Below are 72,089 nucleotides of genomic sequence, written 5' to 3'. Positions count from 1 at the left end.
GGTTAGACTTATAATTTTTCAACTTTATAATGGCATGAAAGTGAAACATATTCTGTTTTTCACTTTCAGTACAATATGCAATAAATTACATGAGATACTAAATACTTTATTATAAAATAAATTTTGCATTAGATGATTTTTCCCAACTGTAGGCTAATGTAAGTGTCCTGAGTATATTTAAGTTAAGCCAGCCTAAGCTATGATGTTCAATAGGTTAGGCATAGTAAATGCGTTTTGACTTACCATATTTTCAACTTATGATGGGTTTATCAAGACACAACTCCATCATAAGTCAAAGGAACATCTGTATATGAATTCTGAGGGGGCACAAACATTCAATCAATGATGTGTGTGTGTGTGTGTATCTGTTAGTATGAATTATAAGAGTTTGCCTGTTCAGTGCCTCAGAAATGGTTGAATTTCAATAATCTCATATAATTTGACTAGGTAAATAGACACAGTTTAATATTTTATAATTATTGAGTAGGATAATAACCGCTAGGCCCTTACTCTTCTGTTGCCACCACAATGTTTACAATTATGATTAGTCAAATTCAAACCAGCCCATGAGCATTTCTAAATTCTGTGAGGATCCAACTTTTTTAAAGTTGATGGCTGTGTCTAAAAGGAAATCACAATTACATGTACACATAAGAGCACCCTGAAGCTACTTTGCTTTCATATCCTCCTTGTTGTGGTCTTAATTTGCTTAGTGTTCTCTTCATTCTAGATTCTTGATACAACAATTTACTGTCTGTTTGCTCTCCCCTGATTCTTTGTTCCCCATAGGATCACTAGAGCTAACAGCCCAAAGTTCTACCTTTAGATAATTTTAAGGATTCTACTTTGCCTGAGATTGGATCTTACTTCAGATAATTCCATCTATCTGCTTTAAATCTACTGATTACAGTTAGTTCGCCTACTATAAAGTCTGAAGCCAACCAGGATTCTTTTGGCTGGAAGTTTAGTTTTCAACTTCCCTTCCCAGTGGACCTCAAGGATATTGAAACATGCTTATGTTGGGTTTCTTATTTTTATCTCATAGTTTTGTACTGGTTCATGTAATAAAGACAAAATCTGTTAGTATTTGAGAATTTTTGCCCCACTTTGCTATGGCAATTCTAGTTGTGAGTGAAGAGAATTAGAAGCATATTAGAAAGTCTAGACTACTTGACATTAAAGGGCACAGTAAGAGCTATAAAAATACACAGTAGAAGGGAAAGACTCATCGGGTGGATTAGTTTAAGAATAGAGAAGGAGAAATAAAAGACTGAATGTCAAGGACAGAAGCTATGGCATACAATATGAGACTGAGATTTAACAGATTTACAGGAGATTTCACTTAGAGGTTATATGTATCATGGCATGTAATTCCAATCCACTGATTCAGAAATTTCAATAAATAGTTTGATTGATTTTGAAGTTTTTTTCCATGTCATACTTCATTTGAATGGGAAATACTGCTGAGATAGTAGAAATGAGCTCAGCTTTATAGAGTTTACATTAGATTTTTAGCTGACGTACCTTTCAACATTACCAGAACTGGCCAGTAGATCTGACTCTTAATTTTCATGGGTTCTCATTGCTCTGGGAACAGTTTGCTGCCTGCCATTGCTCAAGACTTCCCTGGAAGTCTTGATATGCTATTTTTGTCTTGATATGGCCAGAGATATGCTATTTTTAACATTGTCCAAGACTTCCCTGGAGTCTATGTGGCCAGAGATACCTACTTTTAATATCAATGTTTGTCTATTCATATTGCAATTATAAAGTGGTCCTTTTCAACAAACATATTATATAGTATGTTGATCAATAGGCATTTTGAGCATCTTCTCAACTACAAGCAAGCATTTCTATGTATATGATATGTATTATGCACAACAATCATCCACTCATGTAACTCTGTATATTTTTATCTATCTATCTATTTATCTTTTCATCTATCAATACAAGTGGTGGTGTTTAGTCCCACTAGAAAAGGAGAGCTACAGAACATGTGAGTCTTTTTTAAAAAAAAAGTAAAGTAAAGAAATGCTTTCTACAATACTGTGCTCCTTCATGAGGTAGGATAGAGCTTCTCATATTGGCTGTATAAAGTAAGCAAAGCATATTTTTGAAGTAATTCTTAGCAGGATATATATTTCAGACATATATACAAGAAAAATAACTTTAGTTGAGCATATTTTTTATAACTATTAAAGTTTGTTTCATGAAAACAAAGTGAAAACCTTGGTAGCTATCCAAACAAAAATACATTTACATTCGCAGAATTGAAAAGGATCAAAATAACCCTCCCATTATAAATTTGCAGAATCACAGGCTTAGAAAAGTCAAATCATCTTCTCAAGGTCATGAATTCAATTTGGGGGCTAGATACCAGGACTTGCGGACCCTGATTCAGTGACCTTTCACAACACAATATTTTGTCTAAATTAATGGTAGGTATACAGTCAAAAATATTAACATATTAAAACTATTAATATTTTCTGGAATTAATTATATGGTTTAATATCTACATTTTCTTTTTCAAGTGTAGACATGTTTAATTTGATAGTCTTTGAAAAAGGGTTACTTAAACAGCGATCAGAATGATTAATTTCATCAGTATTGTAAGAATATGCTTAATTTAATTAAATTTCTTCATGACTTTGAATGCTTAATCAAAAAGAGCCTTCAAAGACAAACTGAAAGCATATTAATTATACCTTAAATTTAAAACAGCAAAATTGGAATTTTTTACAAACTTGGTTTTTTTCCCAAAAATATGAAGTCCTTTGAAATTGTAAGTAATCTCTAACAGAAAATTACTGCATAACATGAAATGTGACTTTTTAAGTTGTCATAATAAGCATCTATACCAAAAATAAAGCATTTATATTTGTAAGCCATTAATATGCCTTACAGAAAGACTGAAACACATGATTTGGGATTTATGCAAATGAATTAGTAGCGCAGACTATTAATTACAAACATTTTTCCAGACTTTCTTTTGTCACAATTCACAGGACATCAAAGCTTTTATGTAACAAAATAGTTTATATTTGACTTTTTTCAATTAATTATATATATTTCTATTATCTATTATATATGATTCAATATTAAATGACAGAGGCTATTGAGGTCTCACAAAAATGTTTTACTTAAGTATATTAATGGAAAAGTATAAACTACCAATAAAGAGCTTAAAACTCAAACAAACTGATCTATGACTTGATTTCATAGACTGGAAGTCATTAACTTGTTTCTAGTCAGGGCAGATGCCAAGTTAACTTTGTGTTACCTCTGCATATATGGCTCCACTTTTCCTTTTGTATCCCTTACTGCCTTGCTAAGATAATCAGAACAGCTACCCCACCTCTTTCTATTTACTCTGTTTCCACTAAATATTGGAAAACCCCATTCCCTTCTCTGTGGCTTTTAGCTGTCTTAAGCTACAAACGTGCTCAATAAGGATTTGTGGCATACAAAAAGGAGTGGGGGAGAAATTACTTCTAATTCCCAACACTTCCCCCACACCTGACCTACATCTTATCACATTTTTAGCAGTAAATAATATTCAAACAAAATGTTATGGGGAAACAGAAAATCGATGAGGATGAAACAGCTGTTGTTGATATAGATAAGACACCCAAGGCCAGCAATTGGTATCCCTCTCATCCTCAATGGCAGTCTTTGTGCTGCTTCTAGAACTCTATAGAACATGGTTTAAAAATCACTCAATCAAGAGAATGAAAACAGAAACCATAGACTGGGAGACAATTATTTGCAAAAGACATATTTGATAAAATAATGTTATCCAAAATATGCAAATAACTCTTAACTCTTTTCCCATTTTGAAAAAAAAAAGTGCAGCTCACTGCCAGCACTCATTTAATTTTACATAAAGATGCTCTTTGAGGCTGAAGCAAATCTGACTGGTTTTCAATGAGAAAATAAAATATAAAAACTGTTTTTGGAGTTATTTCTAAACAGAACTAACATCAGAATCATCTGAATCACCAGAATCACCTATTTTGGAAAAATCAGATTCATCATGTGATTCTTTGGCCAACAACTGTTCAAGAAAGATGTTAACATCATGCATAGGAATGCTACGTTTTCTAGGATTTGCCATTTTCAGCAATCAAGAATTCCTATATTTTGTAAATGGAAATACCACTACTAAAACAGAATGCTATAAATAGAATAGTGTCTTTTCTTCCCAAAGTCGATTCAATATACTAGAACAATGCAAAAATAATAATAAAAGTGAGATAGTTTGTGACAAAGTTATCTCAGGGTAAATGCTGTAGCCACAAGCGCCCCTGGCAAGTATTCTTGGAGCAAATAGGAAAAGGGTTAAAACTCAATAATAAGAAAACAAATAACTGGAGTAAAAAATGAACTAAAGACCTTAATAGACACCTCACTAGCAAGAATATAAAGACTGCAAATAAACATATGAAAAGATGCACCATATCATATATCATATGAGAAATGCAAATTACGACTACAATGAGATATCACTATACACCTATTAGAATGGTCAAAATCCAGAATCCCAGCAACATCAAATGCTGATGAGGATGTGGAACAACAAGAACTCTCATTGATTCCTGGTGGGAATACAATATGTTACAGCTACTTTGTAAGATAATTTGGCAGTTTCTCACAAAATTAAACATACTTTTACTATATGATGCAGTGACTGCGCTCTTTAGTATTTAAGCAAAGGAGTTACAAATTTATCTCCACACCAAAACCTGCACATGGATGTTTATAGCAGCTTTAGCAATTCTTAATTACCAAAAGTTGGAAGCAACCAAGATGTCCTTCTCTAGGTGAGTAAACAAAAGAAAGTGTGGTATACCCAGACAATGGAATATTATTTAGTCCTAAAAAGAAGGGAGTTATCACACCATAAAAAGATGTGTAAGAAACTTAAATGTATTTTTTTTTTGAGTGTCACTCTGTAGCCCAAGCTGGAGTGCAGTGGCACAGTCTTGGCTCACTGCAACCTTCACCTCTGGGGCTCAAGCGATTCTCCTGCCTCAGCCTCCCACGTAGCTGGGACTGGAGGCGTGTGATACCACACTGGTTAATTTTTTTGTATTTGTAGTAGAGACGGGGCTTCACATTGCCCTGGGTGGTCTCAAACTCCTGAGCTCAGGCGATCCACCTGCCTTGGCCTCCCAAAGTGCTGGAATTACAGATGTGAGCCACCGCGCCCAGCCACTTAAATGTATTTTCATAAGTGAAAGAACCCAGTCTGAAATGGCCTCATGCTATAAGATTCCCACTATATGCTATTCTAGAAAAAAAAAAAAAACAACAACTGTGGAGACAGTAAAGAGATCAATGTTTGCCAGGGATTAGGGGAGAAGGAGGGATGAATAAGCAAAGCACAGATTATTTTCAGGACAGTGAAACTATTCTGTATGATACTGTTAATTGTGGATATGTGTCATTATACATTTGTTCAAATCCATAGAATGTACAGCACCAACAGTGAACCCTAATGTAAACTATGGGCTTCGGATAAAAATGATGTGTCATTATAGTGTCATCAGTTGTAACAAATGTACCAATCTGGTAAAGGATGTTGTTAATAGGGAAGGCTATGCTGCCATGGGGACAGGGAGTATATGGGATATCACTCTACTTTCAATTTTGCTCTTAACCTAAAACTCTCTAAAAATAAAAGTAGTCTTTCCCCCAAAAAAATCACTCTGCTATAAAATCTCAAAAATAACGTACAATTACGAGTACTTTTTAAATGCCCTGCTCTCAAGCTACAAAAGGCCAATTAGTAGTATCCTTCTAGAAAAATCAGTCTCATATTTGTTGACAGCTATACACTAAAAGCTAGAAAGGGCAGGCCAGTGGAAGATACTTTGAGAACATTCTTCTAAATTCCTTCTGAGAAGTGCCTCTTCAACCTCCTTTTATATATGGCTGTTTTCTTACTGCATGAGGAAAATAAAATGAGATGTCTTGGATGACAGTTCCAATTCTCCTAACTAGTTAGATGTTCCCTAGACGATGAAGTATCACGTCCTACTGCACCAGAATAAGAAAGCACAGGTTTCCTCTTATTAAAGTCATCCAGCTATCTGTTATTTTCATTCCTCCCAACCTCAAGAAGGTCATAGCCTTTTCTAGAACTCCATACCCAATGGGTATTAACCAGTAAATGTCAGCACATCTGTGCCCTTCCCTTAATAGCAGTGCCTTCCATCCTAGACATACACACAATTAATATAAGAATAACTTCTTTCTGGATGAAATAGTAGACAATGTCTGGATAGTTAACCCAGAATTATAAGTGAATTAAGTTAGTAATAATTTTGGTGCATTGATTAGTATTCTTCTTGAAAAGACAGCCTTGACTGTTACATCTTTCTGTCCTAGCCAGCCCCTCTCAATTCAGTGGTAATTTGCACTAACTACAGTTTACAACAGGAGTCAGATTCCCAAACCAGTTCTGTGCAACGTGGTCTGACAAGAAAAGAGAAAATAATAACTCTGTGTAGTTATAACTTGGGTTGTTATCGCACATTCCCACTTCTCAAAAGAGCAATACCTCAGATTTCTTTCATTCCTTTACAAACATCAAACATGTAATCAACTCAACACTGAGATATTGATTTAGGGGCACAGCAACTTCATTTCAGGTGGAGTCAAAAGATCGAACACAGAGATATACTTTCTTGTCTTACAGCATACTTGTTACATTGTGGAAGAATACGGAATAAAGCTATGACCAAGAGAGCTAGCTAAAACAATCTTATTTGTTTCCATAAGTAAAATTTATTCCATATCAGTAAATATTTCCTAGCCCAGAAAATTCTGAAGGCTACATTTAGAATTTGAATACCTTGTCAGTATTTTGTGTTGAAACATACTTACTGTTCAGAAAGACGGAAATCATTTTTCCAGAGGAATAATGACACATATCTGATAAAATAAATCAACCTCCCCAAATCTGTTTTACTTAAAGTTTGTATACTGTAATTCTCTTAGTTCTCTTCACTTTACAGATAAAACCGACTTCACTGACTTTGTTTCTGGCCCTAATACAGAAAGAAACTATTTAAAGATCATAGTGAGTGACAAAATGAGGACCATATAGATTTACAATGCAAGCATGACTCAAATAACTAACAGTAAGAGTGTAGCAATTAATTACCACAATATCAGCCTCTCATATTCTAGCCTAATTAAATAGCAAAATATTGAAATCCTTGGCTTCACCAACATATATATGTTTATTTCAATGCACTCCATATAATATGTTTTCTTGACAGTATGCTAATATGAAAATATTGCCAATATAGCTTAATGGTGTGAGTGTTCTATTATGACAGTAGATTTCTAAGCCTGTTACGTTATGAGTCATGTAATAGGAAATATGTTTACCCACATACTTCAGTATATTAATGAATGTGAACGGCCTACCAGTAAATAATATTATTCAGAATAATATTGAATAGAAAAGGAATCTGATGTTCATAATAGTGCAAATAACCTTACACTTAACATAAACCGTAAGTTACCATAGAATGTATTCACTGTAATAATTACTAATCTCAGTAATATGAAAAGAAATAATAAAAATCTCAATGAAATAAACAGTAAAAAATTTCAACTTGTATCTATGTGAATAAATGCCTTGGAGAAATAATATAAATTAACCAGATGTGTGGAATATGCAATTTATTAAGTATACATTGCTGAATTTCTTTCATGCGCCTAACACATTCCTTATTGCAATAAGGCTCAAAAGATATGTTAGTCACGGTCATTTACCAGACGAATTTGTAAGAAAAAAATAAGCACATTAGGTGATCATTAGTAAATTATTTCTAAATGTTAGTAAAACATATATTCTACTTATATTCATACTGGATATATGAATGTAATATCCTGCTAACCAAAACAAAATGTTAGGAATTAAGACAGCTTATTAAAAGAGTGATTCATTACAATGATAATTTTATTTCTATTCCATGGTACAGTGTTTTTCCTTTTTAGAAAAAAAGTCAGAAACTAATTTATAAATTTTTTTACCAACAAGTTTTCTATAATTTTCTTAACTCTTCACTTTTATATATGTGTCAAGATGGAAACATTTTGTACAATATTACTTGAAAATAGCATAGGACAGAAAAGAAGAAAATATGAAAAACACACGGAATATAATGAAAGCAATTTCACCTCAGTGAAATTTCTAGGGGTCTAGTGGTGTGGAGCATGTTGAGTTATTCAAGAAACAGGATAAGTTGTTACATATCCAAATCCTATAACAAAAACAGAACCAGAATGCCTAATGGACCTCTTCAGATTTCAGAGGCCATATTCCTCATTTGGATATGTTACTGCAGCACATACACCAGGTGACCTGAAAAGCAGTTGAAGTTGAGTGGTGCCCAGCACAATAGAAGGCTCTGCAGCAGGTCCAGGCTGCAGGGCAAGCTGTTCTGCACTTGGACACATGATCCAGCTGATCCAATAGTGTTTGAAGTGTTAGAAAAGGATGCTGTTTCCTCCCTTGGGTTTTGGGAGCAACGTTCTGCCATCCTCTGCAGATAACTATTCTCCTTTTGAGAAAACAGCTCTTGGCCTGTAATTGGGCCTTAGAAACTGAACAATTAACTGTGGGCCACCAAATTAACATGTGACCTGAACCCCTATCACGAACTGGGTTTTATCTAACCCCCAAGCCGTGAAGTTAGGAGTGCACAGCACATCAAATGGAAATGGAACATGCATGATGAAGCCCAAGCAGGCCCTGAATATCCAAGTAAGTTACATGAAGAAGTGGACCAAATGTCCATGACACCCATTGCTGCCACACTGTCTTCTCTCTTCTAGCCTTCACATATTGGCTTATGGAGATTTCCTGTGATCAACAGAGGAAGAGAAGACTCACGCCTACATTACATGATATGCAGGCATCACCCCAAAGTGGGCAGCTACAACATTACAGCTCCTTTCTGGGACATCCCCGAATGACAGTGATGAAGGGAGATCTTTCCAGTGGGCAGAACTTTGTATGGGGCATCTGATTGTTCACTTTGCTTATGTTGATTAATCTTGTGTGTCAAGTTGACCTTGCCACAGGGTGCCCAGATATTTGGTTAAACATTATTCTGGACATGTCTATGAGGGTGTTTCTGGGTGATATTAACATTTGAATGGATAGACTCAGTAAACTAAATTGCCCTCCCCAATATGGGTGAGCCTCATCCAGTCCATGGAAAACCTGAATTGAACAAAAAGGATGAGTAAGGGAGAATTCACTTTCTTTATCTGACCGTCTTCTAACTGGGATTCTGGTCTTCTGCCTTTGGATGACAGATTTGGACTGCAATTACATCACTGCTATCTTGGGTCTCCAGCTTGCTGACTACAGATTGTGAGACTTCTCAGCCGAGACTTCTCAGCTTCTATAATAGTGTAAGCAAATTCCTTATAATACACACACACACGTGCACACACACATATACTATATATCTCCTATTGATTCTGTTTCTCTGAAGAACACTGAATGATACATTTTACTTTCACAAAAACAAAGCTCAGGGTTATATTTAGGTAATTGAATCTGAAAATTTATACTTCCTTTCTTTCATCTTCTAATCTATTATTTCTAATTCAAGGAGATCACAGATGTAGAGGCACTCATTATTTCTGAAATCTTGAGCAAAGGTTTTCCTGACTTGCTAGGCGTGGTGGCTCATGCCTATAATCCTAGCACTTTGGGAGGCTGAGGAGAGCCATTTGCTTGAGCCCAGGAGTTCCAGACCAGCATGGCCAACATAGTGAAATCCCATCTCTACAAAAAATACAAAAAAAAAAAAAAAAAGTTGAGTGTGGAGGCTCACACCTGTAGTCCCAGCTACTCAGGAGGCTTAGGTGGAAGGATCGCTTGAGCCCAGGAGGCAGAGGTTGCAGTGAGCCGTAATCACACCACTGCATTCCAGCCTGGATGACAGAGCCGGAACCCATCTCAAACAAACCAACCAACCAACCAACGAAAAAAAAAAAAAAAAAAGATTTGCCCGACTTGCTTACGTTATACCCATGATATGTTTATTGTATCAACCAATTGCCTTTCCTGTAAAGACTGAAAAGTGCACTGAATATCTTCTTATGTGATTTTCTGTGCAATATTTTGACCAAAATGCCCATCATGGATAAGGATACTCAATTTCAGGTGTCTGTATTTAGAATATACAATTATCATGCAATATATTTTAAAATATACATGACCTCTCAAAAATGCCCAGAGTTTAATTGTTATAGTGTTAGAAGCTCTATTATTTTATCTGCATTGATTCTATTTTATTTATATTGAAGAACAGTTTGTATAGTTTGCAATGAACGTATTTTCAGGGTACACATCAATGAATTTTAATAAATGTGTAATCTATGCAACCAATGCCTAAATCAGGGTATAGTACACTTCACTACAACAGAAAATGATCTCGTTCTTTTTCTAGTTGCACCCACTGCAGACAATTCTTATTTCCACCACTAAAGACTGGTTTTACCTATTTTTAAACATTACAGTAGTTAAATTATTCATATATACAATTTTCATAATGTTTAACATATTTCATTATTCCAAATTGTTTAAAAATTAGCATAATGTTTTAAATTTTGTTCTATTCTTTTGTGCATCTGTAATTTATTATTTGATTTTTCTTGATAAATATTAGTCTATAGTTAGAATATATCATGTGTGTTTATTTATTCTCCTATTGATGGACATTTGTTTGTTTCCAGTCTTTAGTTAATATGAAGAAAGCCACTATACACATTCTTGCACAAATCTTTTGTTTTATTTATCTTGGATAAAAACATAGAAATTAAATCCCTTGATCAGATATACATACACACACACACACACACACACACACACACACATATCTAGCCCTCTATCTATCTGACAATATGTTTTTCAAAATGATTCTACTATATTCCAGTTGCTTTGCATTCTCAACAACATTTATTATTGTCATAGTTTCTAATTCTGAGCATCATAGTGGCTGCAAAAATTTATTTCATCTCATTATAATTTTCATTCCCTTCATGACTAATGATGATGAGCAATATTTTATGAGCTTTTTGTTCACTCATGAATTTTTTTCTTTTGAGAAGGGTCTATTTAACTTTTTGTTTTAAATTTTAAAATTGTTTATCTTTTTTAGTATTGAATTCTATGCATAATTTTTAATATTCTGGAAGTAAGTGACTTGTTAAATAGTCCTCCAGACTATGGGTTGCATTTTCATATTCTTAATGATGTTTTGTGTTGAGAATGTTGAGAAGTAATTAATTTTGATTATATCTTAATATGTGCTTATTTTATACCATCTCTAAGGAAAATAGCTTATATAAAGTTTTCTTCTAGTTTAAACTTTTGGCTTTCACCTTAAGTCTGTGATACATCTCAGGTTAAATCTGGGCATAGCCTGAGGTACGGACTAAAGTTAATTTTTCCCATACATTTACAAAGTTGTTCCAGTGTCATTTATGAAAAAGACTCATGGTTGATCATTGAATTGCTTTTATGCCTATGTTAAGAATTCACAGACTGGAATTTTGCTTCTGGCAAAGATTGAGTAACAGGGCTGTCATAATGCTCATACTCAAAATAACTGAAATAAAATAGACAAAATACATGAAATCATGGCTTACTGATATTTGACACTAGGTAGCAACGTGATCTCTGAGAGAAGAGGAAAGTGAGGTAAGTCCTAGAAGTGCTCCAGCTTAGTATCTGCATAAAGTTTCCAGAACACTGCCTAGGGCAGTGGAGCTGAGATGCAGTGCACAGGACTTGAGTTGAGAAAATGAGAGTAGTGAAGCTGACACAGGTAGAATTTGCGGGGAACAGCACTAGGAAAGAGAGAGTTAACTAGGGAAAAAGAGTTCTGAAAACCAGTAAATGGTATCCCAAGTCAGCAGATAGATTCTAATCAGTAAACGCATATAAGAAAAATAGCAGAGGCCAGAGAAAAAGCGCTCAAATAAAATGGAGAGAAAAATCCTCAAAGATTATACGAGGTCAGGAATTGTTTGTGCTCCAACAAACCAAAGTAGAAAATCTGGTGAGTCATAGGGCATTGGAAAAAGTACTTAACGAGTGTTGCGTCAGTTGAGAAGTAAAATAAAGGCAGTTGTGATCACTTATAACAATTTTTTTTCTTTTTTCTTGTTTGAGACGGAGTCTTATTCTGTTGCCCAGGCTAGAGTGCAGTGGCACGATCTAGGCTCACAGCAACTTCTGCCTCCTGAGTTCAAGAATTCTCCTGCCTCAGCCTCCCAGGTAGCTGAGACTGCAGGTCCCTGCCACCACGCCTGGCTAATTTTTTTTCTTTTATTTTTAGTAGACATGGGGTTTTACCATGTTAGCCAGGATGGTCTCGATCTCCTGACCTCACGATCCAACTGCCTCGGCCTCCCAAAGTGCTGGGATTACAGGCGTGAGCCACCGTGCCCAGCCCACTTATAACAAATTTAAAAGCAAGATTAGAGAGAAACAAATTATACTCAGGTGAAAAATAGTGCTTCAGAATATAATTCAAGTATATTTATAGAAATACAAAAATATTCAGCACCCGGCTGGGTGTGGTGGCTCACACCTGTAATCCCAGCACTTTGGGAGGCCGAGGTGGATCACCTGAGGTCAGGAGTTCGAGACCAGCCTACCCAACATGGTGAAAACCCATCTCTACTAAAAATACAAAAAAATTAGCCAGGCGTGGTGACAGGTGTCTGTAATCCCAGCTACTCAAGAGGCTGAGGCAGGAGAATTGCTTGAACCTGGGAGGCGGAGGTTGCCTTGAGCCAAGATCACGCCACTGCACTCCCGCCTGGGAGACAAGAGCAAAACTCCGTCTCAAAATACATACATACATACATACATACATACATACATACATCGGCAGCCAAAAATACAAAATTTAAATGTCTGACATCCTATTATGATTACTAAGTATACAAAGTAGCAGAAAAATATGACACATAATGAGAAGAAATTTCAGTCAATAGAAACACAATCAGAAATGACTCAAGTAATAGAATTAGAAGGCAGACTGTTATAAAATAGTAGCTAATTCTATCTTTCAAGTGTTAGCTAATAGTAGCTAATTCTATTACTCAAGCAAACTGTTAATAAAATAGTAATGTTAACTATATTGCACTCAAAAAGTTAGAAGACAAAATTGAGTATTTAAAGTAAAGAGTTGCAACATTAAAGTTGAACATTTAAATACAATTTCTAGAGCTAAACAATACAATTTGGAGTTAAAAAATATACTACTTAAGATTAACAGTAGATTAAATGTTGAAGAAAAAAATCAGTGAACTAGAAAGCTAGCAATGTAAACTGTCTAAAATAAAATACAAACAGTAAAAAAGAATTTTAAAATTGAAAAGAGCACTGTGAGTGGCAAAACAACTTCAAGGGACTCACTACATGTATACTTAGAGTCTCTGAGGGACAGGGAGCATTATAAAATATATATAAAGGAATATTGGGTATATTTTCCACATTTCATAAAAACAATAAACTCATCTATCCAACATGTTCTGTGAACTCTAAGTGCAAAAAGCGCATATAAGTTTATTGTTTAAAATCAAAGATAAGGAGAACATCTTAAAAGCAGCCAGAGGGGGGAAATGTCATATACAGGCAGGGAAGCAAATATAACTGCAGATTGCTCATCCAAAGCAATACAAGATAGAAGGCAATGAAGCAACATTTGTAAAGTACTAAAAGAAAAAAACTGACAACCCAAAATTCTATATCCAGCCAAAAGGTTTTCAAAACCTTTCTATTGTCAAAAATAAAGACAATATAAAGACACCTTCACATATACAAAAGTTGAAAGAATTCATCACTAGCAGACCTTCACTACAATAAATATTTTTTAAAATTCTACAGGAAGATAGTGATTTCAGATGGGAGTCTATATCTACAGAGAAAAGCAGCAAAAATGTAAACGTGATTAAATATAACACACTTTCTTATATATTAAATCATGAGAGTTGTTTAAAGCAAAAAATGGCAATACACTGTAGGATTTACATAGTGTATGTATGACAATAACAGCATAAAGGCTAGGACGGGAGAAATGAAAGTATACTATTATAACATCTTTATACTCAATGTGAAGTGATATAATATTACTTGCAGAAAGACTATGAAAGTGAAACATGTATACCAAAAAAATCTAAAACAATCACTAAAATAACCCAAAAAAGGTATAGATAATAAGCCAATAAAAAAGATAATTTTTAAAAATAGTATTCAATCTAAAAAGAAACAGAAAAAGAGGAACAGTGAAACGATGATATGGGAAAAATATAAATTAAATAGCAAGATCATTGATATAACCCAATCTTGTTAATAACCACATTAAATATGAAGTGTTTAAATACTCCCCAAAAAAGTGACTCAGACTAGAAAATGTGAAAAAATTGATCCAAATATGTGCTGCCTACACATAACTAATGTCAATGTAAATAAAGCAAAAGTAACAGAAGAGAAAAATATTTACCATGCAAATAATAAAAAAAAAACCTGAAGTGGCTGTGTTAAAATCAGATAGTTGATTTCAGAACAAAGAATATTGGATGGGGTAAAGAGGGCTATTTCATAATACTAAAGGAATCAATTCATTAAGAGGACAAAATAATTCTATATTTTTTTCATCTAATAAAAGGACTTCAAAATACATAAATCAAAATATTTGCATAACTTTAAGAAGAAATATACAAATAAACAATTCTAATCAAAATTTTCAATGACCTTGTCTCAATAATGGGTTGGAAAGACAGGTAGAAACTCAGTAAGGATACAAAACATTTAAATAGCACTATTAAACAAATCAACCTAAATTGTTTGTGTAGGTCATATCACCCAACAAGGGCAGAATACACATTCTTTACAAGTGCACAAGAAACACTTAAGAAGGTTGATATACTAAGTGTTTTATTTAAAATAAGTCTCATTATATTTTAAAGTAGTTCAGTGATACACCATATATTCTGTGACCAGTGTAATTGAATTAATAACAACTAATTGAACCATGTTAAATCAAGTTTAGCCTAAAGCTGCCTCCTTAAATATTTTAAGTTTGGTCTGAAGGTTTTTCTGCACATTATGAACTATAAAAAGTGGAGGTACAAACAGACTGTAGCCTACACTTGTGCCAACCACTAAGTCTTGGCCAATCATATACAGCCAACTGCTTGAATTGTGTTCAAATAAGGCAAACGATAAGCCTTAACCAATCCAACTGTTCCTGTACCTCACTTCCATTTTCTGTTCGTCACTTTCCTTTTTCTGTCCATAAATGTTCTTTCACCATGTGGCTGTGCTGGAGTCTCTGAGCCTACCCTGGCTCAGAAGGCTGCCTGATTCATGAAGCATTCATTGCTCAGTAAAATTCCTCTGAATTTAATTTGGTAAAAGAATTTTTCTTTTATCAACCATATCAAGACAATCACGAAATATTTGAAAGCCAGATAATCTAATTCTAATAAGCAATCAATAAAACATGAAATTGAAAGAGAAATTAAAAATAATACGCAGGAAAAGAAATTAAAAACCAAATATGTCAAAGTTAGTGAAATGCTACCAAAGAAATATTGAAAGAGTAATTTGTATCACTAATAGCATACATTAGAAATGTAGAAAGGTCTCAAGTCTATTACCTTAGCCTCTACCTTTAAAGAAAGAAAAAATAAAAGAAAACAAAAGTCAGCAGAAGAAAGGAAATAAGATAGACAGGAGCAGGATTAAATGACATAGAAAACAATAACCGTAGTGGTAGCCAATGAAACTAAATTCTGACTTTTGACAAGATTCCCTTTCACTAAAAGTCAATAAATAAATAAATAAAAAGTGATTAACATTTAATCAGACTGACAAGGAAAGAGACAGGAAATGCAAATAACCCATAACTGTAAATGGAATAGTTACATCACTACAGATATTAACAAGTTATTAAGGAAATATTAATTACCTAATATCAATAAATTTGACAATTTGGATGAAAAGGGAAAATTTCTTGAAAGAGATAATTTGCCAAAGTTCATTAAAGAAGAAATAGGTAATCTGAATTGACATATATATCTATAAAAGAAATTGAATGTATAACAGAAACCTTATCAAAAGAAAAAAAAAGATACCAGTCCCATATATTTAACTGTTGAAGTCAACAAACATCTAAGGAAGAAACAATACCAATTTTACATAAACTATTTAGAAAAATAGAAGAGGACAGAATACTTCCCTGTAACTTCTATGAGTCAACATTACTCATAACAAGAAACTAAAAGAGAAATATGGACCAATGTCTTTCATGAACATAAATGAAAAAACTCTAAAAAACTGTTAGCAAATCAAACTCAATATATAAAAAAGATACTATATTGTGACATACAGTATTTGTCTCCCAGTTAATTTAATATTTTTAAATCAAATTAATGCAATACACCAGTTAAGAGACAAATAATAATTATCTCAAGAGATATCAGAAAAATCAGTTTAGGAAATTTAGCATGCATATATTTCTGTTGCAATTTCTCAGCAAACTAGAAACACAAGTAAAGTTTGTAAACATGATCAAGGGAATCCAGACAATACAGCTAATAATATATTCAATGCTGAAAAAGAGAATACTGTAGTTGAGGATCAGGAGCAAGGCAAAGACATTTGCTGTCATCACCTCTATTTCACATGACATAAGCAGTTCAACAACTAGAAAAGGGTAAGAAGAAAAGAGGTTATAGACATATAGTTAATAAAGGAAAAAATAAATATTGTGTGTTTTAGCTCATGACAAACTGGCAATGTAGAAAAACCTATTAAATTTACACAAAACGACTAGAACTAATAACTAGGCCTTGTAAGTTTATATAATACAAGACTGATATACTAATACATTTTATTTCTATATAATAAGGGCCAAAAATAAGAAATTAAATTGAAAGGCAATGTCATTTATATAAGCATCAAGAATATGATTTAGTAAGGAATAAATTTGACAAGAGATGTGTAGTAACTGTATACTAAAAACTGCAAATGTGGCTAAGAGAAATAGAAATGATTAAAGGAGAACTAAATAAATGGATACATATACCATTATCATGGAGCAGAAAAATCAATATTTTTATAAGTGGTCCATTCTCTGCAAATTAATCTACAGAATCAATGCAATACAAATCAAAATTTCAGTAGATATTTTTTATAGTAATTGACAGGCTGATTTAAAAATATATAAAAATATGCAAGAAAATAGAATATGTTAAAAAGAAAAAACTTAACAAGAACAAAATGACAGTACTACATTACCAGATTTCAAGTTTGATTATAATGCAACAGTAAATAAAACTGTGATTTTAGAGTTAGGATACACAAACAGAACAATGAAACTAAGTAATGCCTAATTTTATTATTTACTAAATGCTATGGTAATTCAACAGGAGAAAAGATAACAGTGTCAGAATTGTTGGTTAACAATATGCAAAACAAACAAGAATCCAAAAGACCTTTGACCTTCAACTTACATATATATAAAATACTTATCTCAAAATAGATCATAGCCCAAAATTTAAAATCCAAAACTACAAAATTTCCAGGAGAAAACAGAGAAGGAAATTTGTGTAATCCTGGATTTTGCAATAATTTCTTGTATTAAGAACAAATAAGCACAATTCATGGAAGAAAAATTGATAAATGGGATTTCAACAAAATTAAAGGTGTCTAATCTTTCACAAACACCAACCACTAAGGGAATAAAAAATAACTCACAGACTAGAAGAAAATATTTGAAATTCTCATACCTGATAAAAGACTATCTAAAATATATACAGAACTCACAAAACTCACTAATAAGAAAAAATAACCTAATTAAAAATGGGCAAAAATTTGGGCACTTTACCACAGAAGATATGTGGTTGACAAATAAGAAAATAAAAAGATACTCCACATCAAAGTTTTTTAGGGAAATACAAATGAAAATCACAAGGATATACCACTCTATTATACCAGGGTGTCTAAAATTAAAAAGACTGACAATATCAAGTGTTGGTTAGGATATCGGTAAACTGGAAACCTCATAAACTATTTTTGAGGAATGTTAAATTGACAGCAACAGAAGAAAGCCATATGCCTAGGCAGATAAAGGAGGTTCCCCAGAGAAACCCCACCTTCAAGCCAAAAATCACACGCAGGCTGAAAGACTGGACTGCTGGTCCCAGATGAAACCCACAATCCAGAGTGAGAACTTCTGTTTCTGTTTGGCTGCCCCTCCCCTATTCTGAGCCCATATAAAGTCCCAGGACTCAGCCACACTGAGGGAACTTTCTTGCCTTTGGGTTGGGGGACCACCACACGTCCCCTCTCTGCTGAAAGCTGTTTCATCACTCAATAAAATTTCCTGCCTTGCTCACTCTTCCATTGTCAGTGCATCCTCATTCTTCTTGGGCATGGTACAAGAACTCAGGAACCAGTGCACAAGCCAGACTCTGCCCAGTGGGCCGACTGGACAAGGCGCCTCTTGCAGCAGGTAGCATGTCCCGAGTGAGGCCTCTGGCATCACTGGCCAGAGGTCCCCCACTGGCAGAGGGACAAGAGAAAATTACTGCAACAAAATTTGCATGATCACTTTGGAAAACAGTCTGGCAGTTTTTAAGAAGTCAAATGTAATCTACCATATGTCTCAGTTATGTACTTAAGAGAAGGAAAAGTATTTGTTTATAAAAAATGTTGTGCTTCGATGCTCATAGAACTTTGTTTTTAAAAATGTCAAATTGAAAAAACTCAAAGAGCTTTCAACAGATTAATGAGTAACACAATTGTGGTGCAACCATGCAATAGAATACTATTCAGAAACAAAAAACGATGAAACTACTGATACATACTCCTACATGGATGATCTTGAAAATAATTTTACTGACAGAAATTAGACAAAAAATATCTACTATATTATTTCGTTCAGATAAAACTTCAGAAAATACAAACAAATCTATAGTGACCAAAAGCAGATCTGTGGTTTCTGTGAATGGGGTAAGGAATGAATTGAAGAAATCAGGGACAACAAAATAGTGTGGGAAAACTTTGGAATTTGGGGAATAATTATGTTCATTATCTTGTGGTGGTAATTTTGTGATGATGATTTTAGGAGTAGAAATATATGTCAAAACTCACCAAATTGTATAACTTAAATATGTGCTATTCATTATAACTCAGTTAAATCTCACTAAAGCTATTATTCAAACCCTAGTGGTTTAATACAATATTCATTTATCCTCACAGATACACAATGTTGTGAAGCTCGGCTGATTTAAACCAGGATCACGTGCAGAGGCTTGCACTAACATGCATCTTTCTGAAAGCCTCTAGATAACATTGGGTGGCTCTGCCTGATATGTTTGTCATCTATTTTTGACTGGCAGGTTGACTAGCACAGATTCTTCTCATGATAATGGCAGAAGTGAAAAAGGGCAAACAGAAACATGCAAGGCCTCTTAAATCCTTGACTTGAAAATAGCAGTCACTTTTGACTCTTTCTGTTCATGAAAGCAAATCACACAATCAATTCCAAAGTCAAGGGTAGGAAATATGCTCCAACCATAATGATGTCATAGCAGGGGAATGGCTACAGGGATGGTTGAAGAATTGGGCCAGTAATGCCATCTCACACACACAAGAAATAGGATTTTGTCCAAAAGAACAAATAAATTTTGAAAAGTACTTCAGAGAAACAGGAAATCACTTTATTCTTTTACCTTAATCACTTTCCACTATATTGTGAGCTCTCATCTTCTAAAACAGTGTCTCAACACTCATCATGAGGCTTCAATGCTAAGTTGATAGTTAAATGTACCTCAAGCTTGACTTTGTCAAATAAATGATAACAAAGTAATGCTTGAGCATATTATTTCAAAATAAGAGTCCTTGCTTCTATGAAAAACAAAAAAATTAAAAACACACTCTCCTAACCACCTCAATTAAAAATACAATCATCTCAAATTAGCCCTCAGCTATTATTGTTGAAATGCAAAACTGCTGAGACACTGAGATAAGTAAATTCTCAACTACTACAACTTGTTCGGATTGAAATCTCCATGTAGATCATTGTATTATTTTAAAACTGTTTGGAATTAACACATATTCTAAATATCCTTCATACTTCACATTTTCCCCATTTCTCTAAAAAGTGTGTAGGGGAATATTAAGGCAATTTGTGTGTACATAGGTTTGGAAAATGTTAAGAGGTATTACTCATCACCACGGATTGGTGATTCTGCTGACTAACATCACAGCCCACGCAGTGGCCTACTTAGTATAAGAGGAAGTTGGAACTTTTAATATCTCTTGGCTAGATATACACTCTAAAGTATAAACAGGTAATTTTGAAGGGAGCAAGTTACATTTGTTAAACTGAGTTAACAATAGCTGTCTTATCTGCATATAATTATTTCTTTGGGGTGAAACACGTGAGGTTTCAGGAGAATTTCAGGTGAAACAAAACTCGTATTTTTATCTTAATATAAAATATTGCAACAGTCTTCCTCAGAAGTACAGCCATAACATTCAAGCTGAAAGGACAAGAATCTCTCAGGACATTTTCCTTCTGTGACATTTATAATAAGTGTTTGCTTACAGCAAGAGGAGAGAGCAGAAAAACAAAAGATTTAATGACATCATTTTTCACATCGATGTGATTTTCTCTATTAACTGTTCTTTAAAACTGGCTAACTCAAGAATGATTGTTATATACAAAACCTGGTCGGTATGTATTATTTGGAATCTGCTGTCAAAACAATATTTGTTTTTCTGGCCATTAATGCTGCAGAAAAGTGGAGAGGGAAGGTGGAAGGAAAATATGAGAGTTCAGAAAACATTCATTACTTGTTTCACAGGCACAACTCAAAAGAAGCTAAACGTAAAATAATAATAGTTCTAACCTTGCAGACTTAACTGCAGTAGAGATCAGGCTGTGAGCACCCCACATCTACCCTTTTGATCTTATTATTATGTGGCACAGAAGGAGAAGAAGGTCCCGCTGCTAGGGAAAAACAGATCATGGATGGAAAGGTAAATGTCAAGGAGGAAATAAGGTTAAAATATAAAATCATAACCAAAGGTAACAACATTGGTTTGCATGGAATGCCAACTAAAAGAAAAAAATTATAGTTGGAAAACAGAATAAGAGTGAAACAGGAGGAAAGAAAATGAAGGGGTTGCAAAGGTCATTTCTCTAGAGCACGCAGGAGTGCTAACTTGCCAGTTCCTTGACTTTTAGTTGAAGGATATTTAGGAAAAAAATGTATTGCACACAAGGATTCATGTTTTTCATGAGAATAAAGTGGGTATTTAAGATGTTTTGTTTGTTTTTTATTCCATCCACTGGACTGTAGCTGTATACTGACTGGCTCATTTTCTGCAAAATAGTTTTCACCCCAATAATTCCATACAGAGATTTTTCACATTGATATTTCTGTACCTATCTATTGTTAAAACAGTGAGGCCTTGGTAGGGAGGTTCTGAATTGAACACAAGAACACAAATACTCTCCTGATGCAGGACAATGGTGACAACACAAATTAAACCCTTCTAAATCTCCTCCCTCCCAGAAATGCCTGCATTCAAAGAAGTGCTTGTTTGCAGGTCATATTATCTGTTTCTTTGTTTAAGTAATAGCAGTAAATCAGAATACTTCAATTATCAACATGATACAGAGAGGGGGTTTTATTCAATGTGTTTACATTGTTGACCTTGGAATTTACTGATTCATCATTGCTATTCTGACTACTCAAAACGATCCTAATGGTATGTGTAGGATTTTTAAATCAGACAGGCACATATTTTAGGCTAAGAAATTTTCTCTGTGCCAGGAAGAGGAATTAGGATTATTCACCTAGTCAGCCTTTGCCCTATAGGGTCATTATAGAGCCATTTATATAATGTAATGTAAGACCATTTAATGACATGGGAAACATTTTAAAATATATTATTGGTTGGGGGAAAGAAGGATGCTAAAATAAGGAATCAGTTTAATCATATGTTCTCAACAAATCAGCATGAATGTGAACATGCATAGAAAAGAAATAACTAAAATACTCCCCCAGTATATTTATTTTCTAAATATATACGTGTATTTAGTATTTTATTTTCTGGATATTATTAATAGTGGTTTATATTATTTTATTTGCTATTTTCTGTACTCAACCTGGATGGCATTTGCAAGATAGAAAAGATACTGACATAGAAATTGAACAGCAGACATGTTTAGCTTTTTAGCCGTATGTTGGACTCCCATAAAAAAAATATTATTAAGCAATCCACACATGTCAAGACTATTACTTGCTCTTAGTGTCAGAAGTAATATCATACTACTCTGGCCACCTTTCCTGCTTCATGCTTTTTTTCTTATTTCCCATATCATACCACACCACACACATAGTCAGTGGTGAAACTCTCATGACTATCATTATTATCTCATAAGACAATTACTATTGTTACTGTTGTTGTTAGTATTATACATCTTTTTACTGTGTATCGGGAGTTGGCCCATTTTAGATTATCTGTAGAAAGGGAGCAATACAATTCATTAAGGAAAACATAAGAATTCAAGGAAAAGGGGAAAAATAGTTTTAGAAGAAAACTTGAGTATATCACTTTCATATTTTATGAGTAAAGGAAGCAAATATTTAATAAATTAATAACATAAATATTAAAAATTACATTATCAAATTTATAGATTAAGAAAAATATGCATGTTTCAAAGGGTATGGGAAAAATGAATCATTAATATTTAAATGTAAATAATAGATACACATTTCAAGTCACATTATAGCAAAGAGAGTAATAATTTTAAGTAACCAAACAGAAGCATTGGAAGTGCACACACACACACAAATGAGCTCAGGAAAAAAAATGCAGATATCACTAACACATTTTTAAATGCCCAACATATACTCTACAGAAAAACTTTGAGTGTGGGTAAAGTATTTCATTCCTTTAAATTTTTTTATGAATCAAAAATGATAAGAAAAAATTAACAAATTGAAGATTTGCATTTTGTTTTCAGCATAAGAACAAGTTAACCAAGGAATAAAGTAGAAAATAATGAAAAGTTAAAGCAAAATTACTAGATCAATACAAAATTTAATTGTTAAAAGAAATAATGTTAGTTTTTCTACTTTCAGTACTAATTGAACAATCAGCAAATTTCAATATTAGTAGAAATTTTTTAAAAGATAATTTGTATAAATACAATATGTGTATATATGTGAAGACTTCTGAAATCATGTTTAAATAGATAGTTTTATTTTAAAATGACAATTACTGGCTGGGCGAGGTGGCTGACACCTGTAATCCCACCAGTTTGGGAAGCCGAGGAGGGAGAGTTACTTGAGCCCAGGAGTTGGAGACCAGCTTAGGCAACATAGCGAGACATCATTTCTAAAAAATATTAGCCAAGTGTGGTGGCATGGGCCTATAGTCCCAGCTACTCAGGAGGCTGAGGTGAGAGGGTCCTTTGAGCCCGGGAGGTCAAGGATGCAGTGAACTATGTTCACGTCACTACACTCTAGCTTGAGCAATAGAACAAGACAGTCTCAAAAAAAAAAAAAAAAAAAAAAAGACAATGACAAAAATTGACATATCAATGAGACAACTTAAATAGGACAGTAAAAATTGTGAACAAAATAGGTAAAAGTGCTAACAGCAATAAGAAACTAAAGAACATCCAAGGATTGGCTTATAGGTCATTTCTTTCTAACTTGTAAAAAAAGAAAACAAAATCATCAGGTTGTAGAAAATACCTTTAAACAAAGAAGAAAAATGTCATCATCTTCAACTAATTTCTTAAGGTAAATATGGTCTTTAGTTTAAAATAAGACAAAGATAATAAGAAAAATATAAGTCATTCTCACTTGTCTATGAAAATAAAGACAAAGTATTTGTAAAACTATTATATTAAAAGATCATTTTTGAATACTGAGGTTCATTCAAAGAATAAAAAGTAAGAAACAAGCAATTCAATTATGCTCACCAAGGCAATATATAAAAATATAAGATTATACAATTATAAGAATAAAATATAATTTTTAAAAGCAGATTTTAAAAGTGAAGTATTAGTTTCAAAGACAGAGGTGACACAAAGCAGATCAGCACTTAATTGATATGATCAAGGAGAACTTTTTGTTTAAAGAACACACAGGAAAATATTACTGCTATTCTTTTTCTTAAAACCAGTATAAAATCTGAAGAGGTCATCTAACACTCCAGGAAGGACACTATAATGACAAAATTAGCAATTTAAGAGGTTAAAGGCAAACAGAGATATAAGAGTAATGAGTGAATAAACGTGCTGTACTTTTAACAAAGTAACTAGATAACATAATTTTTAAAATACAGAACATACATATACAAAATCAGAAATGACAAAGGGAGGTTATTAAAACAAAGCAACAATAGAATTATAAAGGATATTTTGCAAAATTTTAGACACCTTTTTTTTTTTTTTTTTGAGACAGAGTCTCGCTCTGTCACCCAGGCTGAAGTGCAGTGGCGCCATCTGTGCTCACTGCAGCCTCCACCTCCTGGGTTCAAGTGATTCTCCTGCCTCTGCCTCCCAAGTAGCTGGGATTACAGGCATGTGCCACCATGCCCAGCTAATTTTTTCATTTTTAGTAGAGATGGGGTTTCACCATGTTGGCCAGGCTGGTCTCGAACCTGGTCAGGGGACCTCAGGTGATCTGCCCGCCATGGCCTCCCAAAGTGCTGGGATTACAGGCATGAGCCACTGCACCCGGCCCAGACACATTTTAAGGCTTATACAAAATATTTTATATAAACATTTTAATAACATTTTATTTTATAGAATGTTTTTAATGAAAATATTTAATTAAAATATTTTTCAATTATACTTGACCCCAGGAGAACTGACTGAGCACTTAAAGGAATCAATTTCCTTGGAAGTAACAGAATGTATCAAATAACTACCCATACAAAAGACAAAGGTGAAATAATGCTTTATGTAAATCCTTAAGACCTTCAAAGACCAAGTAATTCTAAGTCATCCCCAACTCCCAACCCCTACCTGCCCCCCACCCCTGCCCTCACACTTTTTTTAAACAATGTAAAATCTGATTGTTGTCACTTTCTGGCATAAAAGGTCTGTAAAGTAACTTCCCACCTGTAAAGTAACATCCCATTGCATGTGAGTAGTACCTATGAATATAATGAAACATCACTCCCATGACTATGTTATGTTATATAGCAAAAAGGAAATTATCCTGATTTGTCCTGTCTTAATCAAGTGAGGATTTTCAAAGTACAGTGTTTTCTCTGGCTTTTTGGTGAGGGAGGAAACAGAGAAACTTGCTCCTGCTTGCCTGAGAGAGAAGCAGTAGCTATCCATCTGCATTGCCCATGGAAGCCACGTGGCAAGGAATTATGGGCAGCATCTAGAAGCTGACGGTGATCTGGCCAAGAATTAGCAAGCAAATGGGGACTGTGGTAATACAGCTGCAAGAAGATGATTCTGCCAAGTTGAAAGAGGAAGCTGACTTTTCCCTAGTCCAAGCCTCCAGATGCATCAGACAGATGCTTTGATTTCAGCCATGTGAGATCCTGAGCAGAGAGCCCAGTTAAAATGTGTCAGACTTCAGATTCTCAGAAATTGTGAGACAAATTTGTATTGTTTTAAGGTACTAATATTTTGATAATTTGTTGCACAGCAATAGAAAACTAATACAATGACCAAACATATTAACAAAATGAAACACAGTGATATTCTGAAGTCTCCAAGTGTGAAACCCTGAACATGACAATGCAACAGGTATAATCTAAGTAGAATTCCTGCCAAAAATTTTAACCTGAAACTAGCCAGACAAATTCAGATTAAGAGATAAGTCCTAGAACTTATCTGATTTTTGCTAAAAACTCAATGTCATTGACAACAACATCAATGGGGAAAATGCTCTATTATGATGGACACTAGCGCAGCACATCAGTTAAATACAACGTACAATCAAAGACTGGGAAAAAGTCCATTGAGATAAATGAGAATATTTAAATATGGGGTCTATTGTAGATAGTGTTTTTACTGCTAAATTTTCTGAGCATAACCATTGTATTAAGGCTATGCAGGAGAATGCTATCACTTAAGCAACATGTAATAAAGTGTTTAGGAATAAGTTAGTATCCCGTCTGTCAAATATCTCTCAAATAGTTGAAAGGAAAAAAGAAAGATGAAACAAAAGTAGTAAAATATTCAAAGATAGTGAATCTAAAAGTATATACAAATGTAGCTTGCCATACTCTTGCAATTTATAATACTCTTTTCTGTGCCTTTGAATTTCAAAATTGCTGAATAAGAAATGATGTTGCTGATAGTGTCAGGTACATGCATTTTATATAAAAATATTTTCATTATATATCTAGCTCACAGAAGGTTGTTTTTCAATAAGAAATAGTGCTGAATTTAGTAGTCTAGTATCTTCAATATAATCATTTAAGTAATTTTCATTTAAAAAGTTAAAGTAATGAAATATATAAATATGTTTATTATGAACCATCGTTGAATTATTGGAATAAATTATTATGGCCATAAGAGATTAATCTGGTGGATTAATTTGCTGTCGTTTTTTCTGCTGCATCTCATTCACAAATAATATTGGCTCCTAATTTTGTTTTTTTCTCCTGATATTATTCTTCATTATTTAAAATCAGAATATGAAAACTAATAGACATTATTAATAAGGTTTCTATTTCTTTTCTGTTTTGTCTGCTGTGTTCACCAATAGATTGTAAGCACATCAAGGAGAATTCTTGAAAGTGGGAAATAGGGTCATGGTAGATACAATTAGTTAAGGTGAGGTCCTCCTGGACTTTCTTCTTTGCACAACTAAGGCCAAGTTCACATATTGTTCTTAATAATATTATACTGAAAAAAGAATGAGGACAGGTACAAAGGATTAATAATGCAGATTTTAAAACCTATTAAGAGATAAATTTCATAGAACAAGTGAGTGGTTATACTGGCAGAGAAAAGGGGCTGAACTGACACTATTAGGTCTCTCTGTTGACTGGATTGATAAAATGCAGAGAAGTAGTTGAGAGTGGCTCCAAAGTTATTTTCTACGTTTTATTTCAAACACTAAAAATTAATGGTGTGCTTTCACCAGTTATCTTTTGACTAATAGTTTATTTAGCTCCAAATTTATCCTAAATGGCTGATTTATATTTTACTTGGTAGTACATGTAAAAAAAAAATCACAATTTCTTTTGAGTTAACACAAAATCCCTGCAAAGTAAACAAAGCTAAAATTATTAGCTCCATTTTACAGATCACGTAGCTGAGAAAAAGAAATTAAGAGATTTTCCAAACGGAGTGCAGGTAGTGAAGAACCAAATTTGAAGATAGGGTCTTAGGTATTTTGAAATTTCATGTCCATTTTTTTCTGCCATGTTGTTATGGGTTGAACACCCATGAATGCCTTATCCCAATCCCAAATAAATATTTTGAAGTTCTAACCACAGTACCTCGGAATGTTACCTTATTTGGAAATAGGGTCATTGCAGATACGATTAGTTAAGCTGAGGTCATACTGGAGCAGGGTGAGCAGCTTATATGACTAGTGTCCTTACAGAAGGGAAATTTGTAACACAGACACACCCACTAAGAAAATATGTGAAGATGAATGCAGAGATCATGGTGATGTTCCTACAAGCCAAGGAATGCCAGAGATTACTAGCAAACCACCAGAAGCCAGGGGAGAGGCAAAGAACAGATTCTCCCTCACAGCCATCAAAAGGAACCAGCCCTGCCGTCACCTTATGCTTGGACTTCTAGGCTCCAGAAATATGAGACAATACATTTTTATTGTTTATGCCACTCAGTTTGCATTTGCAGTACTGCATTATGGCAGCCTTAGCAAATTGGTAAATATGTGTTGCTACACTTTGATGTAGAAAATGATAATAACCAAAATTGAATAAGTAACGCATTGTATATAACTTCCTTTCACGTTGCTAAACATTCCTATATGTTGTGGTCATTTTAACCTAATCACACATGGGAATGATTGTTTGTTTGTTTGTTTTGAGACAGAGTCTTGCTCTGTCACCCAGGCTAGAGTGCAGTGGTGCGATCTCAGCTCACTGCAACCTCTGCCTCCCAGGTTCAAGTGATTCTTCTGTCTCAGCCTTCTGAGTAGCTGGGATTACAGGTGTGCACCACCATGCCCAGCTAATTTTTGTATTTTTACTAGAGACAGGTTTTTGCTATGTTGGCCAGGCTGGTCTCAAACTCCTGACCTCAAGTGATCCTCCCACCTCAGCCTCCCAAAGTTCTGGGATTACAGGTGTGAGCTACCACACACAGACACACATAAGAATGATTTAAACATCATAGAAAAGCAATTTAATTAAAATTTTAACTGTTAGATAAATAGAAAAAAATTAAGTTTTCTGAGAGAAAAGCCTTAATTGACGTTGTCTTCTATAACATTTATACTTTCTCCATGACATCTTTTTCAAATGTAATTATTATGTATCACAAATCCCCAAAGCGTCCTTTTACTATGCATGTCTTAAAATTAAAACGTACTAATAATTTTCTTTTGTTATACAAGAACAATTAATATTCTGCAGCATAAGTATGTCATATGCAATTTGGGACATGCTTATATTAGACAATAATTATTTATCTGAAATTCCAATTTAACCTGAAGTATAATATTTTTTCTGACATGCCTTGACAATCTCAGTTAAATAATCTCTGGCTACAAGAGTTCAAGTGCATAGAACCAGAAAAACTAACAAAGCCGTAATGAATCCTCCAGAAATGCCACTATGTTAGTACCAGATGGTAGAGAGAACTTACTAAATAATATAATTGGCCAAAACAATAAATTTTAATTCCTCAAAAGTTACAGTGATATTAAGTTTGTCTATTTTTATTAATCAACCAATTTCAATAAAGCATATCTATCCAGGGGCTACTGAATACCTTCAGCCATTACAAGGTATACCAACAGAGACAAATTTAGAGCAATGTGTTCAAATCTACCCTGCAGAATGGAATACTCTAATACCTCACCGTAACCAGGAATAATCATCAAAATTATTCATTACTTTATAAATAATAATAAGGGGCATTTGGTTTTCCTGGGTTAAGCACTATAGTTTTGATTTTAAAGGCATTTTTAGGATATATTAGCTTAATGCAATTTATAAAATAGGATACTCGAATTTCAAACAACATGGTGCGCTGCTTGTTTTTGCCCTTGATAATTCGATTGGATTAGCACACTCTTCCCTCAGATTTTTCAAATGACTAGATCCGTCATGCTTTTCTCCTATCAGTTCAAACAGCACCTTCTCAAAAAAAGCCTTCACTGACTAGTCTCTGTAAAGCAGATGAAGACATACATCATTCATGTAATTTCGCACCATTCATGATGTTATTCACACCATTCATGTATCATGTAATTTATTGTACTTTCTTCTTATTTGGGCTTGCATGTTCAACCTATTTTTGGTACATTTCTGATGAATTTTTTGTTTACTTTTTGAAGGTGATGTCTTTTCCTACTAGAATCTAAATTCCAAATGTCCAATGTCAGATCTGTGCAACTCACAATAGTGTTCTCTGAGCTTGGCACTGTCCTTAACTAAATTTTAATGTGTTATAAAATGACAAGATTTCTCCACACCATTTGAATTGGCCCAGAAGCAACAAGCTCAAGGGCTTCAGAGACCACAAACCCTTTCTGGCAGCTCTAGGGCTGAAGTGTCAATATCTTGGTACTCTGAAAATTCATTCCGAGCAATTATTCAGCCAATGAAAGGGGTTTTGGAAGCACTTGGCATAGGCTCTCAAGTCAAATGGACCTAGATTGAAGTTCTTATTTTGCAATAGACAAAATGGCAGATCTGCGCTTCAGGCTCTTCATCAGTGCAGAAGAGTGATAAAAGTACTCATAGCATAGGGGGATTGTAAGGTTTCAGTTAAGTAAAACCCGTGCTTCACATTGCAGGTTGGGAGTGTTTTTTTGTAAAGTGATTTATTCCTTATATCCATTTCCAAATATATTTTTTAAAAGAAGCAGAGTGTTGAACTTAACCTCAGTAGCCAATGTTCCAACTAGTAGGGCCTAAAAGAGCCATCAATGAGTATTATTTCTACAGGAAAATATAACATATTCACAGCACAGTATATACAGCATTTAAACATTTTCAATATACACATATAAAAGTCTACAGAATCTAGATTCTTCTATTTTTAAATGATTCCTGGAAGTTTCTTCAAAATCAACCCTAGTGAAAAGATGAGTAATTATCTGTTATAGTTGAGAAAAAGAAATAGCCTAGAAACTAGAAATCAAAGTTCAGAGTTTTATTTTATAATATACATATATAATTCAGTAGAGCAACTCTGGAACAGGCTGGACATTAGAGTTATTGATGGTAAACCTTCTCCCAATTTTTACCTAGTAAATACTAGGTTTTTTTTTTTTTTCTCTAAGTCTGGCTACTGTCCAAGTGATAGTTCTTCGTTAGTAAAATTCTATTCTGTTGCTTAAAGGTTTTGCTATTAATAGCTTATTAGAACATCGATGAAAAGCTATTGTTTAAAAAATGACATTCTTTCTGATTAAGTTCATTTTGAATTATTTACATCCATTTTGTTGAACACTCCCCTTCGATCTACACTGCACTGCACTAATGATTTTGCAGCAAACAACATAGATGTTTTCCATATTCTCTCAGCAAATGTAAACGCTAATAGTACATCTATGTGAAAAATGTCAATATAATAAGCTTAGATTAAGTACAGTGCCAAGCATGGTATGGAACAATCATATTTAATTAATGAGTGATATTATTTATTTTTAGTGATTTGAGTATTCAAAAGAAATGAAACATTTACAATACGTTACAAAAACATTCAAATAACCAGTCACTGTGCTTCCTTGGGGTAGAGGAATACGATTAACTTAGTTTCTTATTCAGAATGCCAGTAAGTACTGTAAGCAATATTTCATGCCTAAATATTACGATAATATAGATAAACTTCTTCCTTTATGCATCAAAATGTCCTAGAATATTTCCTGCTCTATTTTGCTTTACATTTGCCTCTATATAAAGGATTCATCCTTCAAACAGAAGCCTGTGGTATGAAACCTGTGGCTATTTTTCTTACTATGCCTGGATGCTCTGTGGTAGGCAGCATTCTAAGATGAACCCTAATGAGTCATGCCTTTATACAATTCCCTCCCCCGGAGTGTGGGCAGAGCCAAGAAAATATGCCAGAGGTGTTGGGATACCATTCTCCTAATTAGGTTACGTTCTATTGTGAATATGATGGCACAGTTATTCTCAAGATTATCTATCTCAAGTAAGAGATTCTCCTAAGGGCTTTGAAGGAGTAAGCTGCCATCTTGTTAAGAGAGGGCTTGTGAAAGGTTCAAATGACAAGGAATGGAGATCTTCAGTAAGAAAACAGCGACCTTAATCTTACAACTGCAAGGAAATGAATTCTGCCAACAACCGTGTGAGCTTGGAAAAGGACTCCCAGCTTCAGAAAGGAATGCATGTCAGTCAACACTTATATTGAATCCTTGCAGTGCCCAAAAGCAGAGTTCTCAGCTGTACTATGCCAACCTCCTAACCCATGGAAACCATGAGATAATAGATGTATGTTGTTATAAGTCACTTATTTTTGCTAATTTGTTACAGGAAATAGAAAACTAATACGTGTTACCTATTTTACAAAAGTCTCTGTACTTTTTCTCACATCGCTTCCTTAATTGCAATGACTCCATATCCTACCCTTCACTCTGTTTCGCTGACTCCTGTTTATCAACTGGATTCACATCATGTGACACTTATTTAGGAGACTTCTGACACCTCTACAACAAAATAAATGAAGTTTCATTCCTCCCCTTTTGTATAGCAATTGTATACACCTTCTTACATTTTATTTTAATGAGTTTCCATATATGACTCTTAAGAGCAAGAATTGTGTCTTACTCTTACCTCCTCACATCTCTAAGTAAATAAAATACATTGTGTTTTCATAATTTATTGGAATGGTCCCTAAATTCCAAGTGTCATGTGGTCCTTAAACTCCCACCTGCATCACAGTAATGCCAATTCTGAACATATTCTAGATCTACTGTTTTCAGATTTGGATGAGTAGGTGACAGGGTTTGGATCTTTGTCCTCACCCACCTCACGTGGAATTGTAATCCCCAGTGTTGGAGATGGGGCCTAGTGGGAGGTGATTGGGTCGTGGGGGTGGATTCTTCATGAATGGTGTAGCACCATCACCTTGGTGCTGTTATCATGACAGTGAGTGTGAGTTCTCATGAGATCTGGTTGTTTAAAAGTGTGTAGCACCTCCCCCATCTCTCTTTCTTGCTCCTGTTCCAGCCATGTAAGACGTGTTCTAGAAATAGTGATACCTTAAGGTGAAGTGATGTGTGAGATAATCACATGCCCATTTTCAATAAATTTTGATATGTGCCACAACCCCACCTCTATTTGAGAATTATTGCCTATTGAACAACTATTGTCAATGAATGATTTTAAATTTTCCAGGTATTTTGGGGTATAAAACAAATTGGAAAACAACCACTATGAATTAATGAAGCTAATTTCCATGTATGGCTCATGGAAATCCATCACATTACTTCGGTTATGAGCTAAGGTCACAGCCACTGGCAAATTTCTTCATCAGAAGAGAATTGCTAGCAAATTAATGAATTAGAGAAATGTTCATGTTCTTAATGCCTAGAAGTACATTAAAAAGTGCTTATCTTTCAACATATTTTATACTTTATGCCAAGAGCATGTTAAAACAACTCTCTCACAGACATAAGACTGGATGGGTAAACAAATTTAGCAATCTGAAATAAAATCAAAATAATTTTACAATCATGCTTTATATTTAAAAATTACAGCAAATCTCTGAATTGTAACCATAAATTTTTATGAACATGTACAATTGTTACTCTAGTATAGGTTACTTCCTTTATCTCACAGAACTAGCTTCAGATCTAGTGACTATTAAGTTGTCACTTTTTATATTTAAGACCATGAAATATGTTAAAGAGACATCTAACTTGATTAATAACTTCACTTCTCTCTTTGATGCTTTTTTATTTACTATATTTTGAGCTTTAGCTCTGTTATCATATTGTAGTTAGGACATTTAAAGAAAATATGTGTCTCTGAAAATATTCTTATGATACAGGATATTTAAATGTCTAATTCCTTCCACCCTGATATTTACATCACATAAAACGTCCTCACACTAGATACTAATTAAGGACCGTTATTGATTTTTCAGAGAGCAATTATTGATAGTCATGAGTGACTATAAAATGAACTATCTCTGATGTTATGATGATTGCATTGGTCAGCATAAAGAACTGTAGCCCTCTATTCAACAGAACGGGGCCTCATAACATACTCATTTAATTTGGCAGATTATAATATGCTTTTCTATTAATGCTGGCTTGATTTCAACCAAATGACTATGTAGATGTAAAAGACTTAATATCCTATTAGCAACCCTATGATTCATCTAGTCCCCCAGGCTTGTTTCTAATCATAGCTTCTAATATTACATGTAATATTGGAATGTGCCTATAAAAAATTTAACAAATTGAAACTTGAATGGTTGAAATATATACTAGTTAAAAGCTCTCTGTAGATCCTAATTTATTTTATTGTATTTTCATATACCTATGAAATCCATTTATTATATTTAGCTTAAAAATGTACACACACATTTTATAGTTAGCAAATCTACCAGTGAACAATTATGTTTTCAAGTAAGTACATTATCTTAGGATAAATACAAATTGGCTTGTAAAAAAATACAATCTATTACCTAAGTGTGGCTTAAAGTGTTACCATACATTTGTATTACTTTTAAGTGATGATACTTACTTCTGAGGAGATTAAGTATGGTAACCAAGAAGATAGGGGAGTAAAACTAAGTTGTGAATGGTTTCCATTCCTAGCAGAAGTATATCTTTTGAATAGCTCATAAAAAGGCTGGAATATTATATTTAGCATTTGAATAACATGAATTAACATTTTAAATAATGACTGAGACAGTTTTAAAATAAAAACAATCTTGAACATTACACATATCTAAAAAATTCTTACTAATAAATTCAGAGATTTGAAATAAAATTTGAGAATCACAAGTAAAAACTTCCTGCTCACTTTTATCCACCTGTAGTCAAGCTTACTTAAGGTGAAACATAGAAGTGAATACACAAAGAAAAATTAGTATAAGCTTATATTTTGGGCTGAAAGGATAGACTACTCCATTTGACAAAGATAGTGTTAGTATAAAATCATGTGGTTTAAAAACAGAATCTGCAATTACTTCTTCCCTCCAACATCCGAAAATTAAAATGGTTTATTATAAATGAGTCTAATTAATTTAGATTATTCTATGGTTATATTATTGATACCTATAGAAAAATACTCTTATGATGAAAGCACATCATAAGTCATAAAACAGTTATTTATGAAATTACTGATTTGCTTTCCATAAAATTTAACATAACTATTACAGATTCTATGCTGACTTCTCAGGCACAAATTTTGTCGAAATATTTATGGGGTTCATACTATCAAATACAAAATCTTTGTGTATATATATGGCCTTGAAATTAGAATAATTACAAGAGGGAAATCTAGAAGCTGCTTTTGTTTTTTTGTTTGTTTGTTTGTTTGTTTGTTTTTTTTAAAGACTTCTGAAAGTGCCAAGCAATATCGTTGAATTTATTTGAGGAAAATAATAAATACGCTGTTATTGTGTATGGGTGGGTACACTAGTACTTAGGAGGGTCCACAGTTAGAAATGAAGGTGACCCTCTGGTTAAATAGCATGGGTAGATTTTGATTTATGTAGATTGTCGCTGGTAGAAAATAAGCCCTGCTCATAAATCTTGGAAAGTAGGGTAGAAGGGGGTAAGACAGTATTTAATACAAATATATGCCTTTTAATGGTTGTATGAATGTCTTTTCAATTGAATCTAAGTAGTTTAATCATAAAGGTTGTATAAGGAAATTAAATATGTCTTTTAAAGTAAGAACTGTAAACACCTACATAATTAATATATGATTTTCAGTACTTATTAAGGTGAAAAATGTTATACTAAATGAATACATTTTAAAAATTACAATGAATAGCTTATTTCCCTTAGCCAGAATTATTGTTTAAAGGGTGTTTGCTCTTCAATACAATGTCCCTCATGGCCAATTTAAAATATTCCACAGAATTAATTTCCATTGTATTAGTGATTTTCAGTGACTCCAAGGAACTTCAATGTTTAAACAAGTGCATTGTTCATATACAGGAAGAATTATTTTCAGAATTCAAGTAACCCAAATTATTCTTGACACCCACGTTTTATCAAATGGAGTTTCTATCTTCTTACAGTGACAATACTGGGTAATTAAAATATATTGATCAAATCATTAACCAACTGATAACAAGTGCTATCCTAATTGCCTATTGTGAAAGAGATTTTAAAATTTAGTTTTTTCTTTTATTTCATAAATTTTACTTATTTTATAAAGTTTTTATGGAGCCAAATAAAATATACCATTTAAAAATTACATTATTTAAGTCATTTTTTTGGAGGTGTTAAATATAAAGTTGTTCTGTAAGTATACAAAATTATTGCAGAGCAACAGAGAAATTAGCTTGGATATATGAGAAATAATAGACAAAACTAAAGAATAAAAGTTAATTTTAAAGTATGATAGATGGAAAATATAATGCAATGATCATCATTCTTTGTGGATCAAGTTTTGTGGCTGGAGAGATGCAAGGATGCCTTTCTAACTGAACTATTTACCACTTCTGCCATTTTCCAGAAGATGTTCCCCCAAAAATTAAACTCTGATTTGACTTCAGATAGATAGATCGGTAGATAGATAGACAGATAGATAGATAGATAGATAGATAGATAGATAGATAGATAGATAAATAGATAGATAGATAGATAGATTATAGATAGATTATAGATAGATGATAGATAGACTATATATATAGTCTTTTAAAATATTTTCTTATATCTCTTTGTATTTCATCTTTTTTATTTTTCTTTTCTCTTTCTGAGTATGTTTTAGAAATATGTCCAGGGAAAGATAAGAGTAAACTCATCTCTTAAGTTTCTTTTAGCAAATCATGTGCTTGGCTTATTCCAGTTCTAAAAAACCAAGAATATGCCTTATAACACATGAAGAACACCAAAAACAATTTCCAGCAGGACTTATATGTTTATGAAAATCAGCAGTGAAAACTTTAAAAAGTCAAATGCTCAGTAAGTTTGCGGAATTAGAATTTCTGTGAGTGGTTTGAACATTTCCATTTATTTAAAAGAATAGGCCTGGCACAGTGGCTCATGCCTGTAATCCCAGCACTTTGGGAGGCCAAGGCAGGCGGATCACCTGAGGTTGGGAGTTGGAGACCAGCCTGACCAACATGGAGAAACCCTGTCTCTACTAAAAATACAAAATTAGCTGGGCGTGGTGGCGCATGCCTGTAACCCCAGCTACTCAGGGGCTGAGGTGGGAGAATTGCTTGAACCTGGGAGGTAGAGGTAGCAGTCAACTGAGATTGTACCATTGCACTCCACCCCGGGCAACAAGAGTGAAGCTTCATCTCAAAAAAAAAAAACAAAAACAAAAAAACAAAAAACAAAAACAAAAACAAAAAACAGCATAACCAACTCTCTGGAGAAGATAGTAATGTACAGACAGATTTGAGAAGACCTACCCTAACTAACTAAGCCAATGTTGCTACATGCGTGAACTTATTACAAATGAAACTATAGGGGAACTATGAAGAGTTTTATTTAAATGGCTCCACAATGGTTCAGTCCTGCCATTAGCACTCTCACCTCCAGTCACATATAATTGATTCAAGTGCTCTGTTTTCTGCTAACCTGTCACTCATTAAGATAGTTACTTTGCATTTGGATACTGAATGTATTCCTTTTTGGGAGAGTTAGATACATTCAGATTATTTCTTTATCCTAAAGACAAATTTCTCCATTTTGGACGAAACTGCAGAAAGGAACATCTCTTAAAAAAAAAATAGCAATAACTCTTCCTCCCATGTTGAAGCCCCTGATTTCCAACCCATCAAGATATTTTACTTAGGCAACCAGTTGCCTTCTTCCAAGTATCTGGCATATTATATAACTAAACCACTGGAAAAAGGTCAGAAGTTGTCTCTCTTATAATAAATTTATGACAATATAATTCACAAATTCAACTTAACATTTTGGATGCTGCTAAGATAATGACATGAAAAGAACTTAAATACATATAGTCATTCTTTTTTTTCTTGAATCCTCATGAAAACATATAAACATTGAAAAATGGCAAAAAAAAAAAAACCCTAAATTTAAAGTGTTATCAAAGCATGAAATAAGTTTATAGTAATTTACTTTTTTATGACTTTAATCTAGATTCTAGATGTAATATGATTTATCTTGAATAATCACAAAGTACTAAAGGTTTCCTTTTAATAGTAACACTTTTGGTAACAGTCAGTATGCAGTTAGATTATACCATGGTTAATAGTCATCACCAAATCTCAGGAACTCAATACAAGAGAAGCTAATTTCTTGTTTACAGAAAGTTTACTGTGGGTCTGGTCTGCTCTATAGGACTGTTGTCCTCTATATCCTCAGGAAACCAGTGATGGAGTCAACTTATGCTAAGAAATCTCCAACATTTTACACTTGTACTATCTAAACCATATGATCTCCTTATTAGGTGAAACAGGGGAATGAGAACTTTCACCTTAGGATAATGTACTCAATGAAACTATATTTTTAAAATAAGAACAATTTTTTTCCCTGGAAAATAGCAATATATGTTACCCATTAAAACTATACCTGCATTGCAAGAAATATTTATACAAATTATTCAGGCAAAAGAAAATCCCAGAAGAAAATTTCAATCCACATACAAAATTAAGTGAGTTAAAAAGGTAAATATCGGGATGTATATAAAAGATATTTTTCAGCCTTTTAAAATTAAATTAGAATTAATTATTTAATGCAAACTATAATAACAAGTTGTGAAGTAACATATAATTGATTCCAGTACTCTATTTTCGTATATAGAATTTAAATTTATAGAAACAGCAATTTACATATATAGAAACAATAAAACATAATAAGAGGAGAAAATGATACTATACTATTATGTATCTTATACTATATGTAAATATATGTAATATTTGAAGATAGTGATAATTTTAAAATGCTCTTTGTAAACCCTAGAATAATCATTAAAAACTAAGATAGGCATAATTAATAATGCAATACAAACAAGAAACTGAAAATTTAAAACATTCAGTAAATCCAAAAAAAGCAAAGAAAGAAGAAAATATAACTAAATAAGCAGACATAAAGATATTAGATTTAATTCTGAAAATGTCAACCTTACAATTATATTAAATATAAATGGTCTAAATACCACAAATGATAGGCAGACATTGTCATAAACATAAAAATGTTTAAGGCAGACATAAAAATGCATGACCCAACTCTAAACTGCCTGAAACAATCATAATTTAAATATCGTGATATAAGGTATTAAAGTGAAAATAATTTAAAAGATATAATTAAAAATAAAACTAGAGTGGCTATACTAATGTCAGACAAACAGTATTTTGGAAACTGTAATATTTTCAGGGAGGAGAAAAAGGGAAATTTCATAATAATGTTTTCTTGATTTTTTTTAATCAAGAAAACTTAAACCAAATCAGCATGCTTTTTTAAACACATGTATTTAAAAATACATGCAAAGAAAACTGATAGAAATCAAAGGATAAGTAGACAAATACATAATTATAGTTAAGATTTTAATATACCTCTCTCAGGAACTAATAAAGCACACAGAATAAAATTAATGTAGAAAAGAAACACCTAGAAAGCACGATCAAAGGGCAGACTTAATTGACATTTATATGGCATCCAACCTCAAATAGCAAAATACACATCTTTTTCCTTGTTAATGTAATATTTACCCAAACCAGTCATTTTCTGGTCATAAATCAAATTCCAATAAATTTAAATAATTTGAATAATAGAAAGTATGTTTTTGGTTGCAACAAAAGTAAATTAGAAAGCATTAGTAAAAATAGACATTTTCTTGGCCTCAAAATTTTACTTTCCCCAAAATTGGCAAGTGGAGAAGACCTGTGGTTACTGCCCCAGCCCAACTCCAGCACTACCCTCATAGAACAGAAACATCATTCTGAAAAAAACAGGCCTCTGTCCCTGCCCCAAGCAGTGGTGGAGTGTTGCAGAGATACTTGTTTTTCTTTTTGCAATGGGAGAAGCTAGCTATAAGAACAGAGAGATCCATAATTTTCCCTAAGGGGACTGACTTTATTTGGTAATTAAAGTGGGCTAGTTTAAGCCTATCAGTATTGTCAAAATAAAATGGAGACTTTGGTGGTGAGCAATTAAGCGGATGCAACAAACGAACATGCAACAGCACGTAGGAAGCACCATGATAGGAGCAAGCAAATTGGATAGACCAACTAGAAGTTTCAGAGAACCAAAAAATGTAGCTGTTAAAAGAGTTCTCCTCAAGAACAAAAAACCAAACACCGCATATTCTCACTCATAGGTGGGAATTGAACAATGAGATCACATGGACACAGGAAGGGGAATATCACACTCTGGGGACTGTGGTGGGGAGGGGGGAGGGGGGAGGGACAGCATTGGGAGATATACCTAATGCTAGATGACGAGTTAGTGGGTGCAGCGCACCAGCATGGCACATGTATACATATGTAACTAACCTGCACAATGTGCACATGTACCCTAAAACTTAAAGTATAATTAAAAAAAAAAAAAATGGGATGGTGGGATCAAAAAAAAAAAAAAAAAAAGAGTTCTCCTGGGATTAGAGCAAGTTTCAGAGATGGGCCTCTAAGACTATCTCAGCAGAGGGGCAGTAGTTTAATTGGATTATACAGTGAAACAACTTATGCACAAACACTTGACAAAACAATTGAGTAATTAGTTAGCAAGTAGTGGAGGCTCACAGCTATATGTAATACTAATAGAGGCATACCACCGAGTAGTTTAACAGGGATACCAGGTAAGACACTGTCAAAAAAAGCCTGTCATTTATAAGGCATTAAGGCCAGGGTTACTGAGTGCATGCCCAAAGTTGTACCCTCTGAAAGGTGATACTAGAAGCTAAAAACTTCAGAGGAAATAGACATAACTGAGCTAATCCAGAAAACTCACTAAACAAATAAACAGGCAAACAATAATAACAACAAGCCCCACAGGAATCAATATAGAGCTGCTGCAATATACTATCTAGAATGTCCAACTTTCGACAAATTACAAGATATCTAAAGAAAAAAAAATTGACTCGTACACATAGGACTAAAAGCAAGCATCAGAAATTGCCTGTATTAAGGTCCAGATTTTGGACTTAACAGGTAAATAAATCAAAGCAGCTATTACAGACATTTGAAAGACTGAAAGAAACCACATTTAAAGAATCAAAAGAAGGACTGATGACAGTATCTTATCAAATAGAGACACTGATAAAAATTGAAACTTTCAAAAATAATGAAATGGAATTTCTGGAGTTGAAAAGTGCAATAACCAAAATAAGAAATGCATTAGAGTGGCTCAGCAGTATATTAGAACTTGCAGATAAAAGAAATATGAAACTCCAAACTAGATACATACATAAAAATTATGTAATCTGAAGAACAGAGTGAAAAAAAGAAAGAAAAATGAACTGAGACTCAGAGAAATATGTGGGACAACAGTAAAGGCACAAACATGTAAATAATGAGAGTACCTAAAGAATAAGATAGAAAGAAGTAGAAAAAAAATCAAAGAAATTACAGTGAGAAATGTCCCAGATTTGTTGACAACATTAATCCATAAACCCAACAAGTTCAGTAAACTCCAATTAGGATAAACAAAAGGAGGTCCATACCCAACATTTTATATTCAAATGTTTAAAGTCAAAAACAAAGACCTTGAAAGCAGTAAGAGACAATTCACTATGTACAAAGAAAACCAGTAAGATTAACAAGTGGCTTATCAGAGTCCATGAGTTAAAATGTAATCGTTAAACCAATATACATGTAATATAAGACTGGATTTTTTCAACAGAAACTTGCTGTTAAAACCTAATCATATTTTGAAAGATACAAAGGAAAATAAGTTAAAAAAAGTTTTAAAATTATCAAATACAACCTAGATGTACATAAAAAAGAAAAAAAAATCATCATGATTGAGTTTTTTATACCAGGAATACAAACATAGTTCAACATTTAAAAAATTCAGCAATGTAAACTATCACATTTATCAGAAGAAAAGAGAAAAAGAATAAGGTTATCTCATTTAAGAAAAACCACCAGAACTCCAGAACTATCAGAACTTTTTCTTTATAAATGACTCAGTCTCAGTTATTCTATTATAACAACAGTAAATAGACTAAGACATCCACTTTTCTAATTGCCATACTCTGAGTTTAAATTCCTATAAGAATTTGATTCAACAAGCTCATACTTTTTAATAAAATGTTTGTGAATTAAAAAAAAACTTCTGCATCAAAATTAAATGGATTACTATAGAGCTTCTTTATACATTCTAAATCTACAGGAATAAAACATAATATGCAACTATCCTCCCAAATATTATAATTATAACACCCATTTTAACAGCATATTTCAGGGTTAGTGTTTAGTAATCAGTAACTGTTATGATTATTCAAAAACTTTTTCTTATTCAAATAAGGGAATTGATTGATATCGAAGGAAAAGATGAAATATAGTAAACATTTAGAGGAAATATAACTGTACACACACTAGATAATCAGTAACCGGACTATGTGAAATTTAATAGAAGACTGTCCCTGAGTTCAGAATAGTATGTGATTTGAAGGTGATTCAGCAATATTTCGTAACAGCCAAGCAGAATTCAGGAATTAATAAAGTGTACACTGAAGAAAACCAATGTAATTTTCCCATTATACACAAACCTATTTAGACCATCACCTAACAGTCTTCTTCTCTGTGACTTAACATAGTTGGGTACAACCTGAATAGGGTATCCAGGAGAGCAGTCAAATTGATACAAAGTCTAGATTGAAAGGTTTAGCTAAGGAAGTTAATAGTAATCATTTGGTCCCCAGTGACATTTCCAAGGATGGTGGTAGCAGACTTTGAGTGAGATTTTGAAGAACGGTGATAACAAGCTTCAGGGAAATGCAGGAATATTATTGTTCATATGCTGATGACCATTTCTGCTGATAAAAGAGCAAGGGACAAAAGTCTAAGGGTATGGCAGGAAGAACTTAGATTAGATGATGCAGAATGAAGATTACTCATGAAATACCATTTTCTGGGGTATCAAGATAATGCATATTATGATATCTAAAACTGATTATGGTAATGCTGCCATGAAACAAAGGAAGAAAATTAACAATTTTCTGAGGTCATTTCAAGTTCTGAAGAAAATATATGAGTGTTCACGTGTGTCTTCATAAATATTCATATTCCATATATATGTAAATATATAGTATACTTACTGAAAACCTTATTTAACATAAAAATTATTCTTCTAAATTTTAATGTAAGGATATTATATTTAAAAATTAAACTGAATTTCTGATGACAGGGTATTAAGCTCTAAAATATATCTTATGACATTATTGCCCTTATGGCAAAAAAGAAAGAAAATATGCCCTCATTGCTGTTAAGGAAAGTATGTTCATTACCAGTGACTTCCCAGAAGAGAGTAACCATTTCTGATTTTGTTTTTCCTTTCCATTATAGTATCTAGTTAAAATGGTGCAAGTAATATATACATTTGTTTCTGTTATAATCCTTGTGAATCATTTTAGATCTTTATTACGGTATAATTCTTTCATTTACTTTAAACAGAATTTTAAATTGTCTTCAGCAGTGTCATTTCCAATAAACTGAAGAGCTCCAATTCTAAAAATTTTAAAGAGTCAATTTCACTATTTTAAAAAGCCATACTCTCTGTCCTGCTTTCCCCCACATGGAAGACATGGAAAATCATTAGCAATGTTACTGTTTATTTGCAATCCTACAATTTTTGAGTGCATTCTACTTTACCTCAAAACTGAACCTCAGTTTTCAATCACTGAGTAATACATATGTAGAGAGATTCATTCTGTTGCTAAGGACATAATCCAATCAGTGTAATGATTTTTGAGAAAGAAGTAAGCTAGTTTTGTTTACATCTCACTTCCATAGAGAATAAAATAGCAGAGGACTTTCCGGGTAGATGAACACCCTGGAGGTACTAGAGTGAGATGCATCAGGCAGGACAGGCTGGGTTCACCGCATAAAGAGAAAAGTCTGTCTTAATTTGTACTTTCTCCTCAGGCTTCAAATCCATTTAAAAAATGGACTGAAGCAATAACAAAAGGGATTTGCACCCCAATAAAATCACCCCTTTGAATGACAGCTTGGCTGCTTAGGGAAAATTTACCATAATTCAACTGATTCTATAATGAGGGAGAGGTAAATGTAAACTCAACTACCTGGACCCAGCCATTGAACTTAGATAATTATTTCCCAATCAAAAAAGAACATCCTGTTTTTCTTTGGCATGCTCTGGTGTCTGTTAGTTTTGCTTTTTATAGCTTTAATTGAAATTTCATAATCACAGAGTTCAAATACAGAACACATTTGAGTCAGTTCTCTGGAACAATATCATTCCCTTAGAGCTCTCCTTTTTCAAAAGAAACAACAACAACAAAAATTCCCAGGCCTTTATTAGACTCTGTGCTTCCCCTGTTCCTGTGTATAAAACTCTCTGCTCTAAGGATCTGTGCTATTAAAGCAAAGCCCGAGGCTAAATTCAACAGGGAAGTGAGTGGAAGGAGCAGGTGAGCTCACCTAGATTACCGGTTTAGCAAGTTTACTGGAGAATTTAAAGGGGAAAAAAAGTAGAAGGAAAAACACTTGGGATTCAGCAAAAGCCAAAATGAGTTAGGACCAAATCTGTTGTGAAGGGATGTGTATTTTTAAAGGAAATGTAGTCCATGTTTCTGACTCACTTACAATGACCTTATCAAAATGTCATGTAATGAAAGTTATTTAGGGTCCAATAATCCTTTTGAGCATCTAAATAGCATTTCGAAACATTTTTTTCTAGTTTGATTATAAATGAACTCAAATTGCAAAAATTCCACCAAGGTCAGTAAAATTCTCAAGAGTCATCATATTGAAACAGAATTTAAATGCTGCAATTTTTTCTTTCTATCCTGAGTCATTAAAATGGTTATGGGATGTTTAATTCAGTTGGAGACTTTGGATTGCATAATTATAGACAATCAAACAAAAATCAAGAAAAAGCTCCTAGGAATAGATTTTTTAAGTGATTTTGCACATTTATTATTCATTGTAAAAAGCTTATCAAAAAGTCTCCTAACTTTCTTTCTCTACAACATAATAGTAGTTTCCTAATGTTTCCCTGGGAATTAGAAGGAGTTTGGCATAAGATACTCTAATGTTGTACTGGAGTCCTAAAGCTCACACATTCTCATGTTCTATATCATTTATTTTAGTCTGCTGAGAAACACAGAAGGTCAGAGATGGAGGTTATTGTGATAATTTAGTCCAAACCCTGAGCATTGAAATGGGAAATTGCAATTTTCTGCCCAAGGGGACATTAATATTTGGTGGCAGAACTAGTCTGTACTGACTAAAAGATTTCCCAAATACTTCCTAAACTGAATGCATAACTTTCTGTAACATGTTCTTTTTTTTTTTTTTTTTTTTTTTTTTTTTGGTGAGATGGAGTCTTGCTCTGTCGCCTAGGCTGGAGTGCAGCGGGTGCAGTGACAATTGTGACACTGAAACCTCTGCCTTCCAGGTTCAAATGATTCTCTTACCTCAGCCTCCTGAGTAGCTGGGATTACAGGTGCCTGCCACCACGCCCGGCTTATTTTTGCATTTTTAATGGAGATGGGGTTTCACCATGTTGGTCAGGCTGGTCTCAAACTCCTGACCTCAGATGATCCACCCGCCTCGGCCTCCCAAAGTGCTGGGATTACAGGTGTGAGCCACCATGCCTGGCCTCATTTCTCTTTTTGAGGATTGTTAAAATCTGCTGACAGCATGGCCAATAATCTAGGGTGATTGTCTAGCCCACAACATGACTATGTCTTGCTTAGACTACTATAATTTTCTTACAACGGCTTCTTTGCCTCACTCCTGCTTCTCTGCAGTCTGTTGTCCACTCAGCAGCAAGAGTGACCCTATAGATCTTTTTATTCCCCTGTTTAAAACCACTCATCAACCATTAACTGGTTTTCCAACACATTTTGACTAAAGTCGTCATTCTGACCTGCAATATCTTGTAATGATCTAGATCTTGGTACATTAACTGATACCCTATCACTTTATCACTTGCTGACAGTGCTCTCATCATACTGCTCCTCTTCACGTTCCCAGAGTAACCAATCACATTTGAACTTGTGCTCCTTTTGCATGAAATAATATTCCCTCAGATATCCACATGACCCACTTTCATTCACATCTCTGTTCAATGTCACCTCCCCGGAGAGACGTTTCCTCTTTTTCCTACCTAAAAAACATTTCCTTACTCTCTCTGCCGTTGTTTTGTCTATTTTTTCTTTCTGGAACTCAACACTGTCTGATAGCATATCTACATCTTTTTTACTATTGGTGTATTATCTATCTTAGTTACTAAAATATGAATATATGAAGAAAGAGACATTTTCCCCTAGCACATTGAACAGATTTCTGGGAGAGACTGATGCTCTGATGGTATATGGTTTCAATCTCAACAACTCCATTATCATGTTTCTTTAGTTAGCTTTGTAAGTTTATTAACTTTCAAATTCTGTTACACAAAATATCTTGTGGCAATGTATGTATTAGTCATTATCAAAAAGAGCTACAGTTGCTCCTCAGATCACTAGCAATTGGGGGCAGTGCCGTTAACCTTGAAAAGCAGAGGATTTCTAGGCTCTGAGTGCATAACTGTAATGATTTTTGGTTAGTTAACCAGGAAGACACAAATGATCAAACTGCAAAACAGTAAGACAAGGTGTTTATTGGGGTCTTAGGAACTGCAATTTGGGAGACGCAGTTCAGCTAGATGCCAAATCAAGTTTTGAAGAGAGAAAGGGGAATAGGGATTTTTTAAAAGGATGCCAATAATAATTACACAAGTTGTTTTGAAAGAAATGTCATTGGTGGAGGTGGCTGGCTTAGTATATAAGTCCATAGTTCATTGGTTGTCACTTTTCAGGAGTTGCACTGCTGGTAAAATTTAGCTGTTCCAGAATGTTGTGGTCATGGCCATTTGGCCCAGTTCAGAGGTTCAAGTTAAGTCCTTCATTTGCAAGTCCATAGGTCAAGCAGGAAGTCCTTCTCAGAATGGTTATCTGAAAGCCTTTTAGAGCTGTGAACCAGAGTGATGTCATTTGGTATATCACATTTCACAGGTATCACAAAAGGTTAAGAGAGAAAAATGGGAGTAATGATGGAGATGTCATGCTATCAAAAGAAGACTCTCATGCAATAATTCATTTCTATTATTTATTTTTCTTCAGTTAACTGTCTAATAACATATTGGATTGAAAACCAGGGCTTAATCTGGTTATAAATCTACTCTTATTAAGGCAAAATGGCAGGGTACATTCAAAGATGAATAAGAATAGTTGCTGGTTTTGTTGAAATGTTAGTGACATAAAAATAATTATGCTTGAAAAAGATATACATAGGCTATTAAAATCCAATAACTTTATTAATAAGAAATAGAAAATCATGGGATATACTTCAAATGCTTAGCAGAAATACACATCCACAAAAGATACTTGCCATTGCCATTGCATTGTCTTAAGATTTTTACAGTCCCCATCATTCTTCGTCACTTATGTATCAGTCATCTTTACTGTTTAGTTCAAAAATGATGATAGAAAAGACAACTACTAAAGTAGGAAGAATCTAATTCTAAGTTGTCTCTAGCATCAGAACGGTTATTTGTGGGGTTGGAAAAGACTGTAGGTGATACCCATACCATGTAAACATACACGATAGCGAAAAGGGGAATTCAATAGTAATCAGTTCATTATCCATCCACATTCAAAAGTTGTAAGGCCACACTCTTTACAAGACCTAACTCCTCAGTAGCAACAAGAGTGTTTGAATTGATCTTTACACTGATATAAATTTTCCATCCTTCCTTTAAGCCATAACACATGGGGGGAAAAAACTACAAAGATGTGGCTTAACCAGTTTCAGTAACATTTACCTATGGGATATTAGCATACAAAATCACCAGTAAAGAGCAGCTGGATGTCAGCCAGCTACCAGTTTGGAAGCAATGCCGACAGCCATTCGCTTTTGTGAGTCTGGACATGTGGAATTGATGGATGATGGCAGTACACTTGCACAGCTGGGCATACAGGAAGCTAAAACAAGGCTGATCAAAGAACAGAAGATCTGCCTTAAGAATACCCAGAAGCACAACTTGCAATCAAACTCTGAATTTCTGGAAAACATAAAGAGCAAAACAAATTAATATATGAAAGAATAATCACAAAGAAGTCTGCGTGAGCCAAGTTACACACAACTGAGTATCAAACACAGAACATTATCAACTTAGAAAAGAACAGTAATGTACCATCCATGCCTAACCGAAGCAACCTCACAATAAGTCACTGAAGCCTCCTCACATAGGTTGGTAAATTAATCAAAACCTTCCAGTTGTACCCCGGTGCAGCCAAGGCTGATTATTAGAAATGGAACAGTAAAGTTAACAGTAGGACTGGGAGAAAATATATTACAATAGCAAAAATTATTTGTTTTGTTTGTGTTTTTTTAAATATCAGCCTTTTATATGTTCAACATGCAAGATTGGCCTCAACAGGCTAAACTTATCATGAAAATGTTGAATTCCGTATTTCTAATGTAATTGCTGTTCTCTGAACTAAGGCAAACAGCTGCTGACGGTAAGAATCATGTTTGGAAGTTATATTCTTAATAACAATATTTTAAAAGTGAAATCTTTTCTAGAACATTTTGAGAGAAATACATAAGTAGTTTACATGGTGTTGTAAAATAATAAACTATATGGAAGCCACTGAAAGTCACTTTGGAAACTGTAGATATAAGGGATCAAAACTAACAATTTAAACATGTATAAATCGGTCTGCACTGAACAACACTAGAAATAGATGGCACACTCAAATGAGGTAATTGAGAAATTTTGATGAATGAGGCTATATAGAACATTGTAGATAGGCTTAAGGGAAACCTATAAGAAGGGAAACAAGTAAGAAATGGGGTTTACAACAATAGAAGCACTTAGCATACTTGGCTTGAAAGGAAAAGGTAAAGAACAATTACTGGAATCCAGCAAAAGTATCTGTTTGAAGAGAGCTCCCAAAACCCAACCAACCAGAGCTGTGACATTAGGTACAGAGATACAAACACTATGCAGCAACTGACAGAGAGCAGACCATGGGAATAAATACATGAACATCATTTTCTTCCCATCCTCTAATATCCTGCCAGTATTTCTCATTCATTGGCAAGAGAGTACCTTGATGCCAGACTCACAGGATCACCTCCCTTTCCCAGGGCAGAGAGATGAATGGAAAAGAACAAAGAAGGAATTTGTAAGCACCAACAGAAGGCATATAGCAAACAGTTGATTCCAGGTTAGGACCATTAGCTACTAAAAATACAGAAATAATTCACAGCAAAACATTCTAAGTTTTTAATGTAATCTTAACTACTTTTAGAGTTGCATGAGTATTTAATAAAATAATACATGTAAAATGCTCAGTCCAGGGAAGACTGGTTCCTTCTTCTTCTTTAGTAAATTATTGGTGTCACTGCAATTGTCAATGTCATCTTGATTTGTCCTACATGGAGTGTTTGATATTTTATCAGCTTCACTGGTGGAGGAATATAAAGCTACGTGTATTTGTTGTACTATGTGCACAAGGAAGAAACAGAGGAAATAATTATGGAATAATGACTTAAGAAAGGCACTCGAAGTATTTAAACATAAGATATGAAAAATGCTGATTAGAGCCAAACATTGTTAAGTGTAGCTTAGAACCAGTTGTGGTAGGAGACTTTAGCAAAATATTCCTCATGCAAACTTTTTCTCATAACATCTCCCAAGTAAAGGGACCAGGAAAGAGTCAGCCTTGCAAGACAGCAAACTGTTAGATAATAATTATTCTCTAGTCAAATACCACAGGAAAAAGCTCTGGTTCCAATGCCAATGCTACCAGCAAGGCTAAATGGAGAGCCTAGACTCTAACCCTAGACATATTGTAACAAGGCATCTTAATGCTCATGTTGGGGTATTATCAGAGAAGGCCAAAAGAGACAACGGCCTGGTTCAAGGCTAAATTGTGCCCCCTAATATTTATATGTTGAAGCTTCAATACTAAATACCTCAAAATATGATTACATTTGGAAACAGGGTCTTTAAAGAGGTAATTAAGCTAAAATGGGGCCAATAGGATGGTCCCTAACACAATATGACTGGTCTCCTTACTAGAAGAGAAGAATGAGACACACAAAGAGGTACCAGACATGGGGGTGTACAGAATGAAAACCATGTGAACACATAGAAGGAAAAGGCAAAAAGACAGCCATCCACAAGTCAAGGAGAGGAGCCTCAGAAGAAACACTTCTGCAGACTTGATCATGGACTTCTGGCCTCCAGAACCATGAGAAAATTAATCCACCTGATCTGTAGTACTTTCTTCTCACAGTGCTAGAAAATTAATACAAAGACTTATTCCTTGCTAAGCAGTAATAAGTTACCCTCTTTCCCATGGTGACAGTGGAAAGCATGTAAGAAGTTCCCATCGGAAGGTAATTGGGCATCTTCTCTTTCCCCACTGGGGTGATGTCAAGGTGGCCTAGTGGAGAGTCAGGAATTTTACTATTAACCAGCAATAAGTGTCCCTCCAAAACATAGAGGCCTCTAGAAGGTGAAACTCTATCCTCCCCCATCCAGCAATAACTAGAAGCCCTCCACTTACAAGTGTCAATGGAAGCTAAATGGAGAATTTAGGCTTCCACACCAACCTGGCAATAACATAGTAGAACCATGCCTCTTCTCTACCTGGAGCAGAGTTTGATGTGAACAGTGAAAACAGAAAATTTAAATATGACCTAGATTCTTATAATAAAATACCCCAAATGGCTAGGCTTATATTAAAAAATCACTCATTGTATCAAGAAACAGAAAAATCTCCACTGGAATGTTAAAATGCAATCAATAATTGTCAACACCAAGATTATAAAGATTTTAATATTATCTGACAAGGATTTTAAAGCAGCCATCACATAAATCATTCAACAAGCAGCAAGTAATTAATCAATCTTAAACACACTTGGCAAAAAAAAAAATCAACAAAGAAAGAGAAGATGTCAGCAAAGAAATAGAAGATACAAAGAATAACCAAATGGAAAATAACTGAAAAATACAGCAACTGAAATGAAAAGCTAAGTGGATGAGTTCAATAGCAGAATGGAGGGGACAGAATTAATAATAAACTGAAAGACATAGAGGAACACCCAATCTGAACAAAAGAGAGAAAATGGGCTTTAAAAAGGTCCTTAAGGATTAGTGGGATTATCACAAAATATCTAAAATTTTTACCATTGGAGTACCAGAAAGAAAGGAGAAAATGGGTGGGGATAAAAAAGCATTTGAAGAAATAAGAGCTAAATTGCTCCCAACTTTGCCAAAGAACATACAGATATTGATTTTTAAAACTGAGAACCCCAAACAAGACACATCTAAAAATGCATGCTAAAGCTCAGCATAACCAAATGTGTAAAAATAAAAGAGAATAAAAATTGTGGAAGTAGTGAGAAAGACACAGAAAATTTCACAACAGGAATAACAGAGATTAGGAAGAGTAACACAGCATGTTTCACGTGCTGGAAGAAAAGGAATGTTGATTCCAAATTCTATATCCACCTAACATATCCTTCAAAAATAAAGGGAAGATACAAAAATTCTCAGATGTAAGAAAACTAAGGGAATTTAATACCAGTAGATTCATCCTATACAAATGGCTAGAGGAAGTTTTCAAAACAGGAATAAATGATCAAATAAGTAATCTGGAAACATCAGGAAGAAAGAACAATCAATTGAGTATAAAGATGGGAAAATATAATACATTTCAATTCTCCTTTTAAGTTTTCAGTTTATGTGCAGTGATTAAAACAAAAATTATAACACTATCTCATGTGAGATAAATGTCATGTGAGATAATAATTATAACACTACATCATGTGCGAGAAAATATGTAAGACAGTTATATTAGAGAAGGGCAAATGGAATATACTAAATTAAATTTTCTATACTTCACTTGAACTGATTAAATGTCAACACTGTGATAAATTTTGTATATTAATATAACACTGAGAGGAACCCATTAAAAAATATATAAAAAGACAGAAGAAAAAATACCCTACAGGTAAATTAAAATGGGACTCTAAAGAATAATAAAATAACCCAAAGAAAGGCAGAAAAAAACACAGAAAAATGAAAAACAAAGAATAAACAGAAAATTAAAATTAATAAAATGGCAGTCTTACACCCTAACATATCAATAATTATATTAATTATAAATGGCCTAAATAAACCATTAAGACAGTTATTGGCAGAGTGGGAAAAAAAGTAACCCAAACATATGCTGTCAAAGAGGAACTTACTTCAAATATAACAATTTATAATAGCTAAGTTGAAGGTAAAAGGATGGAAAAAGATAGGTCACGCCAACATTAATCAAAAGAAAGCAAGAGTGGCTATATCAATAACAGATAAAATTAACATTAGAGTAAAAAATTACCAGCGATAGGCTGGTTGTGACTGCTCACACCACAGTGGTATGGGTAGGCTGAGGTGGGAGGATCACTTGAGTGCTACAGTTCAAGACTAGCCAATGCAATATAGTGAGACTCCATCTCTTCTAAAAAAAAATAAAAAAGTTTTAAAAAGTAGGAGGGTGTAGCAGCACATACCTGAATTCCTAACTATTTGGGATACTGAAGTCTTGAGGTAGGAGAATAGCTTCAGTCCAGGAATTTGAGGTTAGAATGATCTATTTTTGTGCCACTGCACTTCAGCCTGGGTGACAGAGTGAGACCCTGTATCTAAAACAAACAAACAAACAAACCACAAAAATCTTACAGGTCTAAGTACCAAAACAGAAACAAAACACATATGAAGCAAAAACTGATAGAACTTAAAGGAGAAATAAATGCATATGTATAATTGTAAACTTAACACCTCTCTCTCAACAGTCAATAAAACAATTAAACAGAAAATCAACTAACATAGAAGTAAAATAAAACACCATGAATAAACGCAATCTAATAGACATTCATAGAACACTCTATCCACTGTAGCAGAAAACAAATTTTCTTTTGAGTGCCTATGAAATAGATACCAAGATAAACCATATGCTGGGCCAAAAGAAAAACTTCAACACATTTTTTAAAATGAATCATTTAGCATATATTCTGTGACCACAATGTAACCAAACTAGAAATCAATAACAATAAGACAACAGGAAAATCTCTAAACATTAGTAACTAAATAATGCACCTTTAAATAAGCCAGGAGTCAAAAAGGAAGGTCTCAAGTGAAATAGGAAAATACATTGAACCAAATGAAAATGAAAACACCATATATGATAATGTGTTGGATGCAGCTAAAGCAGGCAAAAAGAATAATTTATAGTACTAAATGTTCATACTAGCAAAGACGAAATGTCTCAAATCAATAAGATAGGATCCAATCTCAGAACCTAGTTAATGAGGAGTAATATAAACCCAAAGCAAGCAGAAGGAAGGAAATAAGAAAGATAAAAGCAGAAATAGTTGAATTTAAAAGAGGAAAACAATACAGCAAATCAATAAAACAAAAAGTTGTCTCTTTGAAAATGTCAATACAATTGATCAACCTCTAGCAAGACTGACAAAGAAAGAAGATACAAATTAACATCAGGAAACAAACAGGATATATCTATAGACTGGGCAGACATCAAAAGTAAAGTAAAAAAAAAAAAAACCTACTACTACTACTAACAATGCGCAAACAGTGTCTTAGTCCTCTCTTTGTGTTGCAATAACAGAATACCGCAGCCTAGGAAATTTATAATGAACATAAATGTATTGGATCTTCTTGCTGTGTTTTCTTTATATGGCAGGAGGCAAGAGGACAAGAGAGAGCAAGAAGGGGCTAAAGTTACCCTTTTATAATGGCACCAATCCAAACCAGGAAGATGAAACACTCATAGCTTAATCACCTCTTAGATGTCTCACCTCTTAATACTGTTTCAATAACAATTATATTTCTTTCTTTTTTATTTTATTTATTTTTTTTAGACAGGTTCTCACTCTGTCACCCAAGCTGGAATACAGTGACACAATCTCAGCTCACTTCAACCCTGACTGCCCAGGCTCAAGCAATCCTCTTGCATCAGCCTCGTAAGTACCTACAGGCATGTGTTATAACATCTGGCTAATTTGATTGTTTTCTTTCCTTTTTTTTTTTTTTTTTTTTTTGAGGCAGGGTCTCACTCTGTCACCCAAGCTGGAGTGCAGTGGCATGTTCTCGGCTCACTGCAACCTCCACTTCCTGGGCTCAAGCCATCCTCTCACTTCAGCCTCCCAAGTTGCTCAGACTACAGACACCTGCTACTATGCTCGGCTTTCTTTTTATATGTATATATATTTTGTAGAGATGGGATTGAGCCATGTTTGCCTAGGCTGGTCTCGAACTTCTGAGCTCAAGCAATCGGCCTGCCTTGGCCTCCCAAAATTCTGGGATTACAGATGTGAGCCATCGTGCCTGCCCTAATTTTTTGATTATTTGTAGAAACAGCATCTCACTATGTTGCCCAGGCTAGTCTTGAATTCCCAGGCTTAAGCAATTCTCCCACTCTGGTCTCCCAAAGTGCTGGGATTATAGACGTGAGCCACCACACCTGACCAACAATTATATCTCAACATGAGATTTGGAGGAGACAAACAATCAAAGCAGAACCCACAGATTTGACAACTTTGATGAAATGGACTAGTGCCCCAAAAGGGACAGTCTGTCACAACTAACCTAATATTTAATTAGTAATACCTAATTAATATTTAGGTCATTTAAGTAGCCCTGTAAAAATTAAAGAAATTGAATATTAATTTGAAAACTTCCCTAAAAAGAAGTCTCCAGGACCAAGTATTTTTGCTACATAATTATATCAAGTATTTAAATAATAATTCACACAAATTTTACTTAATCTCTTACAGAAAATGAAAGAGGGAACAGTTTTGAATTTATTTTATAAATTATTATTCTGATACCAAAACCAGAAAGAGACAATACAAAAAAAGGGAAAATTATAGACCAATATCCCACATGAATGTAGATCCAAATAACCTTAACAAAATATTAGCCAATAAAATTCAACAATTTGTAAAAGAACTATACAGTGTGACAAAATGGGATTCATTTCAGAAGAACAAAGTTGGTTTAATATTAAAAATTCAATCAGTTTAATTCATCATATTGACAGGCTCAGCAACAGAAATCAAATGATCATATCAAGTGTCACAGAAAAAGCATTTAAAGAAATTCAACACCCAATCATGATAAAAACCAGGAAAATAGGGGCAACTTCCACAATTTGATAAAGAACTTCTACAGATAACCTTCAAGCAGTATCATACTTAATGAGTTAAAACTGAATATATTTCCTCTAAGATTGCAAACAAGACAAAGATGCCATTTAATACAATAATGGAAGTTCTAGACACTACAATAAAACAAGATAAGAAAATAAAACCATACAGATTGGAAAAGAAGAAACTGTCCCTATTCACAGGAGACATTATTATCTATATAACATGTCCTAAGAAATCTACAAAGAAACTCCTAGAATTGAGTTTAGCATGCTGCAGGTGTACAACAGCAGTATCCAAAAATTAATTCTATTTTTATATACTAGCAATGTGGATGTGGAAACCAAAATTTAAAAATGCAATACATTTTACAATCACTTAGTAAATGAAATACTTACATGTAAATATAACAAAATATGTATAGACTTTAATGTTAAAAGTTGGAAAACATTGATGAAATAAGATCTAAATAAATGGAGAGATATACTGAGTCTATGGATTAGAAGACTCAACATAGCAAGCTGTCATTTTTTTATATTGATTCATTGGTTTAAGGAAATTCCTCAAAAAATCTAAGCAAGTTTTTATTTTGATGCAGATAGAAAAGGTTTTTCTAAAATATATAGAAAGGTACAGAAATAAGAATAGCTGAAACAATTTTGAAAAAGAATAAAGCAGGAGGAATCTTTCTAACAAAATTCAAGACTTACTATATGACTACCAATATTCGTGGTATTAACAAAAGGATAAACACAAAGTGGAATGGAACAAGGCAGAGGATTCAAAAATGGTTCCAAAAGCACAGCCAACTCATTTTTGACCAAAATGCAAAAGCAACTCAATGGAGGAAGAATCATGATTTTAATAAATGTTTCTGGAACAATTGGATATTCACAGGCAAAATAACAAATTTCAACATAAGCCTCATATCTTTTACAAAATTTAATTCAACATGAATCATAGATGTAAATGTGAACATGAAACTATGGAACTTTTAGAAAAAACTTCATAAAAAATCTTTCAGACTAAGGCTTTGTAAAGAGTTCTTAGACATGAAACCAAATGTATAATCTGTAATAGAAATAACAATATTAGACTTTATCAAAATTTAAAACATTTTTCTATTAAAGACCCTGTTTAGATTATGAAAAAAAATCTACAGACTGGAAAAAAATATTCACAAACACATATCCAATAAAGGAACAGTATCTAGAATATGTAAAGAATTTAAATACCTCAACAGTAAAAATAAACACCTCAACAGTAAAAAGTCAATGAAAATATGAAATGGGCAAAAGATATGAAGGGACATTTCACTGAAGAGGATACATAGCTAGCAAATGAATGCATAAACAGATGTGCAAATCACTAGCTAATAGAAAAATGGAAATTAAGATCACAAAAATATAACACTGCACACCTAATTAAACAGCTGAAATAAAAAATACTGAAAATAACAAATGCAGATAAGGATGCAGAGAAAAGATCTCTCATACATTGATGGATGAAATATAAAATCATATAGTCAATCTTGAAAATAATTTGGCAGTTTTTTAAAAAGTAAACTTTGCTTTTTAGCAAATTGCCTTCCTCCAGCAATTGCTTTCCTTTGAATTTATCCCAATAAAATAAAAATTTATATTCACAAAAACCCCTGTGCATAATTGTTCATAGGAGCTCTATTTTTAGTACTCCAAAACTAAAGCAACCCAAAGGTACCTCAATAGGCAGATGGCTAAACAAACTATGGTAAATACATATCATGGAATACTAATTAGCAATAAAAATGAACACATTATTGATAGATACAAAGCTTTGCATGTATCCATCTTTTCTTATATCTTTCATATAGGAATAACAAAATATCATAAATTGGGTAGCTGATAAACAACAAACATTTATTTCTCACAGTTCTGGAGGCTGAGAAGTGCAAGATTAAGGTGGCAGCAGCTTTGGCGTCTGGTGAGGCCCTATTTCCTGGTTAACAGGTGGCATCTTTTCACTGTGTTCTCACATGGTGGAAAGGGCTAGCTAGTTCTCTGCAGCCTCTTTTATAAGGGCACTAACTTCAATCATGAGGGATCCGACCTTGTGATCTAATCACTCTCCAAAAGCCTGCCTCTTAATACTTCCATCCTAACCTTGGTGGTTAGGATTTCAACATATGAATTTTGAGAGGACACAATATTTAGACTGTAGCAGATCTCAAAGTCAGCATGATGCTGAGTGGAAAAGGCAATCTCAAAAGGTCAGTTAATTTCTGATCCCATTCATGTAACATTCTTTAAATGACAAAATTATAGCGATAAAAACAAATCAGTCATTGCCGGGGTTCAGATACCGGAGAGGGAAGGGTGGAAACTATGAATATAAAAGGGTAATGTGTCAGAGATCTTTGTGATAGTAAAATAGTTCTGTATTTTGACTGGAGTGTGGTTACACAAATTGTATTACAATTGTCTACAGTATACAGTAGAATAACATGCTACACAGGATTGTACTTAGGAGTAATAGGCTGTACCATCTAGCCTAGATGTGTAGGAAGGCTATACCATCTAGATTTATATAAGGATACTCTATGATGTTGGCATATTGATGAAATTGCCTAGTGATGCATTTCTCAGAAAGCATACCCATCATTAAGTGATACATGACTATATATACATCTAATATGCCAATACCAATTTCCTGGTGTTGACATTTTACTATAGTTATGTGAGATGTAACCATTGTAGGAAACCAGATGAAGGGTACACAAAACACCCCTCTTCAACTATTTTTTTAGAACTTCTTGTGAATCTATAATTATTTTAAAATAAAAAGCTTTTTTAAAAGACCAAAAATCATAAACTCAGAAAAAGTTAATTTTAGAGCCTGAAAAGAGCATAAAAATTGACATCGATAGTATTCCAGAGAAATATTTTTTTAAAACACCAACAATGTGATGAAGGTAGATTATCTCAAAAGCCTCTAGGATTGTAGATATGTAAAATATGTAGATTTAAAATGTAAGGTGGGAGGCAACAGATGTTTCTTTCTATGCTCAACAGCAGTGAAATTATATTTTCCTGGGACTTGAATTGTAAATTAGCAGATATCAGGTAGTGTGCACTACTGATTGTGAAGTATTTAACTATCAGCCTTAGATAAGCAATATAAGTACTTAAAGGCTAAATATGCATTGTTGTAGCAAGATGGACATTGAAGAAACACACACACACACAAAACCTCTGAAGTTCAAATTAAAAACAAAACAAAAATGGTTCTTTGTTGTCAAATCTAGACACATTTAGAGAACTAGAGTCTGCAAATGTGCAGTCTTAATAGATAATGTTACATAATGTTATGCTTGGGGATCTTGTCATGAAGACATGCACAGGTAACCAAACTTAACCAACATCTTGCAGAAACCTGATCATCAGGCTAGATTCCTATGAAATATTCTCATAAAACTTCATGCTTTTGTATAAACTTTATTCAACCTTTAAAATAATGTAATTAATGGCTATCTTTCTTAATGGGCTGCAAGTTCCTTGGGAATAGACAAATAAATATATCTCTATCTATTTATTAATCAATCAATATATTATAGTCTTATTAATTACTAACTACTGATTTATAATACCCTTAACTGTACAGAGTATATACTCAATATGTGTGAAATAAACTACTTCCTTAACAGGTAAAAATCTGAAACTCATTAGTTAAGGAAGGTCTTGCCCAAGGTCACAAACTAGTGAATAGTAGAAGTTAAAAAGAAGATGTTAAAAATGATGTTAGGCTGGGCATGGTGGTTCATGCCTGTAATCCCAGCATTTTGGGAGGCCGAGGCAGGTGGATCACCTAAGGTCAGGAGTTCAAGACCAGCCTGGCCAACATGGTAAAACCCCGTCTCTACTAAAAATACAAAAAAAATTAGCCGAGTGTGGTGGCAGGTGCCTGTAATCCCAGCCACTCAGGAGGCTGAGGAAGGAGAATCGCTTGAACCTGGGAGGGGGAGGTTGCGGTGAGCCCAGATTGTGCCATTGCACTCCAGCCTGGGCAACAAGAGCAAGACTGTCTCAAAAAAAAAAAAAAAAAAAAAAAAAAAAGAGGCTAAAAAGAAAAAAAACAAAACAAAAGCAAGGGTGGTTGTTATTTATTATATGCAAGGCAATGTGTCTACAGTGTGGACTTTGGAATTTGGGAATATCAGAAATGTTAACTGGCAGAAATCACACTAGTGAACTGCTAGAAACAGTCGTAATTTTTCACCACTTGCAAACTTTGGAAAAATTGATGGCTTTAGTGTTGACATTCTACTAAAACAAATGTTTATATATTTCTCTATATGTTTTCTATTTCTGTAAAGAAAAAGATAAATTCTGCATGTGGCTTGGTCTCTCTATAATAGAGTACAACTTATAGAAAGTAGTTATTATATAACTTAATAATTAAAAATAAGGTGTGCCCCAACTAGCATCTAGCAAATAAAATTATTTTTAAAGTAAAGGTACAGAATATGAAGTTAAAGTGAATTTTATTAGGCATTAAGTGTTATGTCCTTTGAAGAAATCAACTATGCATCCTGATTCTCTCACATTTAAGACAGTCAAAATTTTCTAGTATCTATGAGTGAAAATTGAGATGATTGAATATGAACTCAGACAATGCAACTCAGCAAAAAGAACTCTGCATGTGAGAGTGAAGAGACCTAAATTCTATTCTGTCATCCTCAAGGTCACAAAGTAAGTTTCATGGCAAATGTAATTTGGCTTCTCAAGACTTCTAGCTTCCCAATTGTACAATGATTGAATTTTTGCTTAATCTTTCCTGGGTGACTCCATAGGGTTTAATGAGGCACAGGAGAGCTTGGGAAGTAAATTACTCTTCATTCATCATTTACTTATTCTCTCATTCACACTTTCATTCATTTGTTCACCAAACATTATTAAGCAATGTATATTTGCTCAAAGATTAATAAGATTAATAAGACACCATCCAGTGACACATATGGAAATGGATAAGTCCCATTTAAAAGCTGTATAAAGGATGGAAAAACTAAGTCTGAAGCAGTGAGAGAAGGCTTCTACTTTGAAGTTTTTTAACTCAGGATGTAGAATATGGTGTTCATTTATTATTTAATCCCATAAGTAAAGAAAGCATTTATTCTGTGCCAAATTTATGACAAGAATTAGGACATGTGCTGAGGATTCAAAACTAACTTCCAACAGACTTTACCATTAGGAGTTTATGGCCTATAACTAATAACAACAGGTTATATATTTGAGCACAGGTTTCTGTAGAGACACAGATTTGGATCACCTAACCAAAATTGGGAGTCAGAAGTCAGGGAAGATGTAACAAACCTATGATATTTGTGTCTGGCCAGTCAAGGGTAGGATGATGTTTAAGAATTTCTACCTCTTCTCATATCAACACCCCAAAGTTCCCATGGAGACCACCACTTCTGCCCTATCAATCCATTGTCCAAGTAGGGCTCCACTCTAAATTCCACAGGTTGACATAAGCCTTAGGCCAGGACAATCACAGCCTGAATCCTCCTGGCTAAAGTGGCACTTCAGCAGTAAGCATATTATCCAGGCCTACAATTCCAGCAGCCCAGAACACTAATTGATTCAGGGACAGATATGGGAACCAGATTAGTTGACATATAGTGACTCTCAAAATGTTTACAGGTGATACCAAGAAGAAACTGGGCTTGAATCTATTATCTCACAGACTGTGAGCTGTAGAAGCCATCCTACTGTCACTTGTGACTACATGTAAAATGAAAGAAAGCAGAACAAGGAATGGAGTGGGCCAGGAAATAGGTGAGAGCAACACAAAAAAAGCAATTGATATAAAGAAGTTATAGAAAGATGAACAACACAAGAGAGTCTTTGAGACAAACATTTTCCCCCATGAATGTTAGAAAAAATAAATTTGGAGGACAAAAGCAAAAGATTATAGTGCAGGAAAATTTTTGCAGGGGAGTGACAAAGTGATTTTTTGAAAGAGAATTGTCTTTTTGACTGTGGAATAAATTAAGCAAAGGAAGACTGGAGGCAGGTAAATGAGGAAGGTGCTGTGGATGTCATCCAGGAAAGAAAGATGACAGCCAAAAGTTAGGTGGAAAGACAGAGAAGAGAAAGGAAGAAAGGGCCAGTATCATAAAGTACAATTAGCAGGATATAGAGATTGAGAATGATAGGAATACAGGCTGGATTCCAAGTTGTCTCTTGAGAGGAAGAATGAATAATGAGATCAATCTCCAAAATAGGAAATACAAGCAATGGAGCAACCGTGAGTGAAAAAGATAGAGTTCTCCTTTAATCATGTTAAACTTTGAGCACTTAGATTTTTGCAAATAGAGACTTAATAGGTAATTTAAAAGTTTGTGGCAGAAAATTAGATTTTGAAATTTTTTTCCAAATCATCTATAAAGAGTTATGTAGGTAGATGAATTAAAATAGAATATGTATGTAAGATAAAATGAGAGAAGTTAAGATTGTGACTCCAGGAAAGAGGTAAGAACATACAGTCAGAGACTGCCAACAGAGGAAACTTGAGTCCTGGAAGTCAAGGGGAAGAGAGAATGGTTCAAGTAGGAAATAATCAATACTAGTACACTCAGCAGAAATATTTTTTTAAATAAATAACCATGGTATTTGCAATAAAGATATCATTGGCAGTATTAATTAAAGTTGTTTTAGTGAAAAGATTTTTTTCACTAGATTCAAAAATAGAGGAATGAGGAGAGAAATAAAGATACTGACAGTAGATGACTAGTTTAAGAAATGGTAAAACAAATCCATAGACGGTAGTGGCTTGAGTGTAGCATAGGAAAGATTTTGGTGTTGAGTTTTTATTGTTTGCTTATTAATGTGGGAATAGGTATATTTTTATGCTGCCTAGAAAGATGCAATTGGAAAAAAAATGCATGAAAATATGGGAAGAAAAAAGCTAATAAAGGGAGGCCCATGATGAAACAGGAAAGAATCACTCTGAAATAACACATGAAGAAAAGAAATTAAGCATAAGAAATAGGAATGGGACTAGAGTTTTCTGGGTGGTCTGGGCCTGAGTATGGAGGGGGAGATGGTGCTGTGATTAAATGCACCTGGTAAAGATGTGGAGAAATGGAAAGGCATAGCAACACAGGAAACTGAAGATAATACTTGTTCAATTAATAGATTTAATGAGTGAATGAATGAATTAATGAATGAAGGAATGAAATGCAATGAATTTGAACCAGAGATTTGGACACAACTAATGTTCCAGGTGAATGAATGAAGGACATTTTAGTCAAATGTAAGAATGAATGAATGCAAAGATGTAGAAGAGTGAAAGATCTTCCTTGTTTCTCTCCAGGAGTGCAAGGTGCAAAGTTGAGTATAGTTTAGGGTGATGATTGAAATTAAGACTGACGAAGATCTCTAGAGATAGATTGTAAAAACATTTGCATTTAGAAGTAGGGTGTACATATTTTTACTTGCACGAAAGAATCTTTAAGCAGGGGAAGGACTTTGTCAAATTTCTTTTTTAAGAACATAATACCAACAGCTCTGCAAGAACTGGTGAGTTTAGATGGAGAAAAAGTCTAGTTTCTTAAGCATTTCTGAGATAAATTCTACATTTGATACCTAAAGAAATGTGTGTCATAAAGACAGAGATCAGTAGAGTATGACTATAACACAAGAGGGAGTTTTAGAAGGTATATGTTGAATCAAGACTTCCTCTAAAGCCCACTTGGATCCTCTGCTTAAGTAAAAATATGCTTATTTCAAACAGCCAATTTTAAAGGTAAAACCAGTGAGTGTATACCATGCACTTAAAATGATTTTGAATATCTATGATATTCCAGACATTGTACAAAACACTAGAGATATGAATAAAGCTCAATGTTTGCTCTACGACATCTTCATAGCCCTCTAATAATAAATAAGGTAGTCAATAAGGACAAACTGATGTGTGAAAGGCAATATTAGAAATATTCATATGGTAGTAAGAAAACACAAAAATGAACACCCAACTTTTCTTATGTGCATAAAGAAAAGTTGCACAGAGCTGAATTTGAATAATAGCTCAGAGGATAAGCTATAGTTTTCATAGGAACATAAAGGGAATGATAAGGGGAATAGCAGGGAGAGTATGCATCCCATTTGAACAACAAAATGCCTTCTTAGACCAGAGGGAGAAGCAAGCTTTAGGAGTGTTTATTTATGGAGGAGTCTATAAAGCTAGTAGATGTGGACAGTCTTGAATGCAATGTCACTGTCTTTTTTTTCTGTTGTTTCAGTCTGTACTGCCAAAACAAAATACCTGAAACTGGGAAATTGATAAATAACAGAAATTTCTTTTCTCACAGTTCTGGAAGAGGGGAAGTCCAAGGTCAAGGTGCTAGCAGATTTTGTGTCTGGTGAGAGCTGCTCTCTGCTGCCAAGATGGCATCTCTTGGTGAGTCCTCACAAGAAGGAAAAGAAAAGCACAAAAGAACACCCCCTTCAACTTTTTTTTTTTTTTTTTTTTTGAGATGGAGTTTTGCTCTTGTTTCCCAGGTTGGAGTGCAATGGCACCATGTTGGCTCATCACAACCTCTGCCTCCCAGGTTCAAGCGATTCTCCTGCCTCAGCCTCCAGAGTAGCTGGGATTACAGGCATGCACTGCCATGCCTGGCTACTTCTGTATTTTTATTTATTTATTTATTTATTTATTTGAGACAGAGCCTCACTCTGTCACACAGGCTGGAGTGCAATGGCGCGATCTTGGCTCTCTACAACCTCTGCTTCCTGGCTTCAAGCAATTCTCCTGCCTCAGCCTCCCGAGTAGCTGGGATTATAGGCGCCCACCACCACGCCTAGCTAATTTTTGTATTTTTAGTAGAGCTGGGGTTTCCCCATGTTGGCCAGGCTGGTCTCGAACTCCTGAACTCAGGTGATCCACCCGCCTCGGCCTCCCAAAGTGCTGGGATTACAGGCATGAGCCACCGCGCCTGACTTACTTCTGTATTTTTAGTAGAGACAGGGTTTCTCCATGTTGGTCAGGCTGGTCTCGAACTCCCCACCTCAGGTGATCCACCCGCCTCGGACTCCCAAAGTGCTAGGATTACAGGTGTGCTACTGAGCCCGGCCCCTTCAACTTCTTTTATAAGGCTTCACAAGGTTTCTAATCCCGTTCATGAGGGATCCACACTCATGACAACTACCTCCTAAATGTCCCACATCTTTACATATGATCAGAGTGGCGATTAAGTTTCTATGTATAAATGCTGGGAATGCATTTAGACCATAGCACCTATGAGGATTATGATGACGATACTAATGATGGTGATCATGATTGAGATGACTATAATGAATATTTATCAAGTACTTACGATGGCCAACAGTTATTGCACTACACATTTATAGAAAGTCATTCATTTGTTTCCTTTGGGCAGCCTGTAAGTTCAATATTAACACCATTTTACAGGTAAGGAAGATGAGGCACAGAGAGGTTGAATAAATGGGCCAAATTCATCAACTGCTAAGTGGAAGAGCCAGCACTTGAAGCCAGACTGTCTGCCTCTGTAACATTAAACACTCAATCAGACTGACCCCGATGGATATGGGGAAGATTTTAAGTATTTAATGCAGAATGATGACATAAATGACTTGCTTATTTAGAACAGTAACTCTGCAGTTGAAAGGATGAATTAAATGTTGGGAAGTGGTTACTAGAATGCTGTTGCAGTGGTCCAGGTAGCCAAATATAAGAACATCACTATGGTTATTGTAGTGAGGATATATAAATAAAGGCCAGATTGGAGACTTTTTGAGCAACCAGAATTGGCAGAACCTGTTGATTGATTGGGGTAATTAACATTAGGGCACACACAAAAAAAGGCAGGTAACATTTCATCTCCAAACTAGAAAAAGATAGATATGATTTAGTTGGGGAAGATGAAGAACTTTGAGTATATTACCTGCAAGATACTCAAACAAAACTCAGTAGGACACAATTATACTTGCAGGGTGAATCTCAAGAGAAAAAGGCTTTAAGTGCAGATGTGGTAGCCATCAGAGGAAAGCAGTTATTTGAAGATATGAGTGTGGATATCGTTTTATAAAGAAGGGTGAAGAATGACAAGAGAAAAGGGCTACATACAGATGATCTGTGGAGCAGCTGACTAAGTGATGTGCAAATTAGACTGGCAAGGAAAGACAAGAGCTAGAAAGAAAACCAGAGGAAAGAGATGCCCCAGAAACAAGAGAGAAGCAGGAAAAGATTAGATTATCACTAAGTCTAAGGTTTTAGGGCTCCTCAAGAGTATCCTTTGGAATTGATCATAATGATGCCACCAGTGATCTTAAGGAATGCCCTGAAATGCAGTAGCTGGAGATAGTCCCAGTTACAAGGCACTAAATTTTCTTCCATGAGCAGTTCAGTGCTAGTGACGAAGGGAGCGCCTGACTGATGCACAAAGATGACAGCTATGTGGCCAAGAGACCAAGACTATCAGAAAATGTTCCCTTCTGGCCCTGCCCCCAGATGGAGCTGTATGCTCATCAGTGGAGCGATAAAATGCCATGGCCTGGGAGTGGGGGAGGAAAAGTTCTCTGTAACGTCTTACCATTCAAAAGTTTGTCAAGGCATCATTTTTCTTCAGAAGCAGAGAAGTCTGTCCCCTGTTGTTACTTGACAAGTATTAATTAAAAGCCTACTCTGTGCCTTAAGCTGGGAAATACCTTCCTACTATACTCAGAGTAAGAAGAAGAGGAAGATTCTCAGAAGGTATTTACAACTTACTCAGTAACTTCCCAGATTTAAATTACTTAGAAAAAGCAATATCGAGTCTGTAATCTAATATGTAATTGATACAGGATACACAACTTCAGGGGTATTGTGATGTCCTGAAATATTCTTTCAAATGCAACAGAAGGTATGAAGTATATTTATAAAATGACACTGGTTTCTACAAATCAAAGGAAAAATTGGTCTTTGTTCAAGGTCACACATTACATTCAATTAGATGTTTGTATTTAGGAGGCTATCCCGACCCACACATGCTTTCAGCTTACAGACCCACACATGTGCAAAGAAACACAGAACTCAAAAAATCATAAAAATCATAATGTGTGTGTATAAATTTTTCAGAGCTATTAATTTTTCATATGAAATTTTAATCTTTAACCATTTCTTTTATAACCAGTAGTATTAGATCTCATATTTATGTTTCATTCCCTTTCCTCACTTTGAAGCAGTTGATATATTTACATGAAAATGACACCTTTGTTCTTTAGAAAATCATCTCAGGCTTATTCTCTACCCAGAATTACAATAATCCTATATTTGTGACATCTTAATCACCTCCACAGCAACCGATTGTAAGGTTAGAAACAGAGGATTAAAACTTCAAGTGGAAAATAAGAAGCAGGAATTGATGAATTCTTAACAAACCAAGATTTTTTTTTTCAAAATAAATTACTCCAAGGAACAAGAAAGGATTTTCAAACGAGGACTGTGAAGAATATAGAGAAATACAGCAGAGCTGTTTATCAAAGTTTTCCTTGGTATGTCAGCAGGTCCTTTGGAACTGACAGTGCTGATCTAAACGTTTCGATAATAATAGAAGTGTTAACAGTGATAGGAACAAATAATATTAAACACTGTCAACTGCAGCATTTCATTTTCACTGGCCTGACAACCACTGCTGCAAAAAATGAAATGAGGAGAAAGAGACTTAACTGTCGAGTCATTGCAAATAAGACTCTATTAACAATACTAGCAATGGGAACAAGGGTATTAAAATGAAAGAAAGTAAGAAAAAAATGAAAGAAAAAGAGAAGGGGAAGAGCGGGGGAGGAGAAAGAAGGAGAGAGGGAGGGAGAAAAAAAGGAACCCAAGCCTGACTCCTGTCTTTAATAGTGAGTGCAAGTTTTGGGTTCTTTTTGTTTATATTTTTACAGGATACACAGACACAACGATGTAATAAATAAAAATGGAAGTGTGTCATATTATTGAAAAATAAAACCTGCTTAAAAATATGTAGGAAACTGATGTTGATTCTTTAATGTTGGCCCCATCTCCACCTCACCACCGTGAACCAAAATAACAATCTACTTATTGAAGAGGACATGTCACCTTTGAACTAAATATCTTGGTCTTGTCTTAATGGAACATGGCATCAGTTACACAAACTTAACATAAATGCCTGTTCAAGAACAACGTATTTGAACATTAAATATTTCAGTAACTTGTAATGTTACAATGAATGGTAATAAGCATTATGAATATGAATAGTAGTAATCTCTGTTAATAGTTAAATTTGAATATTCATTTTGATATATCTTTATTGTATTTCACAATAAACTTAAAGTAAGACATAAAAACATATGTAACACATAGAATTAAAAATATGTTGCCAAATACATGGATATAAAGTTTTCACTGACTTCCCAATGGGATAATTAATAAACATTTTGATTCAATTTCAAAAATTTTATATGTAATTAAGATTATTAATTTAGGTACATGCACCTATTTATAATAATGGACTAAGAAATATTCTAGTGATTCAAGCATTATCTTTTCCACTCTTCACATGTCAAAAATTATATCTTTAAATTGTCGTGTGTGCAATCACCATCCTCCTAGACAACATCTGTTATCTAAGAGAAGCATGGATATGCATTTTCTATTCATGCTAACAGGCAGCACTTGTTGAATTCAAGTGTAATGTTCTCATAGAAATTTTAACCTCACCACAAATATGTTATTATGAACATTACAACAGCTTTAAAAACATTTATCCTCTAGGTTGGATATTTTTATTAAACGTCTAACCTCCTCTACTTAAAAAAAAATCGATACTTTCATATTATCTTGAAATCATATACAACTACTTTCAATTGAATTAACTTATGACTAATATACCTTCCACAAACAGCAAATTATTCTAAATATTAAAATAAGTAGAGTGATTTGAGATTTTGTTTTTACGGACTTAAATTAAGGATAATGTTTTCTTTTCTGAAACTTGTCTTTGCAAAAGAAAATTTCTGGTTTATATGGTTAGAAAATTTGAGAGACATACAAATGGAAAAATATGTGAACAGAATAATAAAACCAGAGACACACTTTGCACATACAATCACTGCCTTATGGACTAGTGTGTCACAAAAGCCTTGGTTTCAGCTCTAAATTTTGAATCAGAAAAAGCAAAAAGAGACACAATCGTAAATTTATAATTCCTGAAAGATACAAACAAAACAAATACTTTTGAATTTTCATACAGAGCACACACATTTTTTTATGATTTTCTGCTATATGATGTACATATCTTACAACACGACAGTGTGGTTGTAATTTCCATTGTATTATATTATTCAATTTAATTGTATGAATATAACTGGGCTCCTGCCACATCCTCAGCACTGTTCTACAAGCTCTGAACTCTAGTAAAAGTGCATGTTATAGGGGCAAATCACTTTACTTCAAGTGGGTAGAATAGTTTCATTCTGTATCTCCTCTCTCCTTAATTGAGAAGTTCTGTGCCTGGCAGGGATGAGGGTAAGATGTTCCCAGAAAATTTCTTTCCTTTTCTTGGAAGCTTCTCTCTGATGTCTACTAGCACACATTGTGCTATAAGGACAATGTCTAAACACTATGCCTTGCCCCAGCTGACACTGTGAAGAGCTTGAATTTCGTACTGATTCTGTCTAATTTTGTTTGAACTCAGAGAGGCTAAGCACAAATACTACAGCAATGTTTACTAACTTTCTCAGTCTCCAAGCTCCTCCAGAAATCCCAGGCTCTCCACAAAGTATGCCTTGTAGGGATAGAGGTGTCTGCACTCAACCTCCGAGACCTGATCTGTCAGGACTTGTTAGAGGTCACATACCAGATGCTGCTCAGCAAATGACTGAAACTTGATAGTGACCTGAGTCTCATATCACGTAGTATGTTTCTCCCTCTAAATCCACAACCTCACTTGCAGGCTTTGATTTTTTTTGAGGGCTTTTTTTTTAACTTAAATATCCCTGGTACTTTTGCATATTTTTTTTGCAAACAACATTAAAGCATGATTTCTATGAAGAGAATAGATATGAAGAACACAAATTACAGAAAGCCACAATGCTCTCAGGATTTCCCCATCCACACCCTGTTAATTTGGGGATCTACCTCTCTACCGTGCCTGAACATCAGCAAGGCTGAAGCTAGGGTCTGAGATGATGCTGTAAGCTATTATTATTAACAGGAGAGTACAATTTAGTCTAAGAGTCAATGAAGTCATTTTTGTGCCCTAAAGAACGATTAAGCTATAGCCAGGCAAAAATGTTGAAACTTTGAGGGGATGAAGGTGGAAATTGGTGGGATGATAGAAGTGAGAGGAGGACTGAAGAATTAACAAGTATTTCAGAGTATTTTCCCCAAAGTGTGCTTACTATTTTTACAGAGAAAATTTACACTGGAGAAACTTTGCAGACACTATTTTAACCAAGAGACCAATGTTAACATCACCAAAAATAGAACAAAATAGTGTCATGTGCCTACTGATAGAATGAACTGGAAATGATACAGTAACAGACAAATGCAAATTAAGAGGCATTCCACTAAATAAGTAGGCTTTACTCTTTAAAGTATCAAAATAACATAAGACAAAGAATGGCTGGGTGCAGTAGTTCACACTTGTAATCCCAGCACTTTTGGAGGCTGAGGTGGGAGGCTCACTTGAGGTCAGGAGTTGAAGACCACCCTGGGAAATAGTGAAACACGGTTGCTACAAAAGAGAATAAAAAATTCACTAGGTGGCATGTGCCTGTAGTCCTAGCTACTGGGGAGGCTGAGGCAGGAGGATTGCTTGAGTCCAGAAGTTTGAGGTTACAATAGCCATGATCACACCACTGCACTCCAGCCTGGGCAACAGAATGAGACCCTGTATATAAAATAATAATAATAATAATTTTTAAAAAGACATAGAAAGACTGAGGACCTATTCCAGATTGACAGCCAAAGAGCAGAAAAGAAAACATAACACAACCATGTGCTGGACTCTGGGTGATGACATTTAACTAGTCTATAGATTCGGTAATAATATTGTATCTAGTGGTAATTGTGTTGTGAAGATACACAATGATGTTCTTGTTTTTAGGAAGCACATACTGAAGTGTAAAGGGTAGCTGAGTGTGGACTCATTTCAGAGTAAGATTCTCTCGGTGCCCATAGTCTTAGGGGAGCCTCACACTTTTGTGGGCTTTACCTCTGGAATCTCCACCAAGTTCTTCTGGTAAAAAAACAAAAACAAAAACAAAACAAACAAACAAACACAGGAAAAATTGACTCCTGGTTCTAGCCTGAGGAGGAGAAGAGTAATCCTTGTGAAATGTGCTGAGAGCCTTCTGCATAACAAAGGTCTACACTCTCTGGGGAAACAAAACCTTACCAGAGACTTGTCCTGGAGCTATGAAGAGGTACATTCCTCTCACTCCACTAGCATTCCTGTCTCAACTAAGACGAAGAAAAAAAAACACATATAGAAAACAAAACACTTGTGAAGGTCATGGTCCAGGGACACAGGAGCATTAAAAGACTGAAGTTAATTGAAAAATTATACAATCTTCTTCTCTACCTTACTGCAATTACAACAAAACTTTTGTTTAATAATGGTAGATTACAGAGCTGCAAGACATAGACTTTCTGCAAGGAGGAGCACTTAGAGAAGTTCAAAGTCAAGAGGGGAGACAAAAACAAGGACCCTAGAGGAGTTTGAAGCCTCTGGCACATAGAGCTACAACAAACATTGAACAAAGCCCAAACACTAGCCAGATTAACATAAATCCTCACATTACAGGTCTATTTACTTGGCTTCCTATTATGCAATACAACAAGTCCAGTTTCACAAGTAAATGAATGAATGAATGAATGAATGGCATGTCAACAGCAAAAAGGAAGAAAAAGAAACAAGAAAGTAAACAACAAAATAATAACAAAGTCTGAAGAGTCAAAGCCAAGATCAGACCCAGATTCAGGCATGTTACAAATATTGTAATTATCAGGCAGGTAACTGTAAATGTCTATGATTAATATGTTAGGAGATCTAACACAAAAAGTAGACAACATGCAAGAACAGATGGTACAGTAACCAGAGAGACAGAACTCTAAGAAAGAATCAAAATAAAATGGTGGAAATGTTAGAAGCATTTTTACACAAGTAGAAAAAGCCTTTGATGTGCTCATCAGTAGAATCGACACAGCCAAGGTAAGAACTAGTGAGCTTGAATATAAATCTATAGAAACTTCCCAAATTGAAATGTAAAAAAAAAAAAAAAAAAGAATAAAAACAAAAGACCAGAACATCCAAGAACTGTGAGACAAATTTAGGGATATAACATAAGATATAACTAGAGTAAAAGAATGAAAAATAAAGACAAAAGAGAGCAAAATAAATGTTTGAAATAATAATTTCAAACTTTCCAAAATTAGGGAAAAACACCAAGCCACAGATTCAGTAATTTCAGAGAATGTCTAACCAAATAAATACAAACAAAGAAACAAAACTATATCGAGGTATAGGACATTCAAATTTTAGTAAACCAATGACAAAGAAAAGATCTTGAAATACTTCAGATGAAAAAAAACATACTACCTATAAAGGCACAAACATAGAAATTACATTGGAATTCAGGTAAGAAACTATGCAAGCAGAAGAATGGAGTAAAAAAGTATCTGTTTAAAGTTTAACTGTTGAAAAAAACAAATCACCAACCTACTACTCTATCTCCAACAAAATTATCCTCAAAAATTAAAGGAAAAATAAAGACTTTCTCAAAAAATCTAGGAGGATCAATCACCAGCAGACTGGTTGCATTAGTCTGTTTTTACACTGCTATAAGGAACTACCTGAGACTGGGTAATTTATGAAGAAAGGAGCTTTAATTGACTCAGTTCTGCAGGCTTAACAGGAAGCATGACTGGAAGGCCTCAAGACACTTACAATCATGTTGGAAGGCAAGCATGTCTTCACATGTCAAAGCAGGAGAGAAAAAAAGAAAGACAGAGAGGGAGGAAGTGCCACACACTATTGAATCATCAGATCTCACTGAGAACAGCATGTGGGAAATCTGCCCCCATGATTCAATCACCTCTCACCAAATTCCTCCACTGACATGTGGGGATTACAATTCAACATGAGATTTGGATGAGGAAACAGGGCCAAACCATATCATTCTGACCCTGGCCCCTCCCAAATCTCATGCTGTTCTCACATTTCAAAACAGATCATGCTTTCTCATCAATCCCCCAAAGTCTTAATTCATTCTAGCATTAATCCAAAAGTCC

This window comes from Pan paniscus, chromosome 5 (assembly GCF_029289425.2).
Source record: "Pan paniscus chromosome 5, NHGRI_mPanPan1-v2.0_pri, whole genome shotgun sequence".
Lineage (NCBI taxonomy): Eukaryota > Metazoa > Chordata > Mammalia > Primates > Hominidae > Pan > Pan paniscus.
This window is presented reverse-complemented; position numbering follows the sequence as displayed.